Below are 72,089 nucleotides of genomic sequence, written 5' to 3' on the forward strand. Positions count from 1 at the left end.
AAATAGTCTATTATTTTTGCAATTACTATAACCTACTATTAGCTATCACTATATGAAAATTACTAATAACTACTGATATTCTAGCATATTATGATAATATACGGTTAAAAGAATTTATCTTTTTTCTATCTGTATGAACTTGTGACCCCCGTGGTTCAGAGAACTCGCTCAAGAACTGTTTTGCATTGTAATCTTTGAAAACCTCAACTTTTGATTATACAGAGTTTATGAAAATTAATAAAGCTGCTAAATATTTCTCTTACAATAATATTTGACAGCATTTCCATTGGGAATGTTATTTGAAATGAAAAATTACTCTAAAAATTTTACTTTGTCGCTTCAACATCTTTGACACTCATATGGATCCAAAATCATTTTTTTTAATGTTTGATACATGATTTCGATACATAGTTCCAAGAGAAAATAAATAGCCAAACCGCAAATTGATAATTATATCAACCCGTATCATTTTGTTGATACAAAAGTTGTAAAGTATAAAGAACCAGCTAAAATCATATGTCAGCGTGTGTGATAGCTCCCAAATCAACGTTAGTAGACAGTCTACTAACTTGCTCCCAAATAACCTCAGATGATGTTACGAATGAATGAATGGAAAAACTGTAGTAATTGCATGCAAAGAATTCTTCAGCTGACCAAATGATAGATCATAACAATTTTTTTCTTATGCACTTTCAATGTTATTTTTATATCCTGAAAAAGGACAAAAGAGTGAGTCAATTTGTTGTCCAACGAACTTGACCTGTAAAAGGGTTCAGAGAATATGTGTTCATAATTTGAGAAGATTGATCAATTCTTTCTAAAGTTATTGTAGAACATACAAACAGACGGACAACGACTTTGTCCTTCAGTAAGTCAAAAGTTAAAACTCACGCTAGTTCAATAATTAGTCTATACAAAACCACTATAAATGAACAAAATATATTTACTAAGCTTAATTTATCATGAATACCAATAGAATATATGAGCCCAAAGTTAAACAATAATATTCAACATTCCACAATAACATCTATATTCACAACAAGAAAGAAAATACTTCGAAATTCATCAGTCCTTCAATGTTACGAAAAGCAATACTATGAAAATGAAAATACAGTCGAACCTCTGTATAACGAAGTCGATTATCCCGAGAAAAAATTCGCTGCTGAGAGGTATTCGTTATTGAGAGGTTCTGTCAAGAAAACTGCCACGATCCTATGGATCTTATAATATCGTATCACGGCGGTAAATAAATGAATATGGTACATAAAACATATCATCGCAAACGTAGGTAGGGTACCTATTAGGCCAATATTAATATAAAAAATTTTAAATTTATGCTGTTGAAAAAACATGTTTCTTTAATATTTGTAGAATCTAATAAGTAAACTCACCAATTTATTTCCAGAAAGCTTGATTTGTACTGTTAGTAGAGCTTAATCAAAGTATATACTCTGTAGCATATTTTTCACTTTTTACACTACTATTAGATGGAACGCAAAATATGGTTATTTTGTCAATAACTACACTATAAATACTATGATAACTCAAATTTCCTTTTTTTTGTTTTATATTTGAAAAAGTGAGTAATATCGGTTGGATTTTGCATTTGAATAAAACATCATGTTCAATAAACGACTCACATCTATTCAAACAGTCGGACATGTCTGGTACACTATTTTACAGTTTTAATCCTTGCCTGATAATTTTGAAAGCCTCTAGAACTTCTTGATCCGACGGATTTTTCTCCTCAGGTTCGTCACAGTCATCATCATCATCATCATCATCATCATCATCATAGTCAGTTCAAAGAATTGTGAATGTGTGACAAAAGCAAGAATGGGAAAGTCCAGTCGTTCACCTGCCTGGTCTACAATAATGACAAGCTCTTGGAATTCAATTTCCGACATCTTCAATACATATCTTCAATACTAGTCTTCAATACATAAAATAGACATATTACTCAATACATCAAATTTATGTATTGGACAATATGTATATTTGATGTATTATTCAATACATAAAATAGATGTATAGGTCAATACATAAAATAGACATATTACTCAATACATCAAATTTATGTATTGGACAATATGTATATTTGACGTATTATTCAATACATAAAACAGATGTATAGGTGTCAATACATCAAATATATGTATTGGAAAATATGTATACTATACTTATCAAGAAATACGTGTAGTATATGTATAAAGAAATACGTATACATATGTATCAAGAAATACATATAGCATACGTATCAAGAATACGTATAGTATACGTATCAGAAATACGTATATATACGTATCAAGAAATATGTAAATTATACGTATCAAGAAATGTATATATATGTATCAAGAAATACGTATAGTATACATGAAAAGTCGGGACATTTATACGTAAATGGGACGTATTCAATATCAATGTTATACGTATTATTTACTTTCATTGACATTGGCTAATACATAAATTTGATGTATTATATACGTCTGAGTGCTGACTGGGTATTTTATTCAAAACCACTATAAATGAACAAAACATATTTACTAAGCTTAATTTATCATCTACCTAGGTCTCTATCTAGGGCAACCAAACTGAACATTTACAAAACGCTGATCTGACCAATAATCACCTATGGCTATTTTGATATTTCTAAAAAGATGTATTTTCTTTTTTGGTGGAAGGGGCATTTTTTAGTGTTGACGAGTTATTTGATAATGGAACCTTACAATAATATAAGAAATTACTCATACTATATATGATTGATGTGGTAGCCTACTGTATGGCATATATGTTTTTTGTTCTATGTTTTGATTTTATTTTTGACGATTTACTATTTGATACAGTTAACTTTTTGTACAACAATGTGTAAATAAAGAATTTGATTTGATGAAGTGTAGGATGATCTCCGGAGGATGGGAGTTGTGTGGCATGGAGACGAAAGGCATGTGACCGTGATGTGTGGAGGGCTCTTGTGCGAGAGGCTAAAGCTCACATCGAGCTGTAGAGCCAGAAAAAGAAGAATTTATCATCAGTACCACGACTGGAGTCCTGGGTACACAGTAATAAAATTTTGAAGGAAAATCAGGCAGGTTTCCGAAAAGGGTACTCGACAGCAGATAATTCATTTAATCTTATTTCATTGGCGGAATTGAAAACAGCAAAAAAAGGTGGTAAATTATATGCCTTTTTTGTGGACTCCCGGGCTGCATTCGATACAGTGAATAGAGAGCTTTGTTTTATAAATTATCATCTATGGGACTGTCCACTAGGTTTCTTTCAGTAATAAAGAGCTTGTACAGTGGCACAAACTCGAGTGTGTGGTATAAGGGTGGTTTTGTGTTCTACAATTTGAGAACAGGTAGAACGCTCTATCTCAAAGATTTTCAGGACACCTCAAGGATCGAAATTTCATTCATAACTTTTGATACAATGTTCGGATCTTCCCGTACGTTCTTTTCGGCTTGTCAAGGTAGTTGGAAATCATATATCATGAGTCAAGTTCCTAAGAGAAATGGGAAATTTTTTGTTGAGTGTACACTGTACTTCAACCCATATTCCATACACAAAATAATGACAATTTATTTATTCAATGCTGCATATCTTATGAAATAATTCAGATATAAAATCAAAATCTAGTCAAGGATGTGAGGAATTTCCTCCTCTTCTCACTCCAATCAACAATACTTTCGATTTCAATACCATTAGAAAGTTACAACCGATTGAAGTTTTACCATTTTTTCGCAATTCCACTGTTAATCAAGAGTCTCTTAAACGAGGATCATACATCATAGAAACTCATGATTGGTTCTAAATTTTATCCTATAGGAGCTCAGTTACCATAAATATTTATCTTCAACTAGGTACTGCTTTCATCTTAGAACTACCGAGATCGTGAATATGCGGAGAATATCTTCAATATCTTGATATTTTCAAGTGATTGAATCGTACCGTGCGTCCAAGTGAACTATAATAAAAATGATAAAATCAACAGCATTTTTGCTTTCAAGTTATCAACATGGTCGGAATTGATTAGCAGATTCAGCCACAAAGTTTCTTCTAAAAGGTCATGAAGATTATTTCAAAATCGAAACGATTTTAGTTTTGCTCTTTATTGCTTTACTTATAATTTTGTATTATATCAAGCAATGGAAATACTTTACGACAAAAATACACATACATAATAACAGGGGTAGGTAAATCTTTTTAAAGAGTATCAATCAATTTCCTCCTTATAATATACAATGAAACTGGATGTTATTTTACTGAATGCTAAGAAGATAGTGGCTCTTATAAGTTTATAATGAGAGAAATTCAATGAATTTTCAAATTACTCCCTCTTCCCCAATCTCCCGCTAGACGGCTCGCCTAACAGCATTTAATTCATAGTTATGTGAAATTAGAACTTTCCACTATGGGTACAGTCCATGAAAAAGGTAGACAACCATTGTCTATTCAATGAAAACAAAAAGCAACTGAAATAATAATATTAAGGTTAACAATCTTTGGCTATTCAATGAAAAAAAGTAACTGAAACAATATTATTGTTAATGAGCAGTTTTGACATCATTATTGAAATCATTTTAGAACAATAATAGAGAAATATAATGCTGCATTACAAAGCACCTCAAGAACATGTCATGATTAAAATTATTCCATGCTCTTCTCAATTTTTAAGTTCAAAATCGCAATAATGGTGGATTAAATTAGATTGATTTAAATTTTTTCAATTATTGAATGAAGTACATAAGGTAATAAAGTTTGGATTATATTACATTTTTATAATGGACAATAGTTTATCTGGCCACTGATTCACTTATTGTTTTCTAGTTCTTGTTGATTACAAATAAAAATTAATCCTCTTTGTCACTGGAGCTGAATGTCTAGTCTATGTATTATTGACGTGACAACGTCTTATAAATTGGTTTGCCGGGTGACACTTCAAGAAACTGTGTTACGCTCCGCGTTATGCCCTCACAATGAGAGTGAGTGAGAGCGTTCGTTTCGGTTCATGGTTGTCTGGAAAGAGCATGAATAGGAGCATTGGCGAGCAACACAGCAGCAACCCGAAGGCATTCACCTGGAGAGAGAGTAAAACGGAGCAATCTCCTGCGACTGGGTTATGTTAGTGAATAGGTTATGTTGTAGTAATCACAATGTTGTGGTAGTTTTCAATCACTGAAGTAGTATAAATCGTTTCTCAGCCAATAATAATTTGTTTAACTTGAAAAAATGAGCGCGACTTGCTATGTAAAAATTGAATCGAGCACAGTTAGCCCGCTAAGAGCGAGAGAGACAGAGTGATTTTGTTGAGGATGTGTGAAGGTAAAAATAAAATTTTTTAATATGAAATTCCATGCGAGATTCTTTTGTATAAATTAAGTTTTAAATATAATTCTTTGTGTATAAATGTTTTAAATTGTTACTCTTATTTCATCCTTCTTCCTACTATAGGAATGAATATTCACATTAAAATTATTTTACCACTCAAAGTCGTTGTCACATAAAACTTTTGCCCATATACCAACTTTACAGGCAACTATGCCATTTTTTAGCAAAACAATGACATGCATGCCTCAAGCCACAAATGCTGTCAGCAGTTGTTTTGCTGGGGGGAGAGAGTGGTGTGAACTGGTTTGTTGGAGAGGGAAGTGTAGGATGCCAATGACTCCCCACTATGTCCCCCTACTACAGCACAAATCCAGCTCAGACAGAAATCATCATTTGCGTGTACAAGCGCTTCCTAACGGTGATACTACACATTAGGCGAAACAATGGCCGGTAAGAATGTTCTCTCTGATTCCTCCTACTTTGTGGTCTATTCCAGCGGGAGTTTACCATTTTAGTGAAAAATAATTCACATCCTTCTGAAATAGACACAATCTGCAAGTTTTCTATCCGATGATGACGTCACGATTTGGTGATATGGCAGTAGATGTTGGCTTCAGAGGATAGATTTCCCAGCGTGTCTATTCTATAACTGGTCTAAGTCTGTATCTTACCGTTTCTGTAAAAATACAGATATTATAGTCAGCTGATTAAAGGTTTGATTTGGACTAGTTAGTAGGTTAACATAGCAAAAGTGCGCATCTTTACCACCTCTGCTGAAGGTGTGGAACCCCTGAGTTGACACTTGTTGCAGCAATGAAAATTTCACCCCTACATTGAAGCTGCTATAACAATGAAAGGAAAACTTAGAATAGTGAAATAATATACCATTTCAAAGAGAATTCAATGCTCTACAAACCTTTGATGAGCATCAATTTTTACGATGCATCGTTGGAGATTTATAAGCCCTAAAAGAGCAAAACATAAGATAAAAACCTGTTATTTTAACAATTACACACCTTCAAGAGTGAATATCTCGGGAACTGTTGGGAATATCACAAAATTCCACTCAACAAAAAATGTAGAGAATTTATCAAGCTTCATTTTTGAATAGTTAGTTATGTTGGTTGAACGCATTGTTCTCAAGATATGAGCGTGGAAGCAAAACGCTGAAAAATGCAACTTTTAAGCCACCCTCATCCCCTCATTTCAGCAAGAGGTGTCAGAAAAGTTATCACCTGACGCTAAAGTTCACGTGCATCTCAAGTCTACTTCTAAACAAAGATCTGAGCCAGCTGGTGCCAGGACAATAATGCTGGAGACATACGAGGTCTGCTATCTCTTCATAGTGAATCATTTAATAGAATCAACGGTTGCCAACTGTTTGCAATTGGATAATCACATTTTCTCGAATTTCGAGCTTATTTTCAATTTTAGGTAAAAATGTTACTGAACATTAATTGTAGATTCTCATGCTCAATCTTTTCCACTCAAAAGTTTTTGTTTAAATTGTATCTCAAGCCTGATAATTAGGAATCTGAAATCAAACTTTGCATAGGTGCTCCTGAAATTTTCACAGATATGGACTTGTGGCAGTTGATAGATAGAGCTTATCAATATTCTGACCAAGACTATTGTATCAATTGCTACCAAGACTATTCTAGGTACAAATTTGATCAAAATCGTTGGAGCCGTTTTCGAGAAAATCGCAAAAAACAATGCCTTCTATGGACGGTAGCTGATACAGGTTTATCGATTCAACATATTAACTTTTCATTCTCATTTAAAATAATCAATTACATGTTATCAAGCAAGATATTATATTTTTCAATAATTTCATAATGAATTTCCATAATTACAATGAAATATTATGTTAGTAATTATCAATTCTACGAAGACGATCTGGTAAAAGAGCAAAGCAAGAAAGAGATAGCACTATCCACTTTATTGAATGATAGACAATGATAGCAGTACCATTGCTCATCAAATACTGCCATACTTGTAACGTGGACCTCACTATAGCTGACTTTCAATTCTGTATGTATTCTGTGACCTAGGGTTTCATAATATTCACAGAAATCAACTGAAAGTGTGTACACCATAAGACAGTGTTTCTAGACCTAGGCTATGATGGAGGAATCAGGTTAAGACTGACTTGGAAAGCTACTCAAGGAGAAGCAGAGGATCAAGCTACATGGAGATGAGTTGATGGCGGAGCAAAATATCAACTTGAAACTAATAAAATATGAATTGCTAATTAGTGTTTAGTGGATATAATCCACTAAAGAGTTGACCTACTACAAATGAAATGAATTTGAATGAGTAAATGTGGCTTACAAAATTCTGAGCTGGAAATTGTTTCTCATGTATGTTTTTTGAGATGTCTTTTCAAATTACTGGAATGAGTACATTTATAGTCACAAAAGTTGCAGCTGAAAGGTGTTTCTCCTGTATGTGTTCTGAGATGTTGTTTTAAATGACTTGAATAAGCACATTTATAGTCACAAAATTCGCAAATGAACGGTGTTTCTCCTGTATGTGTTCTGAGATGTCTTTTCAAATTACTTGATTGAGTACATTTATAGTCACAAAATTCGCAAATGAAAGGTTTTTCTCCTGTATGTGTTCTGAGATGTTGTTTTAAAGTACTTGATTGAGCACATTTATAGTCACAAAAGTTGCAGCTGAAAGGTGTTTCTCCTGTATGTGTTGTGAGATGTTGTTTTAAATGACTTGAATAAGCACATTTATAGTCACAAAATTCGCAAATGAACGGTGTTTCTCCTGTATGTGTTCTGAGATGTCTTTTCAAATTACTTGATTGAGTACATTTATAGTCACAAAATTCGCAAATGAACGGTGTTTCTCCTGTATGTGTTCTGAGATGTCTTTTCAAATTACTGGAACGAGTACATTTATAGTCACAAAAGTTGCAGCTGAAAGGTGTTTCTCCTGTATGTGTTCTGAGATGTTGTTTTAAATGACTTGAATAAGCACATTTATAGTCACAAATCTCACAACTGAAAGGCTTGCCCCCAGTGTGTTTTCTCATGTGTCTATTCAAATCATGGGAACGGTGTGTTTCATAGCTGTAGTCAGCACAACTGTAGAGCTTGGTCTTTTTGCCAGCCATAGATGGCTCAGTACACTTTCCCACTGGAGAGATTGAATGTGCCTTCAGTCCACCCACTTCTGTTGCATTGGCAGTTCCTGATGTGATGCAGTTTGGAGGCCACATCTCCGTTTCACTCTTCACTGAACTTCCTTCTGCCTCTTGCTCAACTGCAAACATTGATAATGTAAATGAACTAGAAAAAAACTAGTAAAAACATTGAAACTGAGTGATAATGGAAATAATATATCAGAGGTAAATTTAAATAATGACACTATGACTAATAATAATGAATGAGTTTATAATTCTTTCCTTCCCTTTTCCTTTGTCCTGGTACGGTACCCCCAGAAGAAGGGAGTTTATTACAGAAAATATAACAAACAAAAATGAAAAATACACTTATAAAAATAAATCTTAGAAACAAAAAATTAAGAATAATAAACAAGAATGATAAATGATGAGAAAATTCTTTTTCAGTGGAAAATTTCAAAAATTATACACCAGACGAAATATAGATACTCCAAAACCTTCAAAAGAAGGTTTGACTGGAGGAGTCAAGTTTTACATTATATCTTTATAAGGAAACAAAACATAGAAATAATAAATTGATATAATCAAACAGTGATCTCAAAATAATTATTTTCAATTCAAATCATATAAAAAGAAAAATAGTTGTAAATCTCAAGTGAATAATAATTTATTGATACATTAATAATACAATAATACTAATAATAATAATAAAGTTGCTGGCATACTGCACCAGGACCTGGCATTAAGGCATAAGTTGGTTGTTGAGAAAGTCCCTTACTATCAATATGCTCCAACTTCAATCCTAGAGAACAATACCCACAAGCTGTATTGGGACAGATCTGTGCTGACTGACAGAACGATTCCACATAACAGGCCAGATTTAATCCTGATGAATAAGCTGACTAGGGAAACAGTCTTAATTGATAGCGAAGTGAGGTCTAAGATTCAAGTCGACGGTTTGGCATTTCTCTTAATGTTTAAGTGTTTGAATGTTCAAATTTTTATATGTTTATATGTTGCGCATTTACGGCGAAACGCGGCAATAGATTTTGATGAAATTTGACAGGTATGTTCCTTTTTAAATTGCGCGTCGACATATATAAAAGGTTTTTGGAAATTTTGCATTTCAAGGATAATATAAAGGGAGAAAGGAGTATCCTTCATACGCCAATATTAGAGTAAAAATCAGACTATAAAATTATTCATCATAAATCAGCTTTCGAAAGATTATAAATTGCATGCCATGACGCATGCAATTCAATATCTCAATGTAACGTGGTAAAAAAGCAGTGTAGACTATTAATTGCATGCCTCATTGAATGCAATTTTTATGCACTATTAAATGAATTATTGATTACGTGCAATAGCGCATGCAATTAATAACTAAAATAACATAGTATTGTCTCTCGAACTTTCTCTGCTTTGAACTTCGGCTGTCCTGTTGCCAGTATGTCTTGAAAGGAGATTAGATTTTTTGATACACCAACCCGAACAGCCATTAGCCGTTTTCACACCGATATCTCGCAGACACGACATACAGACAGAATTTTCTCTGATGGACAGTATAAGAATAAGTGGCTGCGGTTTATAACTGCTCGAGTTCTACTGTACACAGAACTACTAGTAGATGTAGGCATTCCATGCTGCCATAACATGGAACACTACTATAGTGAAAAGATTTCCAAGTGTCTCCCCCCGGCAGCTGAGAAAAAGGATATCTGGCATCAAGAGAAAGTGGAAATCGTTCCAGTCATAATATCTGCAGTTGGATTGATGGGGGGAAAAGTGACTGCAAACCTAAGTCATCTGGGTGCCTCGAGAAACAAGATCTACTTGATGCAGAAGGCAGTGATGCTCAACACTGTATCAATGGTTAGGGCATTCTCAAACCTAGCAGCAGAATAATTCATCAAAGTCTTGTCATAGACAGATTTTGATGAAAAACTCACATAGTAATGTGATGACAATTAAAAATAATAATAAAACTCAGTCATTATCATTTTAATCACTGAGTTCATAATAAGATAGGTAATAATAATAATCATTTAGTTTTATTCCCATTGTGAATTAAATCATAACAAGATGTACATCTTTTGAAATAGAATAGAATTACAGAACTTTTTCATTTGGTAATGTGGAAAAGATTTGAAAGTGGTGTTCACTCAATTAAATATGAGTTTTCATTGTGTAGTTTCAAGTTTGTGACTTTACAGAGAGTATTAATTGTAATTCTACTGGGAAATATCATAGTTACACATTTTCTCTTACAGGATTTTCCAGTCCTGAATATAAAAAAGCTTCATGTGAGGAATTTGCCACAATCTAATCGCCTAAGCAGAGCTAATCAATCAAGAATTGGATAGTGATAGAATGAATCTCACCATATGCATCCTCTTTGATGAATATTAGATTGTAGCCAGGGATCAAATATTGTTGGCTGGAACCATCATCGGTTGGAGAGCCTGCAGTGCTGCACCCTGGCGCTGGTTCTTGGCTGCTATCATTCTCTGCTTAACTGCCGCCATCTGCAATGTGGCATCACAATCAATGAGAAGACAATAAATTCATTCCACACTTGACATAGTCTATCAATCACAAACAGTGACACTTTGGGCAATTGAGAATTGTTTTAAGAAGCAGATACTGAATCAGATGTAGTCAATGTTAGTAAAATCCGAAAGTCAAGCACATTCAATTCAAGGAATTTAAAAGAAATCTTCCAAAAAGCACTAATCCAAATTTGAAAACATCAATATGGATATTATACTTCTACAACAAATGTCAGATGGACTACTATAGTATGGTTCCAATTCTACATTTGTTATCTTTGGTTCTTTTCATGGGATTAATTATGTTATGTATTGAAGTTTTGTTACTGAGAAAAATAATGAATCTACCAGTAAAGTTATCTACTTGAAACTATTCGAAGTCTATCAACAATATTGACATACTGGTAGGCCATTGTTAAAAAAAATCCTTAACTTTACTTTGAATAATGCTCACAAAAAGCAACTATCATTTTGAATTGAGTAATGGCCCTCTAGTCATATTGTTTGAACAAATGTTATAACTTGAAGTGAAATTCTTAATAGGAAATGAGTTTTCTTTATAACGATGCTTCAGTTGCAACTGAATATACATCACAAACCCTAGCCTTCCATAAAGTCCTGTTTTCAACTCTGAACCTCTAGTGACTCTCATAAAATATGATCATTGAATTGATTCCAACACTTCCAAGCTATTACATTTGTTTCTATCAAGAATTTGAGAAGCCATATTTTCATTTTACTACACATTGAAGTTACTGGAAAATAGAAATTGCTCAATGACTGATTTTTTGGTAACAACTGTATCATCATGTCTCTTGGACCTATTAGGTAATTTTTATCACAAAAAAATTCAAAATACATGCCTGAATCCAGGTTTTAACACTTTATATTTGATGTAAGTTACTTGTTAAATCCGTTTACATTTTTGAAATACATGCCTGATTGGATGTTGAATCGGATGACTCATCTTTGACATTATAAGACGCAATTACACACACTCTAGATGCATCTTCTTCCTTCTCAATTTTGATCCTGCTAACAAAAGAAAAGGTTTTTGTTACTTGAAAACGAGATCAATATTAAACTAAGAAATTAATAGTGCTTGGTATTAGAATTTCGTTAATAGGTGATGTTTGTTTATTTATGCTTGACAGAGTGACCTCAATATCAATATGATATGAATAATAGTAATACACTTGAATATCTGGAAATTATTAGTAGTAATGGATAGATCGCATATTGATATAGACACCAGAGTGACTTCGTCAAGCTCAAAACATGCACAGATCATAATTATCTTCTTCAGGTCAATAAAACATAATCATAAGTTTAGTAGTTATGTAATTGATACTCTGATAACTGATCACCGAGCTGTGTTGATTGCTATCTCAGAGTCAAGTGTTCATAGAAATACCCAAATTAATTTTAAAAAAGATAGAATTGATTATGATAAATTAATATCATTGTTGATGCACTATGATTAGGATTCCCTTCATTTGAGTTACAATATAAATACTAAAATGTCTTTATTACTTTCCTTGCCCTACTATACCATAGGTAAGGAAAGTATTGCTTTCCAAAAAAAATTAAGGTACCCCAATTTCAAGTTTTCTATACGTTTCAAGGTCCCCTGAGTCCAAAAACATGATTTTTGGGTGTTGGTCTGTGTGTGTGTATGTGTGTATGTGTGTGTGTGTGTATGTCTGTGAACACGATAACTCAATTCCTAATGAACCGATCGACTTGAAATTTTAAACTTAAGGTCCCTATACCATGAGGACCCGACAATAAGAAATTCAATAAAATTCAATTCAAGATGGCGGAAAAAATGGCGGATAATTACTAAAAAACCATGTTTTTCACGTTTTTCTCGAAAATGGCTCTAACGATTTTCTTCAAATTTATATCATGGATAGCTATTTATAAGCCCTATCAACTAGCATAAGTCTCATTTCTGGGAAAATTTCAGGAGCTCCGTAATATTATTGAGAAAAATGGCGGAAAATGACTAAAAAACCATGTTTTTCACGGTTTTCTCGAAAACGGCTCCAACGATTTTCTTCAAATTTATACCATGGATAGCTATTTTTAAGCCCTATCAACTGGCATAAGTTTCATTTCTGGGAAAATTTCAGGAGCTCCGTAATATTTTTGAGAAAAATGGCGGATAATGACTAAAAATCCATGTTTTTCACCGTTTCCTCGAAAACTGCTCTAACGATTTACTTCAAATTCAAGCCATGGGTAGCTATTCATAAGTCCTATCAAATGACATGAGTTTTTTCTTGGAAAATTGCAGGAGCTCCGTAATATTCTTGAGAAAAATGGCGGATAATTACTAAAAAACATGTTTTTCACGATTTTTTCAAAATAACTTGACCGATTTTTTTCAAATTCATACTCTGTATAGTTATTATCAGCTCTATTAACTGGCATGAGTCTCCTTCCTGGGAAACTAATGGGGGGTCCACCCCATCTTTGAGAAACCCCCATCTTTCCTTCTCGTGCATGAGGTAGGTAGGTAGAGCAGTTCATAAAAAGAACACATAGTCGAGATATTTCATCTGTAGAACAGCTGTTTTGACGACTTTAAAAAAATGACGACTAAAAAAATCATTGAATTTCACAATTTACACAAAGGAAAAAGTACTCTGAAAACAATTATATATACACATATACAAAAGTCTGATCTTAGTTTCGAATATGAGCAAGGAAAGTTGTGTGAGTGTACCACACCAGATTTTTTTTAGATGTCCTCAAGAACTATTTGAACCAGTCCAAACGCACAGTGGTATTAAGTCAGAGTCATACCTGAATTGAAAAGCTCAAACGTTGGATGACAGATGGTTTATGTATATCAATAAAAAATCGTGATAAGATTTTTTAGGCACTATCTAGGAATCCTAATAATAATAGGATCAAAAATTCTTATATTGCTTTGAAAAATAATATAAAAACATGGATCAAACTAGACAAAACAAAGTACTATTCGAATTTGAAAGACCTATCTATAAAAATCTGGTGTGGCGCACTCACACAACTTTCCTTGCCGTTATGAAAATTTATCACCTGACGCTAGTGTTCCCGCGCATCTTAAGTCTACTATTCAAAGATCCAAGCCTCTACATAAATTGGCGGAGGTTTGGACATATCAATGTCCATTCTTCGGAAAGAATATTAAAAATATCCTCCCCACTAACTCTCTACCAAAACGTTAATTTCATTATTTAAACTAAGGATTTATTTATTAACCCTTAAACGCCCAAGTTTTTTTCAAATCTTTTTTTTTCACTTTTTCCTATGTTAGACGATAAAACTACTCTTAAAAACAACCAGAAAATTAAAAAAAAATTTTTTTTCCACTCATTTCATAAAATATTTGAAAAAATGTCACATTACCATATGGTAACATGGGGCGAATACCATATCAAATGATAAAAATTAGTAATAATTAATTATGCTCTTTATTTCTATCAATGTACATCAAAATGAGGTTGAATTCCAAATGTTTTCAAATAAAACACTGCCACATTCCTTTTGAATTCCAGCTGAGACATTTTTTGCGGATGGGACATATTATAGAGATGCCAAGCATTCTGATAGCATACATCAAAACACCAGGAAAATATTGACCACCACCATTTCTTGCTGCGGACACTGACCCTGTAGCGATTGATATTTTCATCCATCAGATCAGTGCCACCCATAAACTTATTATACTCACTTATTAGATATGGGCGCTTGACTAAAACAGTTTTCTTTTCTCTTTTTGAATATCTGTTCACATTGACAATAGGATTGATTCCATGTATAGTAGATGCAACCGTTACTGGTGCATTATCCTGCCAACGAGCAATGAGTATATTATCATTACTAACACTATATTCATAAAATCCTCTCTCCTTTGACTTGATGTCTTTCATGGAAATTATGCTGCAATCTTTGGGTACACGGTTCATTCGAATTGTACCAGTTCCTTGATAATGATTTTCTCTCAAATGAACCAATAGGTCAACACCAGTAAATAAATTATCGAAGTATAAATGGTAAGGAAGGTCTTTTTTAGGGCCCAACTCATTTAGCATCCTCACCATCGGCGCAGCAGCTTTTCCAAAGTCCTTATCATATGAGTCATCATCTGAATGAACAGACTTGCCTTGATAAACTTCAAAGTCCACTAGATAGCCATTAAAAGTATTCAAGCACCACACTTTGTATCCAAACCGTATCGGTTTTCCTCTAATAAATTGTTTGCAGGAATGCCGGCCAAAATATGCTATCATAGATTCATCATAAGCTAGTTGTTGCACAGGAACAAAATTGTCTCTAAAGACTCTACACAGCTTTTCAATGAAGGGTCTCAGCTTCCATAATTTGTCAGATGGGTTGATTTTATTGTTATCTGCAAAATGGAGGAGATTCAATATTTGAATAAATCGGTTTCGTCTCATAGAATTGTAAATAAGCTGGTTCCTTGTATCCTCTGCTGACTCCCAATAATATCTCACACCTGGTAAGGAGTTGTAACCCGAAATTGTGAGTATCCCTAGAAAACACTTCAGTTCATCAACGGTGATATTTGGGTCTGCAATATTCTTGAATGCAGCATATTTTTTTATTTCCTCAAACATAATATGAAAAAGTTCTGCATCAAAAAAAAGTTCAAAAATCTCTACAGGAGAAAAATCAGAGTATTTTGAAAAATCACTTTCCGGAAAAGCTTGATTGAAAGGAACAGAGAAAACAGAGTTTTTAGTCCACACCCGAGATGGAAGAGAATTCGGTTCTCTTCTACTATGTGTTTTCTTTCGTTTACTAGTAGATGATGATGCTGAGTCATCCTTGGCAGGATCAGAGGTCATGCGAGATGAGTCCACATCATATCCATCCCTCTCATCATTTGTGAATACAATCTCAGCATTAGCTGCCAGCTGTCTGCTGCTAAGATTGTCGATAAGCCCGCCTTCATCCTCATTTGCAGAGTCCTCATCTGATAATCCAGCAGCATCTGGTGGCTCAATGAAGATGCTGCTGACTGCGTCTCCTTGATATTCATCTGACTCTAGCTCATCGATGATTTCTGCCAGTGTCAGTGGCCTGAAACATAACCAGAAAAACAAAGATCACTTTTCATGGTATTAGTAACCCATTTATCAAATAAAAAGAATTCGACAATTTTCTATTTGGAATTCATTCATTGAGGTACTCAGCTATAATAGGAAATGCCTACTTATTACCCATATAAAGGATATATTTTGTAAGAACCATTTCATAAAATGTCCATAATAATATACAACTTGAAACACAAAGCATATATTTTGATTACATAATCCAAAATTTGTGATACAAATAATATTGTAACAGTTGTAAGTGATTTTGCTTTGTTATTGAATTGATATGGTAAACGCCCCGTGTTACCATATGGTAACATCCAAATATAAATGCTTATAATATTGATAGAATTGGAGCAATCAAGCCAGGAATTTTTTTCCACTTTCTTTGATCCTTTATTTGCAATAATCAATCACATAAGAACAATAATATTGATTACAATGAAGGATATAAATGAACTTACCTGTGCATGTCAGACATAACCTCAATGAAGATTTTCAAACGTCCATAGATCAACACTGAACAAAGAAAATGGCCGCCTAGTGACTGGAACTCGTTTCTACAATCTCCCCCTTCCATTACGAATGATCACAGTGTTACCACAGCAATTCTACAAAATTAGAAAAATATCCCAATGTGTGCATGTTGCCTGTTACCATATGGTAACACAGGGCGTTTAAGGGTTTAATGGAAATATTGTGAAAGTTTTAATTAATATGAATATTTAAGAGAAAAAAAACAGAAAATTGATAAACTAAAATAATTATATAGGTAAAAATAGTTGGTAAGAACTCCGATGAAGTAATTATTGAAAGAATCAGCTACCATTTGCACATCAGATATTGCCGCATCATAGGTAATCAACTTTCAGTAATATACAGCAGTATGCAGTGGATATTGAAATAACATGAGTTTATATAATATATATATATATATAATATATATATATATATATATATATATATATATATATATACAATTCGTTCTATAACAGGTTTAAAGGTTTGTATTTGTGGGATGGGTGGGGGATTGTTGTCATGTGATCATTCTAGGGCCGGACAGTTTCAGTCATTTGATCCAAAAGATGTTTTTTTAAAGTCAGGATGAAGCTCGCTCGGCTCTCGATGGACCTGATAGAAACAGGAAGTGCGTTCCATGCACGACAGGCACTGACTAAGAAGGATTTTGTGAAAATAGTAGTTCGATGATTGGGTATCCGTAAAGTACTTTCTCCGGTTCTAGTATGTGAAGCATCTATCCTCCTACCTTCAGAGACAAATTTGAAATCATCTTTAAAATAGTTCGGATTACCGTATTTCAAGATATCTCTTACAAGCTTGACTATTCGAAAAAGCCTTTGATTGGGAAGCTTTAATGTTGAACTAGCAATGTGGGCTGGGGTGATATGATCATGGGGTTGGAGAGAGTAGACGAAACGTAGACAATAATTTTGGCAACGCCGTAGTTTATCATTCAGAGTGACTTGCATATCATTAAGAACAGAATTACAATACATTAAATGTGGGAAGATGAGAGATTGAACCAATAATAATTTAATGTTTCTAGGGAGAATATCGTGCATTTTCTTCAATGCATGCATGGCTGAGAATACCTTTTTACAAGTTTTGTTCACTTGTTCTGACCAGTCAAGAGTATTATTCATAATAATGCCTAAATTTTTAACTGAGCTACAGTAAGGTATGTCATTACCATCTACAATAATTTTGTGAATCGATTCAAGGTCAATATTGTTTATAAGACGAGAATATCCAATTATAATGGGCTGTGTTTTGATGGGATTAAGCTTAAGGCCATTTTTCTTTGTCCATTCCTCTATCGAATTGATATCCTGATTCATTATTCCAACTGTTCCATTAATTTTTGTTATGGGACAGCTTAAATATATTTGAAAGTCGTCTGCATACGTATGGAAACTAGAGAATTTGATAATGGAAGAAAGGTCATTAACATACAAAGTGAAGAGGAGAGGGCCTAAAATTGAACCTTGTGGTACTCCATGCATAAAGTTTTTCCAAGTAGACTTTTTGTCTCCGACAGATACACATTGTTTCCTACCTAATAGATAGGATTTAAACCAAACTAACGAGTTGTGACTGAAACCAAGAATAGCCAACTTATTCAGAAGGACTGTATGATCAACAGTATCAAATGCTTTTGAAAAATCAAATAGGGTGAGGATGGTGCATTTTCTTTGGTCCATATATAGCTAACCTTATATCATCAGTGACACGAAGCAGAGCTGTTTCAGTTGAATGGAATTTTCTAAAGCCTGATTGAAAGTTATGAAGCTTACTATTGTTGTCTAGAAATTTTACAACTTGAGCATGAATGAGTCTTTCTAGCACTTTGGACAATGCAGGTAAAATACTGATTGGTCTAAAATCCTCAACTTTATTGGGTGATGGAACTTTATTTAGAGGGCGAACCAGAGCAAACTTCCAGTTTTCAGGGAAAATGCCTTCTCCAATTGACTTGTTGAAAATGTATGTAATGGCTGGTAAAACAGCAAATAACATTTTCTTGATAAATTTAATAGGAATTTTGTCAACACCCGTAGCATTACTATGAATACATTGAATTTGCTCTGAAAGTGTCTTCTTCTGAGATTGGATGGAAATGAAATTGATCATTAATTGGTAAATCTAAGTTTGTAACCTGCTCTTCAAGATCATCGATATGATTAGCAATGACAACTTCGTCGCGTTGGTTAGAGTGTGAAACGAAATGGTCATTTATATTGTTCAATGGTAAGTCAATTTGTGGATTCGATTTTTGTTTGCCAAGCCCGAATTCTTTTATTCCCTGCCAAAGTTTATTTAGAGTCTTGTCTGTTGTTTGTCATAAATGAATTCAAGTACCTAATCTTTGAGTTCCGTAATTCCTGTTTAACTCTATTTCTAAGGCTCCTATACTCTATCAAACTGTCCAAGTCAAATATCTTTTTAAATTTTCTATGTGCTTTGTCTCTACGTCCCATCATCTTAAGTATGTCTTCAGTCATCCACGGTACTTGTCGTTTTCTATTAATCCTCCTTGTCACATAAGGTGCATTTTTGTCATACAAAGTCAAAGTCCAATTCTCGAAAGTCTTGACCATGTCATCAACTGAGGGTAATGCTTCAATTTGATGCCATGGAGTCTGAGCCACATCAGTCAGGAAGTCGGCTCCATCAAAGTTTTTGAAGTCTCTATAAGTGATAATTTTCTGTTCTGGCTTGGGTATCTTATGGGAAAGTACACAGTAGATCAAATCATGTGTAGAAATAGCTGGGACTGAGTTTTGGCCTGCTTGAACAACCTCATTGGGATCACTAACAATGAGAAGGTCAATGAGTGTGTCTGATTCATTAGTATGATGAGTTGGATCGAGAGGTGAAATAGTCATGTTTAGGCATTGGGAAATTGTAGTCAGTTGAAAGTAGTCAAAGTTCCGATTTGTCATGTTCAAGTCGGTGTTCATATCCCCCATAACTAGTATACGGTTATAACAAGGCATAAAAGAAAGCAAGGCACTTTCGAAATCTGTGAAATGACCTATTTTTGGTGGGCGATAACAGATACCAACGAGTAATTTATCAGTACTAGATAAGGATAATTCAAGTAGCATAAACTCTGGTCTGGAACAATACTCTTGTTTAGATGTGATTAAAACTTTTGTTTTGATACCATCTTTCACATAAATTGCTACACCCCCACAAGCTTTATTTAATCTATCATTCTGGAAAAGATTATATCCAGGCAAAGCAACATAATTGATGAATACTAGGCTTCAAAAATGATTCGGAAATTCCGATTATATTGAAGTCCTGAAAACGGAAGATTGCTCTGAGTTCATCAATGTGGCAGCTGAGGGATTGTACGTTAAGGTGAGCAGCCTTGAAAAAATTTTTGAAAGAGTGGAGCTTATTTGCTAGAAACATACCTGCGTCATTATTACTATTATTGAAATAATCATACCTACTTGAGGGTGAGCGAGCTGACATGTCAGTGATAGGCATCATGGAAGCAGCAGACCAATCGTGAACCGACCTCAGAACGACACATGACGGGGAAAATGGGGATGAAACTGATTAAACTTAACCTAAATGAAAAAGTCTCTTGATTCGAGTGCATTCAGTATGCCTTGGCAGTTCAGCTCCCTTCACTATTTATAGCACTAGTTCAAAAAATTCACCAAACACAATAAGATGTAGATGTGTGGAGTTCCGGTGATGAATAATCCTGATGAAGATTGAGGAAGAAATTGTAGTGGGAGATCTAGTCCAAGTGGTGATAGAGCGAGTAGGTATCCAGTAGTGGAAGAATCGGGTCCAAGTGGAGGTAGAGCGAGATTCAGATTCAGATTCCTTTATTCATGTCAGAGTCCAGCAGATAATCCAATGTGGTGGGCAGTTTGCAGTGGTAGATGCTGATGGGAGCGAGCAGGTGGGGGAGCGAGAGAGAGCCAGGGCGGCGGCAAGAGAGAGCGTGTGCGAGAAGTCAAAGGAACCAGGTCTGAAAACAGGAAGAAAACTCCAGCAGGAAAAAGTACAGAAAGTATAAGTAAAGAAAATCATTAAGAGGATGGACAATTAAAAGAGAGTGTACAGAGAGATGGAAAATAAGAACGAGAAATATGAATCAGTAGATTGATTTCAAATTGCAGTTGACAGTTGTTAGAGAGAAGAATGTGAAGAGAGGACTAAGCTGTGTGAGAATACACATAGATTATGTAAGATTATTGTCTAAAAAGGTGGATGAAGAGAGAGATATTAGAAGAAAGTAGTAAATATCCGGTGCATAGAATGAGGTAGATAATAAGAAAATGAAATTGGAGGGATGAGAAAAACCGAAGGAGAGAGAGAGGGAGTGAGTAAGAGAGAGCAAAGGGATTGATACAGATAGCATAGAGTACAGTGTTGATGATCTGGTATAGAAATGAAGTAAGCATGTCTATATTATTGAAAATATACAGTATAACTATTTTTGAGCATGAATTGAGCTAATTTGGAGGGAGGTCAGAATGAGAAGAGGTAGAAAGAGAAGAAATAATAGAAGTTACAGACAGGTAATACTGCATATAAGAAAACAGAATAACGAATATATAAATAGAATACACGAATAGAAGGTTGGAATGTGACTATGGTGAAAATCACAATAGAAGTGCCAATCATAAGTTTACCGTCATTATTACGATGACTGTTATTTCTGTTATTGTTGTCAATTCCACGATAAGTCAACTTGAATCCTGCTGTAAGTTTACTATACACACTAGTAATATACATGTGGAGACTGGATTCAGGCTTTGTTGATGAACAGAAATGGATTTAATAGATTATGGATTGACAATGAACTGAGATGAGGAAGAAGCGTTATAAACTCAGCAATTCGAAATAGGTTATAAATGTATTATTAAAGTGAACTTAGGTTTCCGAGCGATATTCATAATTTTATCAGCAGTGGAAAAGGTTCTATTTTTGTACTATGCTATCTTTAGATAAAAAGTGACACATTGGATTAGCTGGAAACATCATTCGGTTATGTCTTATGTCTAATGGAAAACTAGTTTCCTGATTGAGTATTGGATGATTCAATCAGTAAAAACGTTTCAGTAAACTAGCTGAATAATTGATATAGCTTTATTCCAGTTATATTTTTCCCATAAAAACAGTATTATATATGTTCAAAAAAGCTAAAATTAATTTTAAGATTCGTAAACATAGAATCCAGTTATATTTTTTCCATGAAAACAGTATTATATATGTTCAAATGGCAAAAATTAATTTGGTAAAAATTTGTATCTATAGGGCAATTGTCCAACAAAAAATAAAAGACTGAAAAAATGAAAGAGAGAAGAATGATGATTACATGAAGAGGCACAATTGAAATAATGTGAGCTCACCTTTAGTAGGAAGATATGACGTGCCAACACCGTGAAGTGTTTACTGAAGGTCGGCAAGACGCTCGGCGGTGTAGATGCGTCGTCCAGGTCCCTCTCCAATGGTGTACTTGATGCGGCCATCGACTGTCCACATGTTTCTTATCCCGTACTTGTCTGCTGCTGCGTTCAAGAGTGCCAGTCAGTGTTTTGTCAAGTCCTCCCTCATGGTGATGCCAGTGTTCTTGAGCATCCGCTTGGCTGCAAACACCCTCTGCCTCGTCCGGTAGCCGTCGAACCTCACGATGATGAAACAATGACGCTCCTTGAAGGCTGCTCTGCCTGTGTCCTGACCTGGCTGCTGGATTGGTCCCACTCGATGTGAACGATGAATGTTGTCGATCTTCAACTCCACGTTCAGCTTCTCCTTGCAGACTCGCTGAACAATCTGGTCGGTGGACTCCCCCTTGGTCTCCGGAATTCCAAAGAATCGCAGGCAGGTACGGCGACCATATTGTTCAAGATCGTCGATTTTTAATTCTGTCTCCTTCTCAATTGCTGCCATCCTCCGCCGGAGTTCATTATTCTCACCCTGCAATCGATCCAATTCGGATTGGAAGAAGGAGAAAGCCTCTGCAACAGCTTGGTTTACTTCCTTGTTTATCCTCTGTAGAATTTCGTCGGCCAGTTGAGTTGTGTCTTGACAGGGAGGGGTCGTTGACACATGTACCGTTGCATGCCTACCTGCCTTTTGAGTTTCCTGCTTCTTACCATTGCTCTTCACCATGAAGAAGGGGGGATGAAGAAGGAGAAAGAGATATCTCTCTCTCACTCTCTCTCAAAATAGATTTACCCTTCCCCTTGCCCAGTGGAGATGAGGGTGATGATAAGTAGATATATATATATATATCTCTCTCACTCTCTCTCAAAATAGATTTACCCTTCCCCTGCTCCAGTGGAGATGAGGGGGATGAAGAAAGTGAGGGAAAAAATAATTTCCCCTTGAGGGGAAAAATTCCCTCTCTACATCTATACTGTCAGATTAAAGTGAATTGAGAAATTCCCTATCACTCTACATCTATACTGGCAGATTAAAGTGAATTGAGAAATTCCCTATCTCTCTCTAAATCTATACTGACAGATTAAAGTGAATTGAGAAATTCCCTATCTCTCTCTCTACATCTATTGCTATACTGTCATATTAAAGTGAATTGAGAAATTCCCTATCACTCTACATCTTATGCTATACTGCCAGATTAAAGTGAATCCATATCTCTACAGAGAGGTCAATGATCTAAGTTCTTTTACATTTTTTATCTGCAATATCATACAAGCATTTCCAAAGTAAATCGGAATTTTTAACAACAGATAATGGCCAATCATTTGTATCATAATGTAGATGACCGCTGTCTAGTATATCAAGTAATTCGAATATCTCAGATAAAATTGGAAAGTGCACATTTTCTGTTTTTGTTAACTGTAAATCAGCATCTTGACATCCTGTTGAAAATTTAATATTCTTAGCAATTGAATCAAATTCGTTAAATGAAATTCCCATAAAGAGACAGGTTAATTTTTTGAATTTTGAAAAACCATAACACTGCATGTTAACGGATTCCCAGATGTTTGACATGTGCCTCTGTTCTATAAATTGACAAGGTGCACATGCTGTACTTATTAGGAACAACAGTTGCTTGAAGGGGCTCGTGTCTCGCTTGTATAAAAAGATCACACCACACACATTGCTGTTGTCAGCTCTAGCTCTGACGGCTACTAAACTAAAAAGTGAGTGGGTATTGGAATGAAAAATCATTTGAACACAGAAAAGGTTTATTCACACATTTCACCACAAGTATTCATAATTTCATCTTCAATTTTAATTAACTTATCTATACACACTTATCTCTTATGTCATTTAAATTAACCGTGCTTAGAAAAATGTCTTTAAATTGTTTTGCCAAACTATAATTTTCACAAGTTGATTTCCTAATTGCACTTTCACACTCATCATACCAATCAATACAGTTTTTTAACCTCACTTCCAACTCGTTGTCAGCAGCCAACCACTTTCTCGGATCCATGATAAGCGAATGAACAAAACTAAGTGTAGGCTGGCACTATTATAGAGTAATTAAGTGGTCTTTCTTCATTAATTGCAGACAGACAACATGTACGTGCTTTATGCAGTCTCAATGCATGCATGCAATAAACACACTGAATCTCTTTTCCGTTGTAGAAGAATCCATAACTAGCAAAGTTTCTTTTCTGCGAATTTGTGTTGTACATCGCGGCCATTTTCATACTTTGCATTCGATTTTTTTCACACATGAAATTATTTGTTTGATACATATTTTTAAACAACAAAGAATTATAATGTTGAGCACTGAACAAAGCACATCGTCCATCTGGTCTATTTTTATGAATGTTACACACACCATAACACCATGAACTAGTGAAAAAGCTGAAATCGGGTTTTGCAAAATCCTCTGGTATACATTGAACGTTAGTATGTAATCTTCATAAAAACTTTGCTTTCTCAGTTCCTTTTGTGAAACTTTTCTCATAACCTACAAGGTAATCACGTATTAATGAGTCAGTGTATTCTAAATCTCCATCCTCCCATTTTATTTTATGATAGTGACGTTCTAACCATGTTACATCCTTATACAATTTTGCACTCAATTCAGTCTTTGCAAATGGTGATTTGAAATGGAATACAATATAATTATTAAACTGATCAATTATGGCAAGTTCTTTCACAATAATTTGATTACAATCTTGTTTAAACCAGTGAAGATCAACTGTAGCAATTTTCGTACTCGCTTGCTTGTCCACTTCTTTCTCTTCGGTGGGCTCGTCGAATCCTCCGTCTTTCTCCTCCACCTCTTCCCGTTTCTGCTCCTCCCCCACCTCCTGTGGCTTCTGGATCGGTGTACTGCACCTTGGTTCATGATAGAAACTATCGGAATCAAGATCGCACTGGATACCAATAGACTGAGTTTGCGCTTTGTCCAAAATATCAGAACACAAAGAATAGGACATTTTAGATGTTACCTGTTCAAAGGTGAAACTGATAATGAACCAAATTGTCAGAGTGCACACCTTATATAATATTGCAGCCGGTGCACTCTATCAATAAAATTACTGAACTTCTTTCACCATGCTTGTCAGAGGTGTGTACTCCATCACACGATCGCTAATTAAAACGCAATAGGCGGAAGTATTAGCAGGTACTGCACTATTAAATCCCATTTCAATACGAACATCTGTCGATGATTTCATATGAGTCGCTTGGTGTGAACAGTCCACAACAACCAGCGGTGTTGAATCACAAAACGTTTTAAAGTCAATTTCTGTTCTGAGTTCGCTATTGATTGAATGATTATAATACGAGAGCGCGAAATCCAAAAACATCCGGTTTATAATAGTTCCTTTTTACCTAGCAGATTTTCATATGGATAATACTCGCTGTTCAAATATACTTTAACATTGTAAATACCACAGCTATCAAAATTAGATATTGATTTTTTAATTTTATTCTTATGATTGGTTTGATATGAAATTATAACATATTTTGGACTATCAAAAATCGATGTGGTGCGAACTGCCCAAGAATGGTTAAGTGAATTTTGCAAATTTGGTAATTCACAAATTTCCCAATGCTGGAAACCTAATTTCAGTGGAGTGTCAGCATCGAGCAGTCTCAAAAATTTCAGTCTTACATGATCTTCTAAAGTTATGTAGGGCATTCTCCATTGCAGTTTTGTAATTTTCACACTAACACTTGTTCCAGTTGCGGACTCAACACAATTTAGGTCTGTCGGTGACCTCAATAAGACGAGTTCCTGTTTCAAATTTGAAATTATTCTTTGAAAATCTTCAAAAAATGGGAGGATTAATTTCAGCAGTACACAGAAAGTGAATTTATTATCCGTTAGCTCATATCCTGCTCTGTCAAAACCAGCCAAGTGATATGTGTTCTTATTGAGAGTATTCTTCACTAGTATAGCTTTAATTGTGGATGTTAATCCAATCAATCTTGATTTAGAAATTTGCTGACCTGCTGATTCATATCGTATTCCATCAAAAAGGTTGCCGATTACGTTACTGCTTAATTTATAGTCTGCCGCAACTGGTGCATCAGCCGGGTCTGTTCCCGGTTTTGTACAGTTAACTGTTCCCTCAATAAATATAAATGATTTGCAAGGTAAAGAATAGACATCTAAAGAATTTATGCCAATATGTGCCTCGTCAGAGTTTTTTATTTCCTGTCCCGAATGAACTGTATGAGTGTGAAATTGGAATTTGGTTATATCATTATAAAACTGAAGGTCTGTCTCCACGTCCAGAATTCCACTAATTGCAGCTCCCCCTCCTCCTAACATTCCGCCAATCACCTATAAAACCTAACTTTTCTAATATTCTCACACTTTCAGCCGACAAATCACGTTTGTTTTAAGGTGTTGACGCTCTCACATTCGTCTCTCTAATGACATTGTGTGTACGCGTCTTATTTGAACGTGGATTGAAAACAAGATAACCCATTACGTTTACTTTTGTTTTTCACGTATGTGCAACCTAATTGTAATTGTATCTCCACGGAAATCAATAAATGATCCGTTCTGGTCTGTTACCTTTACATTAATAGTTTGAATTCGATGCGTATTCAAAGGTACATAAATAATCGGGGATGGTACTTTGTTTATTACATAGCCGCTATGAACCTTTGGCAAAAATTTGTAGATTATATGTTTTTATTTTCCGTCAGAGTAACTACCACATGCTAAATTACACTCAAGTACAATACTACCTTATCATAATGCTTGTTATGTTAACCAAATGCTGAGAATAATGCCATTTATTTGGTTGCAAAACAACATTATCAAAACCAAGTATCTTATCAATCGAATCAGTACGTGTTAAATCAATAGCTTTATCAGAATGAATTTCAATCTTCATAGTATTTGCGTTTGCACGTATAATATTTATTCTTCTTCTTCTCATCAATATTCATTTATTCTTTAAAGATTTTATAATATCCTCAACTTCATATGCACCTGTATCCAGCTCAATTAATCTATCACCATATTTGAAGCTGGAATTTGTTCCTTGTTTAACATTTGCAATACTATTGTAGCTACAAAAATAATCAATCCAATTTCCCATTCAAGATTTTTATCCAATTCTATAATTTCTTGTAAAGTTCGTAGAGGTTACTTGTGTTAGATCTTAATGTAATAACAACCATCTTGTAATGTGTGTGTTCAGCACAAACTTAATTAACAACTGATTTGCAAGAAACAATAATGTAAGATGACCACAAAAATCACTATTTAATGGTTGCATGTGCTCTACATTATAAAATATATTTACTCCAATTTCTTTTTCCAATATTTGTCCATTCGTATGGCAGTTGTAAATTTCCAATTGGATCAAAATACCAAACATTGGAGCCGACTTTTTTATATGCAACCAATGTGTACCATCCTCGCTTTCCCTCGCTAAATTCACAATGGCATTCTCATTTTTTAGATTTTTTCGGGGTAATGCATCTAGCATATATATACCTCTTAGCCAATCTGTAATAATTTCGACCAATCAATCAAATCAAATTACTCAATTCTCCTTCAATATTCATATCTTCTTCTTCTTCTTCTTCCTACTCTTCTTTGTTGTTCTACATTCTTAACTTGTTTTTGGGGGAATAAACTCACTCCATATGATGATGGTGGTGGTAAGGGGGTGGATTAAAACTCTGCCCCCTAGTTATTTAGGAAAAGGCTTCAAAAAATACCCTTTTCCTGCAATATGCTTTTTCAACTGAGCTATGCTTGCGTCTAATATCATTACTATAACTTCTCCTCTCATTCTTCCCCTTCTTCTCTTCTTTCTCAAAGAACCACCAAACGCTGCTTTAGCTTTCATGACGTTTGTAACAAGATAGCTAAGTGCTTTCTCGGCAAGGTGTTTGTGGATTTTTGAAAATGTCCCACGCTGCGTTCGCTAGAGCCCTGTCAGCTACCGCTGAGTTTATTATCACTATTTTGTGTATACGCTATATCATGTGCCTTACAGGCTCTATCTAATGAATTTATACCTGATCACCTCTCTTTAACCTTCATTAACCTTTGTGCCAGGGCCACACCACTGGTTACGGGAAGTGAATTTCATCTTGCATTGTCAATTAGCTTATTTAGAATAGTTGATGTGACATTACCTGCCAAACCTATCACACCCTAAAAAACTTTTGCCGCTGAACTCAAGATCCTTTACCTCGGTTCCTTGAATCTGCTTTCTCCTACATACCATTCTTACCTTTCAACTCAATGTGAACATTAACTGAGGTTAATTAATTAATTAATCATTACACCAAGTTAATCAAAAGAAAATTGAATTGGTTTAATTTTCAATCGAGTTGGAAATGAATTCACACCATGTATCATATGCTATGTGCTTATAACATTGCTGAATGATAGAATTTATTTCAAATAACAAATCTGAAAAGGTGAATGCAATTTGAAAAAGGGGGAAATGATCTCATCATGCCCACCCATATCTGTAGGAACACATGCCAAAACAGATGTGGGAGGGAGCACGCATCAACTCACCCAAGCCACCGCTTGCCGTATGCCTGTGTGTGTGTGTGTGTGTTTGTGTGTGTGTTGTGGGTGTGGTGTGTGTGGTGTGTGTCTGTGTGTGGTGTGTGTAGTAGTAAAGACTACTGAGCCCTGAGCATGCTCACAAAACTATAAAAGGGGTGCTCAGCTTCTTTACTTATCATTCACAACAGAGTGTAAGCAGGTGGAGGTGAACCATTCTTCTTCTGTGTTTCTACTATTCATTGTGAACTTATCAACAACAACAACAACAGGTAAGAATTGAAAACAATTTTTTTCAAATATGTACACAATTTATAATTAATCACTACATATATAACTACACTACTTGTAAAGCATTCACCACAACATGTATGAGAATAAGATTGTTAAATTTTTACAATCTTAATGTCAGCCCATGTAGCAGTGACAGCTTCACCACTATTCCTAAATTCTTACAATTAGCATTAAATTTAATAACTTTTGCAGGAGAAATTATGGACGAAAATCTCTGAGGTAGATATACCTCAGAGATTTTCTTTGTGGATGAAATGTTTATTTTTAATATTATCCATCTGCCGTGGTGGTTTGTCTCCTCACGAGCTGAGATGATACTGTGCGGTACATCTTCCACCAGCTCGCGGAGAGGCATCCACGGTTTAGCCACAGGTCTATTAATGATTGCAACAAAGTCCATCTCATCCTCCTCCCTCCACCTCACCCCCTCTAGTAGTGGAACCATGGAGGAGTTGTCCTCCATTCCAGCACGTTTCTGTTGAAAAATATTTGATTAGTGTCTTATTTGTTCCAGAATATCATCAAATCAGATTCACCAAATCATACTAGAGAACTTGATCAATAGATTGACAAGACATTCTCCACATCAGATTATCAACAGATTATTGTCATAATCTCAACTTGATATCATCAGATTGACATTCTCTACATAAAGTGAGTAATATCAGTTATTGAAATAATATTTCCTTGCTATCAAATAGTTTATGCATGATCGATTACTTAAAACAATAATATCTCTAATCAGTTCAAATAATATTTCCTTGCTATCGAATAATTTATGCATGATTGATTACTTCAAATAATATTTCCTTGCTATCGAATAATTTATGCATGATCGATTACTTTAAACAATAATATCTCGTAATTCCATCTCTAACCAGTTCAAATGATATTTCCTTGCTATCAAATAATTTATGCATGATTGATCACTTTAAACAATAATATTATGTAATTCAATTTCTAATCAGTTCAAATATATTCCATGCTATCAAATAATTATACATGATCGTTATTTAACACTAATATCTTGTAATTCAATTCTAATCAGTTCAAATAATATTCCTTGCTATCAAATAATTTATACATGATCAATTACTTTAAACACTAATTCAATTTCTAATTAGTTCAAATAATATTTCCTTGCTATCAAATCATAATAATCAAAGGCTTGTATGTGTACAGATTTTTTCCATGATCAATTCTTAAAGAATCTGTACACATACAAGTTAATAATATTTGTTGTAACCAACCTTTGTTTGTGAGTAGATTGTCTCCTCGTCCTCTTCCCTGCTAACCTCACCCTCCTCAAACACCAACCTCCTCTTCCCCTGCTTCTGCTTGATCTTGTTGGACATTACATTCACTCAAACATTCCTTATTTTCGAATAGCATTCTTGTATGAGTCACACGTGTTAGAAGACAAAAAAAAAAAATTCTCCTCTAGAACTCAGCATGGGGGCAGTGTCTGCTGAGTGACAGCCACACCTGCTAGAAGGTGAAAAAAAAAATTCTCCTCTACGTCTCAGCATGGGACTCACTCAAACATCCTATATTTTTGGATACCATCCTGTCTCTCATGATGCTTATTGATTTCTAATATTATCAGTTATTAAATATTTCATTGTTTTCACAGCATTTTCTCACCTCACAACTTGGCTTCCGACCTCATAACCAGTTGAGCTCTCGTCAAGGCAACATACCTGAGAGGTAAACACGCAATCCGAAAAGGAAGCATAGGCGTTATCTATACCTGCGCATCTACAGTCGGGGAGATACCTGTCATTCATGCAGCATCAACCAACACATGTAAGTACATTTTTACTTTGATTTTATCCTCTGAGGAGAGGAAAATTGTCCTCGGAGGACAATTTTTGTCCTTGGAGGGGAGGATTTTTGTCCTCTCGGGAGGATTTTTGTCATCGGAGGACAATTTTTGTCCTCGGAGGACAATTTTTGTCCTTGGAGGACAATTTTTGTCCTCGGAGGGGAGGATTTTTTTCCTTGGAGGACAATTTTTGTCCTCTGGGGACAATTTTTGTCCTCGGAGGACAAAAACCTTCTACAGCATACTGCATGCATGCGATTTTAGGTCATCTATACGATGTGGTATATCTGGATGATCCTCTCCTCGCGCTTCTTTCTCGCACTCTTCATATAAACAAAACGGTAAATGTATTACTTTTTCAAATGGATTTTCAATAAACACATTGCAGATAGTGATTTTTATGTAAGAAATAACCATTTCTGCAAAATAGTCTGCTTTATCAGATATGATTTACAATAGTCACATGTAGATATGATCTTTTCAAAATACTCTCCTTGAACGATGAATCTTCTACATGATTAAAAGTTGAATATCTTTCTTCATATTGGCATAGAATATTATTATCGAAATTTCCTCTTCAATTGTTATATTATCTTTCCTACTCAATGCACAGTTTGGGCTGTACCTTGCATGTTCTATTGCTGGTATGTCACTTTCTTCCCATTTTCCCAAATAAATTGAACAAAATACACAGCGCACAATGTCTGGTGCACATGCAATATAAACCCTCATTCGCCATGTTTTCCGCGGACAAATGCTGAGAAGAATTCATCCATCTTTTATCAAAAGTTAATAATCTTAATCTTTCATGCAACATTATGTGATCTTGAGATATCATTTTCACACAGCCTTCTTCTACCAATGCTAATTCACAACTGATTTAAAAACAAGCAGTTGTACTCTATCACTCTAATTCTATGTCATGCTGATCGCTATTCTTCTGTTTTTCAGAATCTAACATCTACATCATGCCGAGGGCAAGTTGAGTACATAGCATCAATCCTGCCACGGTTCGCCATCACGATGGTATAACCATCGAGGATCCCGAGGAAATTAGCATCGAGAACGTGCTTGAGAGATCGAAACGCCGCGTTTTCGACATAATTGGGGAGCCAGCAGCACGGTATGATGTGAATGTGAAATGGTTCATCGTCTTGAATGTTTTATTGTATAAATTAGTGGTGATGGATGATGAGGTTAGCAAGACTGTCTCATCTCTAATAAATCTTCATAGTTACTCCAACATAGCGCTGAACGTGCTTGAAAATATGAAGATTTTAATGATCATTTCATGTTGGCCATAAGAAAAATCCTGTCATCTTTTGACAACTTTGTTCGACATGGCAGCTGTTGGGTTTTGAAGAAAATTGAGTCACTGGATGTGAACATGATTAAATTTAATCCAATATTCACATCCAGTTTCATTCAAACACCGCACCGCAGTTTCTTAAAAACAAAAATTGTATTATAAATGTCAAAAATCTGTCTGACGGAAAATGCTTTTTATGGTCAGTCCTCGCGTATTTCCATCAGAAACCGAGGAACTCGCGCTTGGCTGTAAAGTATTTGAGCAAGTTTGCTCACACACTTAATACGCGAGGTGTAAATTTTCTGGTCACGACACACAATATTAAGAAATTTGAAATACTGAATCTGGATATTGCAATTCACGTCATCGCGTATGACAACAAAAAGTTTTTCCCCTACCGCACAAGCATTTTCCACACTCGTAAGCACCAAATTAATTTTTTAATGCTGAAAGCCATTGCAGGAAAAACGCATTTCTGTTTAATTAATACCGCGAACGGGAAAAACAGATTATCGCGTCTTTTCTCTCACCTTTCAAAACACAAGGATCAAGTACACATTTTTAATTTCTGTTTCCATAGATTTACATCGAACAAATCTAAAAATTATGATGGTAAAGCAAATTTGATGAAACATGAACAGCTTTGTTCCAAGTTTGAATCACAGCATGTTTCATATCCTAAACGCGGAGAGTTAATTAAATTCAAGAAACTAGGCGCCACGTTGAAGAAAAAGTACACCATTTACGCGGATTTAGAAACTTACATTGTTAATATCGATAATAATGTTGATGATGATGAATCCGATTGGGATGAAATCAGTCATAGCTATACAAAGAAAACAGCGCAACATATTCCCTGCGGGTATTGTTTTGTTGTTATCGATGTGAACGGGGAAATTGCTTACAGATCTGCACTCCATAGATCAAGTGGTTTAGATGAAAAAATAATGGAGAAATTTCTTCAGGAAATTACAGATCTCGGCGACATTTTGTATGAGGATATGAAACGTGAAATTCCGATGCAACATTTATCCGAGAGTGAAGAGCGCGAATTTCAAAATTTGGTAAACTGCGGGCTTTGCGCTGAACCATTCTTAGACTCTGATATTAAATGTCATCACCACGCGCATGAAACCGGAAATTACCTATGTGCAGCACACATTTCTTGTAATTTATTGGCTTGTACTCCGGAGTACAATTCGTGTTATTTTCACAATTTCTCCGGGTTTGATTCACATTTCATTCTGAAAGCGCTCGGTAAATGCAGAAAAGAAATTTCCTGCATTGCAAATACGTCAGAGAGATTTTTGACACTTTCAGTAGGCAAAATTGAATTTTTAGATTCCTACAAGTTTATGAACAAATCCTTGGAAGTGTCGGTGCATAATTTAGTAGAAAGTACAGACATGGAAAAGAAGTTTGAACGTTTATTTTCAGTGTTTCATCACCCGCCACGCGAACACAGACAACTCTTGTTGAAAAAAGGAATATATCCTTACTAATACATGAGTTGTCCCGAAAAATTTGCGGAAACATTGCTTCCTCCCATCGATTGTTTTCATAATGATTTTACTGATACACCTCTGTCTCGCGAAGAATATGAGCATGCGCAGAGAGTGTTCTTGACATTCAAGCTTAAATCGCTCAGTGAATATCATGGTTTCTATTTATGTTTGGATGTGATGCTATTAGCGGAAGTTTTTGAATCCATGAGGTCTACGCTTTTTAGCTCATATGGCCTTGATGTCACTCATTTTGTTTCCCTCGCACACTTTACCTGGAAATGTATGTTGGAACACACTAAAGTTGAACTAGAGTTGATTACTCATCCTGACATGCATCTCATGTTTGAGGCGGGGATGAGGGGCGGGGTCTCATTTATCGTTAAACGTTATTGTGAGGCGAATAACAAACATCTGCCTGAGACATACAACCCTTCAAAACCGAGTAATTATCTCCTTTATATCGATGCAAACAGTTTATACTCGGAAGCTATGAGCCGAAACTTACCTGTTGGAAATTTCAAATTCCTCTCAGAGGAGGAAATTTCCAAGCTTGATTTCGCGAATTTGGACAGCAATTCAGAAACTGGATATGTAATAGAATGTGATCTCAAGTACCCGAAAGAGTTACATGATAAGCATGCCAGCTTCCCACTCGCGCCTCTCCACCAAACACCTCCACACGAATTGCTGTCAAACTATCAAACAAATGAGAATGGTCAAACTGGAACCAAAAAGCTCATGAACACACTTTTTGACTGTGAAAAGTACATTGTCCACTACCTCAATTTGAAACTCTACCTTCAACTCGGTTTGCAATTAACAAAAGTACATCACGTCATTAGCTTTATCCAATCTCCTTGGTTGAAAAGCTACATCGACTTCAATATCAGCAATAGACAGAACGTGGAAAATAAATTTGAAATATCCTTCTTTGAGGCCTGTTGCAATCTTATCTTTGGTAAGACTATTCAATCTGTTCGCAAGCATATCAATGTTAAAATTATCACGGATGAAAAACGGTTAGATAAGTACATTTCAAATCTGTTATACAAACGCTGGCAAATAATTAGTCCGAACGTGATCACGGTTTTCTCTCATAAGTTGGAACTAAAAATGAACAAACCTGTCTGTTCCGGGTTTTCTGTACTGGAGTTGAGTAAATTCCATATGTACAATTTTTTCTATTGTAAATTACAAAAAATTATACCGTGGGATCGCGTAGGACTCTGTATGACCAATACCGATAGTTTTCTTTTAAATGTAAAAGTGGAAGACGTGTATCAGTTGATTAAAGAAAATTTGAACCTTTTCGACACTAGTAACTATCCCCCTTACCACCCCTGCTTTTCCATGGAGAGAAATAAAGTTGTAGGAAAGTTCAAGGATGAGACAGCCTCAAAACCCGTCCATAGATTTATAGGGCTTCGATCAAAACCTTACTCGTATTTAGTATGTAATGAGAATGAAGAACCTGTAAATAAATGTGTAGCAAAGGGTGTACAGACCGGAGTGGAATGTAGAAAACTTAATTTTAATTTATATAAGAAATCATTGATTGAACGTTGTGAACACATTGAAAAATTCAATATGATGAGGTCCTATAATCACACCATGTATCAGATTGAATGTGCAAAAATCTGCTTGAGTCCTTATGACAATAAGAGATATATTGCAGAGAATGGTGTGGACACTTTGCCTTTTGGACATTATAGAGTGCCAACAATGCTCTGAACTGATTGCTCAGTATGTCCTGCGACGATCATCCATCACCACTAATTTTGATTTCGTGTTGTAAATATGAATATTATTAGATCTGAGATAGCATTAGAACTTCATAGCGCACCACGCGTTAACTATCCCACTCACAAATATGAGTTGAAAAGTGAAAAAGACTTGCTTCAAGCCGATCTCATTGAGATGACCAGTTTATCACGTTTAATAGAGGTTATAGGTATATCTTAGCTGTTATTGATTGTTTTTCAAAATTCACATATTGTGTACCATTAAAAGACAAGTCAAGTCAATCTGTATTTGATACACTCGAACCAATTATTTCTAAAAATAAGGGAGTTAAGTTGTTTCAATCAGATCAGGGAACAGAATTCTTCAATTCAAGAGTTAAAGCGCTATTAGATAGATACAGTATTAAACATTACCATGTTTTTAGCGATAAGAAAGCTTCCATAGTTGAAAGGTTTAATAGAACAATTAAAGCAGAAATTTATAGATATTTAACTGAACGTGGAACCAAAAACTGGATATCACAACTAGACAGTTTGGTTTGCGATTATAATGCAACAATGCACACTTCAATTAGAATGAAACCTAAAGATGTGAGGAAAAAAGATCGTAATCGTGTTTTAATGTCTTTGAATTCTGCATTCAATAGAAGATATGAATTGAAAAATTCAAAACCAAAATTTAAGCTAGGAGATGTTGTACAAATCTCAAAGAAAAGGGTTCTTTTTGATAAATCTTATAACATAAATTGGAGCACAGAGTATTTTGTGATTCATTCTATATTCCCTTCTCAACCTGTAACCTACAGCTTGCGAGATCTAAATGGAGAAGTAATTAGTGGTGGGTTTTACGGAGAAGAAATTAAAAAAACACAATCAAACGAATCGGAGAGACAAGTATATCTGATTGAAAAAATATTAAAGCGAGACAAAAAAGGATTGCTTGTTGAGTGGATTGGATTTTCAACACCAAGTTATATTAGTAGAAGTCAACTATTAGATGAAAAATAATCTATTGTAATATCATATTGTAATACATTCCATTCAGTGTAAATATGATGAAGATTTGGTGTAAATATGATATGTCTTTATCAAAAATGCTTCTCAGTTTCATTTCAATCTGTAGTTTCATTTTCGTAATTTGCTTTCGCTAAGGCTTAGATAAGGGGGAACAACAGATGCATTCTCGTAAAGAGGGTGCGGGAGAGAGAGGGAACGATTTATTGAAGTGAGAAACTTCTATCAGTGCATTGCTGTGAAAGGGGAGAGCGACAGCAAGCACCTGTCGACTGCATTCTGATGTCATAAGCCATACACACTCAGACACCCATGTGGTGAGTGGCACACAGCCTCCTCCTTGATAACTTACGAAAAATGATTAGTTCCTTATCAGATCACATGCTGTACACATGTCTAACATGAGTAATATCCCGATAGTGAATTTCAACAATGTTATAAGACAGAAAGAAATGCCAACATGGTGTAAAAATGGTAAGTTGTTACCTCATAATGCAAGGATCCTTATAATAGGCTCTTCAGGCTGTGGCAAGACCAATTTGCTATTTAATTTGATTTTTTCAAAGAATGGGTTGAGATTTAAAACTATATACTTGCATACAAAGAGCGAGTATCAAGATAAGTACTTGTTTTTGAGAAAAGTCTTTTCAAAAATGAAGGATTTTGAATTTCATATAAATAACAATTCTGAATCTATACCACATCCAAACAAAATATCAGAATATTCTTTAGTTATATTTGATGACTTACAACTTAATCATGTACCTCAAATAAGAGAATATTTTACTATGGGCTGACATCGTAATATTGACACGGCATATTTAATTCAGAGTTATGGAGCTACACAGGAACATTTCACTAGGGACAATGCAAATATGATTATAATCTTCAAGATAGATTTATTGAGTCTCAAATTAATTCACAGAGATCATGTTGGAGGAGATATTTCTTATAAAGATTTCAGTAAACTTTGTCATAAAGTTTGGAATCGTAAACCTCGTAATTTTGTAACTATTATGACCGAGTGTGGAATTAATAGCGGCAAGTACCGAGATTTGCTCAATACGTTTCTTACCGTCCAGTAGAGATTAATTCTTTGTACAGTCATGTTGTCTAAAACACGCAGCAGAAAACTGAATAGAAAGAACGTTGGTTTAATCGATAAGATTAAGAAATTGAGAAAAGTAATCAGCAACAAGCATAAAAGCTTAGTTAATTTTGAAAAACGATTGGAGGAATACAATAGGAAAACGCTCTTACCATTGATAGAGCCCATAATTGAACTGAGAAAAAACAAATCTAGTTTTCACTCTAATCATGGTGTAAAACCAAAAAAGGAAGAAGTAAAAGAGGAAGAAGAGAGTATGGAGATTGATGATGAGGAGTCGAGTTATGATAAAAGCTATGGGAGTTCAACAGCCAATCTTTTAAGCTCAACTAAATTTGAAAACAGTCTACTTGGTTCTATTAAAAACGATGAGCTGCTGTCACAATACCTAAAAACGTTTCATGTGGTAAAAACGTTTCAAACGATTGGATAATTCAATTAGTTATGGAATTTCATACAATTCTAAAGATGATGTGTATTATATTGGAAATCAGCAAGTAATATTCGATAACGGTTATATAGATATTTATAATGAAAGATTTTGTTTAACACATGGTCTACTTCAGTTATTATTCAGTTCAAGACCGAATTCAAATCTTTATAATCAGAGAGATCTGGATAAGTATAAAAAAATCTTAACACTTACAGGCATACATTTAGATGGAAGAGGGTATGTTAAACGAAATCAGGGAATTAAATCGCAAATGATTCAGAAGTTATTTCCCAGTAAAAAAATTAGTAAAAAGAAGGGGTGGGGTTTATTGAAATTTGCAAAAAATAATTCTCATGATAGAATTTATCAATACTTTGATAATTTTGACAAATTAGTGGAAAGATTAAATTTACTCTATTCCTCAAAAGCTTCTGGCAACACTGGACATGATGTTGAGATTGCATCTATAATTGAAGAGCTAAAAGAAGCAAAACTAATTGTTTAGTGTTACGATGACTCTGCATCGATTCGGTCGGATTGATACACCTACTAACGCTAATCTTATGTGCGATATTGACTCGATAACACAGAAAATAATTGAATCGATAAATCAACAAGGAATCAGCGAAGCTATGAAATTTTATTTAGATTCACAAATAACCAAACTCGTTTCGGAAAATACTAAGAATATTGGTGCGAGCATAATTGAAAGAGAACATATTCTAAGTTCATTACAAAATTTTAGCACCAATATTGATGAAGCTATTGCAGAGAGAACTCTAACTTTAGAAACTGCTCTAGGAGAAGTGAAAACTTCAACAGACAGCTTTTCATCCCAGTTGGACAGTATTAACAGCGATAAAGTTGATAAAGGTTATTTAGATGAGAAATTAAAAGCCATATCAGATAAAATTAAGAATTTGGAGGTGTTGGACAGAAACTACCTCAATACTAAATTGAAACAGCTTAGTACAGAAATTTTTACTAAAGTAAATGAAACACACCCATAGCCAATTTATAAGCAATATTTAGAATCTACTTTGCAGAAATTGACTAGTTCTTCATTAACAAAGGAAGAGTTTGAAAAACGATTATCTGAAATGGCGAGTAGACGGTATTGAACAATTCATTACAAAAGATGCTATTGCTATTCTGATTAATCAAATTGCAGAAAAGTATGCAACTAATAATGATATAGGAGATTTTATTAAGAAAAACGAGATGGAAGTCGCTGTGAAAAGCATTCGTGATGAAATAGCTGAGGCAATTAAAAATTCAGAAGAGGGCTCTGTTATGAGACTGCAATGTTCGGCTGCATTCATAGATTATCTTAATTTATTCATCCATAAGGTAGCTTTCGATATGGTGAGCGGATACACACGCATCAGCTTTAATATGAATTGGATAGAAGCTAAGCAACATAACCTTTCAGAAAATCAGGTTGCCGAAATTATCACTACCAAAATGACTCCAAAAACATAAAATCTTGTGAAAGGATAACACTTGGCATATGAGAGAGAGAGAGAGAGAAATTTGAAGCAGAGTGAACTTTAACGGTTTTCTTGCTAACACATGCCCGCTTCAAGATGATAAATCAGTCTATACATTTTTTCATGTATCTATGATTGAATGTAACGGTTTTTTCGATGCAGGAGTTATATGAACTCACTCTTATCTATAGAATTTGGGAAGGGGAAACATTTGCCTCACAGGGAGCAGCATAGCACACGTGTCATTTCTCTGGAGAAACATTCAACAAGGGGGAGTGTAGCACGCGCGCGCGCTCGCGCACGCATCATTTCAGTCTAAACAGTCCAGCTGAGAAGTTCACAACATGTCGTCTAACTATTTTGATTGGAGAAGTTTCAATGAGTTCTCTGTAGAAGCAAATCCACTAGCCAATTGGGGTTTTGAATTTTATCCTTATGATTGGTTTGTAGTAACAAAGGTAACATTTGCCGATAATGGCGAAATTCACCTTAAAATTATCAATATTGATAGTGAAGGTGACTTTAAACACACTATTAAGTTGCTGAAAGAATATTCAGTGGTTTTGAATGAGGATAACATCAGAAGTTTTAATTCTCGTTCATGGGAATTGAACGTAAGCGGGAATCGTATCTTCTTAAGACAGTTTCATGGTAACTATAGGCCTTGAGTATTAAGATAACCCGCTCCGCAGAGTGAAATAGGTCTGAGAATATGTAAGTATTTTTAGATATGCTAGCTCATTCCAATTATACTCACATATTGTCGGAGAAAACACTTTAACAATAACAACTGGGATGTTGTTATGAATGTACACATTCATAAACAGTTTGATTGAACTCTTGACTGTCAGTTGGAAACCAAGCATAATATGGATATTATAGAACTTAGATTATTTTAGAGATAAGGATTCACTTTAATCTGTCAGTATAGCATTAGATGTAGAGAGAGAGATAGGGAATTTCTCAAATTTTTCCCCTCAAAGGGAAATTATTTTTTCCCTCACTTTCTTCATCCCCTCATCTATACTGGGCAAGGGGAAGGGTAAATCTATTTTGAGAGAGAGTGAGAGAGAGATATCTCTTTCTCCTTCTTCATCCCCCTCATCTCCACTGGAGCAGGGGAAGGGTAAATCTATTTTGAGAGAGAGTGAGAGAGAGATATCTCTTTCTCTCTCTTCATCCCCCTCATCGCCACTGGAGCAGGGGAGGGATAAATCTATTTTGAGAGAGAGTGAGAGAGAGATATATATCTCTCCTTCTTCATCCCCCTCATCGCCACTGGAGCAGGGGAAGGGTTTATGTATTTTTAGAACAGAGCCCTCTCGTCCTCACTGGGCAAGGGGGAGGGGGAAATCTATTTTTAGAACAGGGGATGGGCGAGGGGGGAGAGGGGGAGGCTATTTCGAGCAAAAAAGTGGCTTCAAAGTATCGTTTTATACCTACTAATTAGTTCTAATTGTCGCTGAACATGTCCTAACCAAGCTCCTCCAAACAACACTATCATCAGCCCGCCAATTATCCCGCCTATACTTATAGCCTTTTACTATTAGCCCCGGTTTTTTTTGCTGTGTTAGAAACTTTTCAATCTTCTCCATATTAAGTTTCCTATTCATGACCACTAAGACAACCAATTAATATTTAGTTCCCAACACTGACATAAAGCAAAGCAAGAAAAATAAAGAAGAGCTAGAAACTATCGTGATTATGTAGATTGATTAGGTCAAGTACTATGAATGCTTATTCATTTATGAGTTAGTGTATGAATTAGTTTATGAATGTAATTTCCTTGAATAAAAATCCTTGAAATTAATTATGGGTATTGTAATTAGGATAGGGCTTACGTTTAAAACTTATGAATTCAATAATAATTTTAAAAATGATAATTATATTAAAATGTATTATAATTGAATATTGGCAACAGAAATAAATTCGTATTTATGACTCGGTAGTTTAAGAACAGTTATAGAGGTTTCTAGGTAGGGAAATGAACACAATAAACAATGCTCGATTTTGTTTACAACTGAAAACCGTCAACAAATATGAATGAAAGTTTATAACAGGCAAAAATAAAACGAAATAGTCTGTTGTCGAATCGCTCGTACCCCGTCCCACACCGGGCCAAGGATGCAATGCTTACAAAAATTACAGAGCAGCCTGCCGAATTTTACAAAACCATTTCGGCCTGTATCAAAATTAACTCGTCAACAAAGCTGTTTCCCTTTCCAGAAAAGTGAACAGAAAAACCAATATTAAGAAATATATTACAATAGAGAAAAACTAATTTTCAAATAGGATATAGATCATTTAATTATTATCATTAATTACTGCAATCTTTTATTTCTATTTTCTTTAGTGTACTGTAAGACAGAGATAATTAGAATCAAAGAAAAAAATACATGTGATCCAATATTGGAATTTAATTTTTCAAGTTGGAATAAATTTTTCAAAAAGTCTAGTTTGAGAAGTAGGTTTCACAAGTTAGTTTGAAGTTCTTCTGTCAAAAGCAAGGATGTTTCAGTGATTTACGGGTTCTAAGATTGTGATTAAGAAACTGAATTAGTGTTAGAATTTAAATGATGATTAGAAAGAAGTTATTATTGAATAAGGAATGAATTGAATCTAATTTACCAGCCTAAACGTTATGAAGTAAGTTTTTAAGTTATTAAGCTACAACGTTAGTACATTCATTTTCAATACGATAGAGCAAAAACAGTATTATCTTATCTGAGGCAGGCAATTACGAAACAACCGGTCATCTCCACGGCTCGAGCCGAACTGGTACCGTAATAGCTATGGCAATTGGTAATAGCTATAGATAATATTGTTATTCATCTACATAAATTGGCGGAGCAATGTCCATTCTATGGAAAGAATATTCAAAATATCCTTCCCACTAACTCTCTACCAAAGAATTGGGATTCAGATAACGTTCTCTCTCAACAGATTGAGAGAGATCAACAAACAAATTTATACCAAAATTGTTTCTCTCTCTGTATCTTATTCAATAATAAAAGGCAAGCAATGCTACACAGTATATTTATGAAAATGTTTTATTTACATCAACAAGAATTATATAGATGGATTTTCCCCCAACTATAGACGCAGATAGCTTTCAAAATATATATATAGTATTTATCTCAATGAAACTGTTTCTGAAGCTTTCATTATTAGCATTCATCCCAATGAATCTATTTCTATAGCTTTCAAAATATAGATATACAATGTGGTGCATGATGTGATCCAACATTTAGTTTTGTCAGAGTTTATTGTAAAAGCAATACAGAAATATGAGATATAGCTAGTCTACTGTATACCTGGAGATTAGTTTCTGGCCATTAAGTGTTCAATGTAGCCACCTTCTTGTCTGATAACTGCTTCAACACAAACGCCTATGTTATTGGAGACTCGGCGACACATATCCACGGTTATCTGTTACATGCCTCAATGATTAGCACTCGCAGATCCACCAGTGTGCTAAGCCCGGTCCAGACGCTCAAGTTTAGCTTCAGTCTTTTGTTCAAGCATAAGTCGGAGCATGTAAGTCATTGCGTCTGGACGGTAAAACGGATGGGTCTTCAAGCTTAAGTCGTCAAACTTAAAATGTATCGGCCGGCAATCTTTTTCCATCAAACCGTCCGTCTTTTGCCTATCCACCAAAACCTAAATCGCGTAAAAATGGAGATAGAGAAATTGTGATTTCAGATTCGGATTCAGCGCCCTCAAATTAATAAAATGCCTTGCGAGTACTTGACATTTTTTTTCAAATCCCATTGCAATCTAGTCTAAAAAGACTAATGAGCAATTTTTTCCTAATATAATAATGGGTTAAATATTAATAATAGATAGTTCTCACCAGGACTACTACTTCTAGCAACTAACTTGGAATAACAATAGATAATAATATTAATATATATAAATAAAGTATCATGTATTATAATATACACATTCACACTATCAACACTGCTCTGCTTTTGACATTTTCACTCCACAACACCACACAACGGGTTTGGTCCGCTTCAATCTGCGCAGCATATGTGTGTTGTCAAGTAGCTGAGCGACTTCTTCATTTTCATGCCGTTGGATCCTGTCTGCATGCTTGCGTGCGAAGCGCCCAATCTCTGTTGCAACGAACTCCACCTCCAGGTCTCTGTGATGTCGGCGTTTCGGCTGAATCTTGGAGCATCGACGAGTTCCTCGAAACTTTGTTCTGATCGTGGATTACATCGACGTTGCTCTTGCTGGCACAGCCCCAGAGTTGGATTCCATACATCCATATTGGTTTCAGGATTTGCTTGTAGATGAGGATCTTGTTGTAAGTTGAAAGAGCAGAATTTCGGCCTATCAACCAGTATATTTTTCTATATCTGATACCTAGTTCTTCTCTCTTCTTCTTCACATGTGCTTTCCAACGCAACCTTGCATCCAGAGTCATGCCTAGGTACGGTGTTTGGCCTCGTTAGCAAATGGAACAGGTTTCCCATTGATGGCTAGGGGAATTTGCTCACATTTTCTGCTTGTGAAGTTGACTTGGACAGACTTGGTCTCATTCACTTTGATTTTCCACAGTTTAGCCCAACTGGAGATTTCATCAGCAGCATCTTGAAGTTTCCTCATAGATTCCTGACTGTTGTCGCCCAGAGTTAGTACAGCCGTGTCATCAGCAAATGTTGCAACTGTATCATTTTCCAACTCAGGTAGATCGCTAGTAAACAGTAGATATAGAATTGGCCCAAGAACACTACCTTGAGTTACTCCTGCTCCAATTTATTTTAGCTCTGAATAGGCGTCTTCCTGCTTGACTCTGAAATATCTTCCCACTAAATATGACTCCAATATTTCAGTGTATTCAACTGGAAGCATAGTTCTCAACTTTGCTAATAGGCCTCTATGCCACACCTTATCAAATGCTTGGGCAACATCCAGGAATACTGCACTAAAAAATTTTCTTCTCTTCAAGAGCCATCTCAATTAAATTGGTGATTCTGTGGACTTGCTCTATGGTGGTGTGTTTCTCTCTAAATCCAAATTGATGTTTTGGTATCAACTTCTTACTCTCTATAATTGGCTGTAATCTTTTCAAGAGCAGTGTTTCAAATAGTTTTGAGATTACAGGTAAGAGAGAGATTGGCCTGTAAGATGTAACATCATGTGCTGCTTTTCCAGGCTTTAAAATCATGATGACTTCTGCAACTTTCCAGTAATCTGGGACATATCTCAGCCTAAAAGATGTATTTATGAGGAATGTAAGCTTCAAGAGAGCCTTCCTTGGAAGCTGTTTCAATACATCTCCAGTTATGAGATCAAACCCTGGTGCCTTCCTGGTTTTGATGCTATTCTTGATCATATTTTTCACGTCAATTACAGTGACTGGTGTGATCCTCGCTGATTCTTGAACAGTATGTGGCAGATGTTCATCATCATGATAGCTGTCATCAGTTTTAAAGATGTTCTCCAGATGATTTGCAAACCTAGCTGATTTTTGTTTATTGTCTCTAGCCCATGTACCATCCACATTTTTAATGGGTGCATTTTGGCTTGAAGTATTTTTAATGCACTTTGTAGCTTTCCATAGGGAGTAGTCAGTACTTTTTTCATCAGTCAGCTCAGTGATATACTTGGAAAATGTTTCATTTTTTAGATTTTTTATTTCTCTTCTGAGCTGCTGGGATAAATTGTTCAGCACAGTCTTGTCTCTTGGTCAGTAATGTTTGAGAGCTCGACGAGAGCGGTCGTATCGGAGTGGTTGCTGAGTCAGCTGTGCAAAGTTTAAACGTTCCGTAACAAAATATTTCGTGCTAGTGAACCGTGCTGTAGTGAATATTTTACTTGAAGATTTAAAAATGTCTTCTTTTATTTGCTCTAAATCCGTTCGGAATTCAGGTGAGCTGATTTCATGTGTTGACTGTGAAGCGAATTTTCATATAGGATGTGTGAAAATTACCAAGGACGATGCGGACTACATAAAGAGAAACAAACAAATTTGGAGATGTAGCAGCTGTTCCTCTACACGTTGCAAAAGTATGGTGAGTGAATCGACAACAGGAAACAAGGACGTGACTCTCCAAGAACTCGCAGGATTCTTGAGGTAATTGCAGGAAATCAGACGTCGATGAAGGAGAATATTAAGAAAATGGAGTTGGAGCTTGGGAAATCAATTGAATCATGTCATCAGGCGATTAATGACATAAATAAGAAGTTTGATGAACAATACAAGCAAATTAGCACATGCCTCATCAACATCGATAAGCTTTCAACAGAAGTAGCTAGCCTCAGGAAAGAAAATGCAGAACTGAAGGAACGCGTCGAGGATATGGAACAATACTCAAGATCGAACATGCTGGAAATAAATGGTATACCCAAAAAACAGGATGAAGATGTAACAGAAATAATTTGTAGAATGAGCGAAGCATTAGGACACAAAATAAAAGCAGATGCAATCGACATTTGTCACAGACTTAAACAACGAAATGAAAACCTACCTCCACCAATCATTGTCAAGTTCGTTCATAGAACAGACAAACAAGTAATATTGAATAAAAGGAAAGTTACGAGGAAGTTTTCTACAAAGCAGCTGGGAGAAACAACGGACCATCCAGTCTATGTGAATGAAAGTCTAGCACCTACGCGAAGAAGGATTTTCACCATGGAGAGAGAGATCTTCAAAAGAGGCGACATCAAATACCTATGGATCAAGGAAGGGAAGATTCTAGCTAGGAAAGAAGACGGCACACCAGTTATTGAACTCAAGAACAGTGAACAAGTGAAAAAGTTGAGCGTGATAAGTGCATCAAAGCAGCCAGGTAACCAAGAAAATAACAGTGTCGTACCGTAAATAAAAATGTCATCAGAGATAAGTAACAGAGAAACACTTATTATTCATCAAAATATACGCAGTCTGCGAAGTAATTTCGATTTATTCTTAGTGCAAAAGGAAATTAGAAAACAACCGCTAATATAGTCTTGACAGAAATATAGATACTAGAGAATGAAATAGACTATCATATAGAGGGCTATTCCATACATGGTAATTTTAATCATAACTACAGAGCAGGAGGAACTTTGGTTATATAAGCAGTGAGATAACGTTCAAAACAAAGACAATAGTTTTATTTCAGCGGACTGTGTACATATATCTTGTTCATATAATAATTTTGAATTTCAGTTGTTGGCTGCTTACAGGTTGCAATCAAACTCACCCAAAATATTTCTTAACGAATTAACCTTGTACTTAGAAGAAATATTTATATTAACGAAAACAATGAGGTCCCTTTCTTTTTCACGGGAGATATAAATATAGATCTTTTTCAGAACACCAGAATTATTGACGATTACAAATATTTAATGAATAGTTTTGGATTTGAATCACTCAATACTGATTACACTCATAGGTCCCGATTTTCCAACTCTTTATAGATCATCTTTACTCAAAATCCGGCAAAAATAGAACAAAACTGAATAAAATTAATCTAATTCCAGAAATACTACATTTAGATATAACTGATCACAGTACAATCATACTTAAAGTTGAAGGATTGAAGAGATCCAACGAAGAAGCGATACAAATTATAAAAAATATGCCTAATCAATTACCGGAAGTTGAATAATATTTTATCATCAATTGATTGGGAGAGAGAAATACCAGCAGTATCAGTTGATGAGGGATGGGAGAATTTCATTGACATTTTGAAAAGCGCTATCAAAGATTCACAAGAAAATCTTCTTTTAAAAAATAACTTGACACAGGAATATAGGTCGCCATGGATAAATAGTTATCTGATCAAGCAAATAAACTTAAGAAATGAGTTATACAAGAATGTTATCAAACAACCTAATAATGACGACTTAAAACAAATATACAATACATCCAAAAATAACTTACGTGATGAACTTAGAGAAAGAAAACAATATTATTATTCAAAACTGTTCAGAGAAAGCCAGGGAAACATTAGAAAGATGTGGAAAACAATTGACGCGTTAATAGGATTGAAAAAAAATAAAGAACCACTAAAACTGATTGTTGATGTGCAGGGAAATAGCATACATGATAGTAATAAAATTTCTAATTCGTTTAATTCTTATTTTCTGAATGTTGTGAATAAAATGAATGATGAATTAGAACAAACCACATTGCAAACCAGGGAAGAGTCTGCTAGAATACATTCATCTTCTACTTGCAAAAGAATACAGAAAATGTTGACAGTGTTTCAGCTAATAATTATTATTACAACGAATTTCATCTTCTACTTGCAAAAGAATACAAAAATTGTCAGTATTTCAGCTAATAATTGTTACAACAAATTTCACACACACACTAATCGAGATTTGCCTTTGACATACAATTGCCTAAAATATAAATGAATATGTTTTCTTTATCATCATCATCTGAATTGAACTTTGTTGATTTAATCTGTGAGTAAAGTATGTTCAGTGACATAGAAAATTGAGCACAAATACAAGTATCAACCACATCGAATCCGTTTTGATTTGCTTCTTTCAAAAATACATTGTTATTGGAGCATATACTTAAATGAAACTTATCATCATCAACACATTCACTTGCTTGTGTGTTTTTTTCAAATAAGTTTACTAAAAAACATTTTTCGATATCAGCACGTGTTACACACATTGCTTTTAGTGTACACAATAGATCTATAATTCTAGTAATAACACGAGACGAATCATTACCATTCAGCAAAAAACACAACAGTGGGGCTGCTTCTGTCATTATGTTTCTATCATATCTGAAACAATATTATTGATGATAACTGCTAGTGTTTGCACGTAGTTTCTGTACAGTTGGAGTAATAATATCTGTCTTATCTACCCAGCTCAGCTAATCAAAACCTAACCATTTAACAAGACATTTATTCTTAGATTTTTTGTATTATTTGTTCAACCAAATATGTATTTTGTTCAGACAGTGATAATTTCGTTTTCATCAATTGTTCACTATAGAATCGTCCTTGTATGATTTCATTGTTAAGATTGCGTATTACATAGGTTGGCGGTTGTGTAGGATAAACAGCATGTATTATAAACAGTTCTGGCAACCAATTTAATCTAAAACTTTTATCAAAAACCTGACGAAACTTATTTATTCGCACTACGTCACCTAATGCAAACTTTGCACGATAAACTAAACGTGATTGCTTTTTATTCTTCTTCTTCTTCTTCAATTGTAACATGATCAACTGTTTTTCATGATGTCGTGTAACACTGGCCGGTGTCATGCCAATTGAGGAATGAATAGTGTTATTATATTGATTTACAATGTCTGGCAAAATGTTCAACCATTTTTGTGTCCCACTAGCAGTTAGTCGTTTATACAAATTTGTTTTCAATGTTCTATTCAATCTTTCTACAAAAGCTGCCTTAATTTCAGAAAAATACACTGTAATGATTAATGTGTAATCTATCGAATAGTTGTTTAACATCTTTATTGTAAAATTCACAACCTAAATCGCTTTGCACATTTTTTATACCTTTATTTAACTGTAATATCCGCGCTAATTTTTGTACAACTTCTTTTCCTGTTTTAGTTTTTAATGGTTCAGCAAAAGCATAACGTGAAAAACAATTAATAGCAATTAACACATAACGATAACCATTGTTTGCTTTAGCAAATTCTGGCATCTCTATTAAATCAATTTGAATGAGGTCTTTTATTCCTTTTAGTATATAATTACGTCTGTTGAATTTCCTTCTTGCCGGTCAATGTAATTCTTGTGCAATTTTCTGTTGCAAATCCATCATCATAAATTGGTTTCGTTTCTTCTTCTTCTACTACTGCAAGTCTTGTGCGTGCGTTTTGCTAGAGTTCAGCTCACTGCCAACAGCAATCCTTCTTCTTCTTCTTCTTCTTCATCACACAACACTGACCACTTGTGATAACCACTCTTTCTACACACAACAGCAGCTGCTGCTGATTGTTCACCCATACTCTCTCTCACTGCTTCAACTCTAGCCCTTCTTCTTCTTCTTCTCTTCTTCTCTCTTCTATTGAATAATGACCCCACGCTTTTGTTTCTATTCCATTTGATTCAATATATCTCTTTGTATCAAATGGTGATAATGCAATTTTTGCACATCTTATCTGATAAATATCATGGGAATAACTACGTAATTGTGAAAAGCATTCGCGTTGTATTGATCTATCTGTCAGACATTTCATATACATATCAAACCTCAGTTTATTATCTATAACCGTTCTTGCTACACCCTTAGCTGTATGTTTACTCATTATTTTAGTAGAACTACTTGCTAATTCCTTACTACTTGCTAAATCCTTACTACAACAACTACTACTACTACTACTACTATTTATGCTGCTTAAAATATATTCAAAACTGTAAAGTTTCGCGGGTAAACCCAAAAAACCAGTTATTTGAAAATTAGAAAGTTAATCTTTAAATGTACCAGGTACACCACGATTTAATTGGCTATAACAACAATGAGTGGTGGGGTAAGCACTTGTATCAAAATGTTGGAGATTTTGTTTGATAACTGCATAGATATCGTCTGATTTGATATGATATAGCAACGAGTCTGTATCGCTCATGCATAATTTCACACAGCTTGGATCAAACATTTTCAAGAAAATGTTGTAGTGAAAATTGAACATTGTAAATTTACTCAAATCAAGAATAGAAAAACCAGCATAAATTGGACAATCTAATTTTATTTCTGTTTTACACATTTGTACACCAACAATGTCTTTCTTTGTCAAACACAATCCATCGTTTACAACTTGGTTTTGCAATCAATCTTTCCAATGATTTCTGACTAGTGATTAGCTTAAAATCTATTCGTTTCCTAGAACTTTCAAGCATCTTGCCGTACAGTGAATTACTCAAAAATTTAAAGAGCTGATGTTCAAATGAATTTTTAGCCTCCTTCCTAAGTTGTGCATTCAAATCAATAAACGTTTCAAGCCAGTATGACTGTTGAAAAGCGATTACTCTATGTACAGCAGTCAATTTCATGCCTAAGCTTAAATAAAGTTTCAAATTTCTATAGTGAAGAACATAACGATTACGATTATGAAGGGTTGCTAACAATCTTGTTGATGTGCTAGCGCGCGCGTCCATCACTTGTGAGGATGACGGCGCTTCTCTGTGCACAACGACAACATTGTCTTCTGTTTGATATGATGAGAACAGGCTGTGTGGCGGCTGATCTTTTAATGGTGCAAGTGGAAAGTCATTATGTAAATCATGTAAATTAACAGGATACAACAGGTCTGCTTCGATTATATAGCCAATGTCTGCTTCATCATCAATAGTTGTAAAATCGTCTAAAACTGTAATTTCATCTTGTGATAAAAATCTAAAATTTGATTGTGGTAGTTTGTATGCAATCATTGAATGAGCGTATAAGCTTGTACAATCAAGATACAACAAAAAACTAGATTCAATAGCTGGATTATAATTACAACCCATGAATTTATTGTTAGCGACTGCGTGACGGTGGGGAATGACTGACAAGCTGCTGCGTAAACCAGTTTCTATGAGCAGGTTCATATCAGCATTGCTGATCAATTCCAAGTGTACTTTTGACAAAAATAACATTGCATTCAACGAAAAATGCGGTAACGAAACAAAGTGGGAAACGTCAAGCTTGTGAATTGAAAAAAAATACATTCCTAAAATTTTGAAAAATATCTGCCAGCAATAATCAAATTGGTAAGAAGGTACAGATCATGGTAATCGCCTATCGTTTCAATGTCAAAATCGTGCCATACTTTTTGTGCATGGTTGTAATTGCTTACTTGTAATGCTGTATTATTAAGACTACTGTAAAATGCCTCAATCGGCGGTAGTTGCTGTTCATCAAATTTGTCTGCATCTGTTATATATTCATAGGGGTAGACACCCTTGCGTAATAACAATTGTTGTTGGTTTTTTTCGTTGAATATGCTACACATTACTTTGAAATTTGTTTCAATGTTTTCTTTATCACTTGCAAGATTGGCAACAAGTGTCTGTAGACTTGAGCACAAAAATTGATAGCTATCAAGAAATCTTACCCAATCTACTGTAATTGTGAGGAATTTTTCCGATGAGTTTGCAATACAATGAATTTTTTCCTTTCATCCTGCTAAAGCCTTTACAATGAAATGACTGTCATATCCGCAAAAATTATGAAAAAAACAGTTTAAGAATGACGGTGCTTTTGCATTTAAATTACAAGACTTGTGCGTTGCACCGAGATACAAGCCAGTCGTATGCAAATGATTTCTGCATCGAATATCGTTGTCTTAAAATTCATCGTTGCACAAAAAACAGTTTCTACTATTGTTAAAATCTAATAATTGTTGTTCATTTAGTTCAATCATTGGCACTTCACGTTGCATATCAAAAGAACAGTTTCGACCTATGGCTATGATTTCATCTAGAGATTTTTCAACAGTTTTCTCACCAACACTTGTAGCTCTATAGATGCCTGGACCGTAAAATATTCCACCTAATTCATCTAAAATAATAAATGAGTAACCGCAAGCAACGTGTTTTTGTGTTTTCCTTGTAAAGCTATTTCTTATATCAGTTCCAAGCAAATCATCATCATCATCCACATCATCATTATTCGTTGGTACAATAAAACTTTCAAAATCAGCAAATGCAATGTATTTATTTTTCAAAGTGTACGAATAATTGCTAAACTTCAAAATTTCACCCTGTTCAGGCAGTATTGTTTTTTGTGTAGCAAATGTTGAGCACAAATCCATGTGCTTGTCTAAATTTGCTTTTCTGTCACAATTTGCTTGTCTATTAGTTGTGAATTTATTGAAACAAAATGGGCGAATGAACACTTGTCTGTTATGTGATGACAAGTGGTGGCTCAGTAGTCGTGACAAACCATTATACCCTTGACGTGTGTTTATCAGAACATAGTGCCGTTTTTTCGGTGTTGTATCATTTGACAAGAGTGAAAGATTTATTTTGTGTTCACGTTGTCTATAAATTGAACAACAGTACGGGAAAAACTTATTGTTACTTGAATCATAGGCAATCACTGTGATTGATATGTTCACATTTTGTAATTCAAATTTTTTAATGACATGCACTGTGCTAGGAAACTTTATACCGGTCAAATTTAGTGTGTTTTCAAATTGTTTAAGATAATCAACAGTCATACTGCTACGTCTAAAATGAAAATAGCTAAGTACGCTCCATAGAAAACATTTGCTATCGTTTCTGTTCTGTACATTTATAATGGCTTTTTTTGCTTTTATAAAAGCAGGTGTTTCAATATATGTGCTATTTCCACCTGTTAAAGGATTATAACGAATAATGATTAAATCAAGGGAAATAATTCTAACAACATTCCATCCACTACTGTATCTTATAAATTTGTCAAGTGTCGATTCTATTTTATCTACACCTCTAATAAACTGATCTTGCAACTCATCTAAATGTTCATCAACATTAACTAACACAGACGTAAAACTATAGAATGATGCATTTGCTGTAGTTTCAATAACTTCCTGTTGATTGTTATCAACATTCACTTTTTTCAATAAAACAGTTGTTACAAAATACCATTTAATATTTCCGTCAAAATGTTCACTTTCTTCAACAATTAGTTCAATTAGTTTAGGTTTCAAAATTTGCAGTAATGTTTGAACAACATCGATAAATATTTTTCTAAAATAAAAGACAATATCGCATTGCACTCGAATTTATGCTTGTTATTCTTTCAATTGTATAAGCCATATTAATTACTTGAAATAGTAGTAGTAGTAATAATAAGAAATCCCTCACCGCTTGAAAGTTGTTTGTGGATCGTTGTTTTCTTTATCACTGTTTCCATTGACTTTGTCCTTTGCCGTACACGTGTTGTTGCACAAAATTGCAGGTGCATCCAGTCCCTGCTCACTAGACCAACTACTGGTCAATGGTTTCTGCAACTGCAGCCCCTCCTCAGCTGATGTGAAGATTTGTCGTCCTCTTCTGACACCGTGTTTTTGATACCAATGCCTCTGGTCTAATCGTATCGGTTTTTAGTGTTGGGCAAAAAAGTTTTGATGGCGGTGAAGTGCAGTCATCTGTCTCGTCGCCTTCATAGTCCATTATCTCCTCTGCCACCACCACCTCCTCCTCCCGTCTGGAAACAACAAACAAATAGAATGAAATGTGTATGTGTGTGTGTGTGTGTGTGTGTGTGTGTGTGTGTGTGTGTAAATGTATACATTTGCAATCGTACTGAATGAACAGATAAAATTTACCTGCACAAATATTTACAGTTTAGAGCAAGGCAATATAATCTACACAAAAGAACTTCAAGCATGTCAATGTAATTGCTTTATCACAAATATTTTCAGTTTGTAAAAACAATCAATAATTAGATAAAATATTTTTTACTTACGTGAAGGTTGTTGCTGCTGCAGCAGCTGCTGCTGCTGACAATTGCAGTGAATCCATTAGCACACACACAATGATTTTTGCAACAAACTTAATCAAGACACAACAAACAAATGCAAGCAAAACGCATGGCAGACAACGCTTTTATATTGCCACTACCCACACACACACACACACACACACACACAACATATTGATTGCAATTATAATATGCACAATAACTTTCTCACAGCTGTTACTTTGACAGATGTTGATTCTGTTACAGTTCTTTGCAATGAAATTGCAAGGTGCAAACAACTTAGCCGTTTATTCCTCAAGCTGATAAAGCATCTGTACTAAAATTTTGCATACAACATATGCATCAAACAGATATACTTTTTTGTAATTCTTGCCTACTCTAATCATCAAGTGGATAATCATGAATCACAAAACTTCAACAAACACTCCTGCACTGCCGAAATCAATGTAAGTTCCATACAAGTTTTGTTTAGCAAACTAATCACTCTTCTTCTTCTACACATAAAATAGTTATCTTTGCTAGCACTGTCAATAGTCTTCATCTTATTCTTCTACAAACTAAACTCTACTGTTATATAAATACACCTCTGTTAACATTCTTCTTCTTCTTCTTCTTCTCTTCTTCTTCTTCTTCTTCTTCTTCTTCTTCTTCTTCTTCTTCTTCTTCTTCTTCTTCTTCTTCTTCTTCTTCTTCTCTTCTTCTTCTTCTTCTTCTTCTTCTTCTTCTTCTTCTTCTTCTCTCTTCTTCTTCTTCTTCTTCTTTACTCATTGTTTTTTTTTTACAAATTCACAATTTGGCGATGATTGTATATGTAGATCAAACAATTGGTATTGATTGATCGATATGTCTGCCCACATACGACATGCACTGCAAATAAGACCAAATTTATTTGAATTTGAAAAATCAATACCATAGTAAAAACCGTCAGTTGCAAGCTGTTTGAAATTTTTCGGCAAACAGTCTATTTTCATAAATGAATTTTCACGTTTGTATTGCACATCATAATCTGGTTTTTTCTGGAAAGTTGTTGTTCTGATATTGCCGACAAGAAAATTATTTATGAAACCGCATTTGGGTGACCAATTCTTGTGCTCAGAAATAGCATAATCAGTGACTTCCCAATTTTCCAAAACTACATTGCAAAAAACACATTTTGTTCTATCGTGCACTTTTAAAAAATAGGAACCTGCTTCTGCTAGATGATTGGGTTTAGGATACTGGTGTGGCCAAATCGTTTTATTACCATCAAAAAATGAGTCAAGCCTATCTATTTCTTTAAAGTAATTTACCGCTCTTTTCTCAACTGTATCATTATCCATACAATGAATACAACGCTTTCTTGCTTGTGGCAACATTTGTGTTAGTCAGCAACTGAAAAAGAAAAATAATAAAATATTATTATGTGTTTTGTTTGTTTTTCAGTCGACACAAGAAGAATGAGGATGGCAATGCTGGAGCAAAAGTTGCACTCAATTACTTCGCCTGACCACTGTAGATAAATTGTTACAGCATGAGCTGTAACAATTTAACTACATTTTGAAATATTTTAAAATTTTTAAAAATTTTGTAAATTTTTGTATATATGTTGTTGTTAACTTACCTTGTGTGGGTGTCTGCCAACCTTGTGTGCGTAACAACAACAACAACAGATGTGCAATCATTGTTGTACTTTGTCCATTTATAGTCAAAGTCACGCACAGTGAATACACGCAAACTTAGTTTGTCAGTAGCAGTTGCAGCAGCAGCAGCAATGAAGACAGGTTATGAAATAATTATTGTTATATTCATAATATACACAATTAGTATGATATTACTTTTTACACTGTGTAGTAGTAGTAGTAACCAAACAGTAAAAGACAGAAGCAGCAGTGCTGTCAATTTAACCGCTTATAGAGCACATATATTATCTTATATAAGACTATGTGTTCAATCTAAAATGAATTATAAAACAACGAAATTATTTGATGATGGACTAGACAAGTGGTATGCTTATATAAATGATCAACGAAAAGTAATATGTGATTTTTTCAACAATTATACATCATTGAACAGTTGTATTAACATAAACCCAGCGTCAGGTGATAGTATATCAAATTTTCTGCAAATAACAACATTTCAACTTTGTAATATATTCGAGGTGGGTGACGGTTAACTGAATTTCCTATTTAGTATTAATTCAACATTGCTATTGAAAGGATGGTAGCAAGAAAATCAATGCATCGTCGAGCATGACGATGTGGCGCTGGTATTTTATCAAAACTTAGTGGATTCGCCTTAACCGCCCTTAATAAAATTGTCAACAACTTACCAATTGAATTGCATATACCCCCAACTATCGCTTTTGTGGCCCGGGCACAAAGTTGGATGAAAGATTAAAGAGGGGGGATAAAGGAATTAATTCATTAGATGAAGCATGTAAAGTGCATGATATAGCATACGCACAGCACAGTGATAACAAGACACGAGCAGTGGCCGATCGTCATTTGGCTGACACTGCATGGGCTGTTTTCAAAAATCCAAACACTGGTTTATCTGAAAAGGCAGCTGCATATCTAGTTACAAATTTGATTAAAGCAAGAGCTGCATTTGGTGGTGGTGGCTGCAAAGGAAAATGGAAAACATTTGGTTGGAAAAATAATTTATCAGAGCAAAGAAGTGCACGACAAAAAGCAATCAAACAATTAAGTAAACACATAGCTGGTCAAGGTTTTTATTTAAGACCATATACACTTTTGAGTGGTGGTGGTGGTAGAATCATCCCAAGTCCAAGCAGACAAAAGATTGAGAGGAGGAGGAGAAAAACTGCAACAAAGAAGAAGAAGAAAACATGAAGATAAAAGGACCGCTGTCAAATTATGATCTACAAGATTGGGCTGATATTTTAGATAATAAATTACATGGAATTTATATGATTGATACACTGCCAAAAAGAATTAATTTCAGTGAAAAAGCAATTATAAACTTGGACTCGATCATGAACAGTGGAACACATTGGGTGGCTTATAAAAAACATGCACATAGAGTTTATTATTTTAATCCAATTGGTAATTTACAGCCACCTGTTCAATTAATAGACTATTCCAAACAACAGCCAAATGTGGAAATTTATTTCAATTATGATCAATTACAAAAACTAAATAGTAATGTATGCGGTCATTTCTGTCTTTCATTTCTTGCAGATGTGTTTAGTCAGTTGTAGAAGGTGGTGGTGGTGGTAACACACAATGGTTGTAATAACATTATCAAACAGTAGTAGCTGTTTAATAGAAGTACTACCCACTGTATTAGAGCTTGATACACGCTATGAATTTCTTCCAAAGGTTGCACCTGGTTTTCTAATAAATGAATCACCAAATCCAATTATTTATTTTCCATTGAACACACATAGAATTCAATCTATTGTAATTCAGATAGTTGATCAGAATGGTAAACTAGTTGATTTCTGCGGTGATAGTATAACAATAAGAGTTCACATTAGACGGAAGGAGTGAGAGAGAGAGTGAGAAGATGAATGCAAGGTGTGTTAGAACGATGTGTGGTGCATTAGTTGTGTGCGAACAACGCAAGCGAGAGAATGGGTTTTGTTATTTATAACCTAGCGCCAGGTGCAAGTAGGTCTGCTAGTCGTCAGCCGCCGCCGGCGCTTAGTACTTATCAGTCTGTGAAACTGATAACACATAATCGAGCAAGGTTTTTAGAAAAGCTTGGTTTTAAAGTAAATTGGAAATATGTCATTAACACACGCAGCGCAATTAGCGACATACTAAATGTTGAACAAGATATACACTATTATTCAGATATAACAAAATTTGATTATCACACACATGCTCCATATGGTTATTTGAAATTTCATAATAATGACAAAATTTGCATTTCAAAATCATCTCACGATCTTATTTCTTTAGTTGCTAAATCTTTTCTTATTGTTGAAGGAGACATTACATGTAAAAAGCTGGGTAAAGAAAAAGAAGACCCGCCTGTTGATGCACAATATACGCTCAACTCAAATGCAGTAGCACATATCTGGCAGGTAGGAAGGCTATGATCATCCACCACATGGCCACAGTTCAACTAATCCAGCAAATCGTCCTCATCAAGTCGTCCTCGGCAGATCAAGCCGATTCCCTACCTTCTTTATTGTTTTAATTATGGAGTGAAAGATGTGTAGTTCTACATATTTATTGATTGCTGAGTTATGTGTGTTTTTTTTTTTAGTAACGTACATTGTGTTTTTCATGTTTTTGAATTTCATGTTTCTACTAAAGAGTTATGCTGTGGTATTTGTTTATTTGAATTTCGAGGGTCGTTCCCTTATAATTAACATGGCACATGGGTTATCTGTTTCAAATTTTATATTATCAAATTCTCATTTTCCTATTTTAATTTTACCATATTATTAGCAATCAGTAAGTGTAGATCTATACAATATACTTATTCACTTGCTGAAAAGATCAGTTTTCAAAAAGGGTAACCCGGAAGAACTGTCAAACTTCAGACCCATAGCTATAATACCGGCATTCTCTAAGATCTATGAGTCGGGTAATGTTTACCTATTTTGAGGAGAATCAACTTTTCACAAGAGATCAATTTGGATTTCGCAAAGGAAGATCTACTACAGGCGCTGTTCAGTCCCTGATTGATTCTATAGGGCAATGGAGAACAAGCATTCAGTCGCCATGACCCTTTGCGACCTAACCAAAGCATTTGATTGTGTCTCCCATGATATATTGCTCGGAAAACTTGTGAGATATGGTGTTGGTGGAGCCGTCCTGAGAACATGCAGGATTACCTTTCTGGATGTACCCAGGTGGTTACTCTGGATGGAGCCACATCTGAGATACTACAAGTGAACCATGGAGTTCCCCAAGGATCTATTCTGGGCCCTCTTCTTTTCCTGATCTTCATAAACGATCTCAGCATTGATGGAAAAGCATTATTGTTTGCGGATGACACCACTCTTGTTGCCCAGGATGAAGATCCCCAATTGGCCATCCTCAGGTCTGCCCAGCTGCTTGAAGAGGCCAGTTCGTGGTTTGGAGCAAATAGACTGTGAATGAACCAGACTAAGATGCAGAACATGTTATGCACTCTGAGACGCAGACCGCCTTCCTTTGGCGAGCCGGAGGTTAAGCTGCCTGGTTTTATGATAGACGCCTCACTGTCATGGGAACAGCACATCAACATGGTCTGTAACCGGCTCTCCAAGGTGACTTACCTGATGCGCAAGTTGAGGAGCATTGTGCCAAGAAGCTACCTGGTGACTGCGTTCCATGCTTTGTTCCACAGTCATATTAAGTATGGGATTGTGCTGTGGGGACATGTGGGTTGCTGTGAGAGGATTCTGCTTCTTCAAAAAAAGGTGATCCGCATCATTACATTCTCGTCATACCTGGAACATTGCTGGCCACTGTTCAAAGAACTACGGATCCTCACAGTCTTCAGTCAGTACCTGCTTACCTCGTTATTGCTTCTTAAAGAACAGCTACATAAATTTCAAGTGAGAGGCCAGGCTCATGATTATTCTACTAGAAGACGTGATGATATAGACCTGCCACAATTGCGATTGGCCAGATCACACAACAGTTTTCCAATTCGCACCCTGAAAATATTCAACAGGCTCCCATTGTGTCTCCGCGAATTGGAAGATACAAAATTTAAAAATGTGCTTCGAAATAAACTCCTCAAACTTCCACTCTATTCCTTGAGTGAAGAGGAGTCGTTTTATTTGTCTCTTTGACATGCCATCTCGATAGTTTGTGTACATTTTATGAACATTTATGTTTTTAATTTCTTTTGACGAAATCTATCCAGTGTAAAGACTGGTCATGGATGGAAAGAAAATTGAATTGAATTGAGGAGTTTGATGGAAAATGGGCACTAAGAACTTCAGGCCCTTTTTCCGTCAAAGTGCTTTTTGAATTCGCCGCCATCTTTTCTATATGTCTACAAAATTTCATGCCTCTATGTTTTTTTTGAACGATGCGATGACGATTTTAAGGAGGCATTGTCAAGCGTTTGAGCGGGGTTTCTAGGTTACATAGGCTGAGGCTCTCTACTCTACACGTGGTATTTGGACATGCATGTTTGCAATGAATAAATCGGAATGTTCGCGAAAAATACATGATGAAATCAAGTAAAAAATACGTGAAAATTGGTTACTCAACATTTGGGACTGTTCTTGGTTAGAAAAGTTATTCTGACATTGGTGGACCAACTTCATTTTAGTTCCTAAAAACCCATTTTGATAGTGCTATTTTGTTTGTAAAAGTTCAGCCAGGAACACTTCCAAAACCAAAAGTTGCTGATTTGAAAAGTTTATTTCCTTTCCTACCTGAAGATAAAATATATTTTTTTCATGAAACTTTCACATCAGAGGTTCAAAATGCCTCAGATGGTGAAGAAAGTGATGCTAGTTCTGATAATGAATAGTAGGTTAATTAAGTTAAAATGTTTGCTTTTTTATTTAAAAATACTTTTCTCTATTGAAATATTCAATTAGTTCATTCCATATCAATAAATAAGAATAAAAAATCTTAGTTTATCTACTTCATTTGGAACATTTCCTAGAAAAATCACTTTGATGGAAGAAGGGCCTCTGTTTGTAATGTTTTTTATCCAATATTGAACAATGTAGGAAGTTCTTAGTTATTGTAGCACAATTACTAGACAAATTAAACTTTGAAGTTTCATTTAAATAGATTACTAACTGATACACAAGATAATAGTTTCCTATCAGTGATTAGTTCCCTATCCAAATCACTTTGAAATCTTTGACAGCGTTTCTCTCAAAACATGGTTTTAGCACATGGGCCCTTCTTCCACCAAACTCCTCAATTTCATTTCGTAGTTTCGGATAATTTGGATTTTCCGCTCAGAATATGGCTAACTGGAAGAGTGAAATGTTGAAATTGTTGGATGGGGTGAGAGAGAATTTCAAGGAAGATCTTTTAAGAGGTACAACAGCAGCAAATTATCATATTCATTACAGAACACTGAATTTAAATCTAGGATATGCGAGCTATATAAAAGAGCTGTGTAGGCATACGCTTGTAAAATGGGTGATGAAGGCAAGATGTGGATTAATAGATTCAAACTTCAAGCCGTGATTGGAAAATAGAGACATGCGCTGTTCATTAGGTAACAGAGGGGATAACGAGGATATTTTCCATTTCCTAGCAGTAAGCCCCATCCTATCAGAGTGGAGATATAGATATTTGGGAGCTATTGAGCTTAACCAGGAAGCATTTATTGGTTTTTTGAACGGCAAGGATTGAGAAAGCTGGCATTATTTTGTAGAGATGCTTGGTGCTATAGGTGGCAATTAATTCAAGAGTTTAATTACTGACGTATTTCAATAATTAATAGTTTGGTTGATATTAAAATACTAATGAACCCCCATGTTATTGTTGTTGTTATTATTATTATTATTATACATCATCTCAATAGTTGTCAATGTTTGTAATTGAGGTCAATTTAGTGCTATTTCGTCCTCATCTAGATCATTTCCACTCAAAGGTGAGTGGAAACTTTTGAAAAAGAAAAAATTAGTCCATTTTAATTTAAGAATTGAAATAGCGTAACATGGATATTTTCTTCTTATGCATATTTGGTTAGTGCAATAGTAAGTTGTATATTTTGTAATTTAGTCATTGGGTACTCTTTTCCGACTTTTTGTTACTCAGGCTGTTTAATTTAATTTGTTTATTATCAAGAAATTTGATCATTATGTATTATTTATACTTTATTTTTTTTAAATAAAGAAAGAAATTGGCTCACATTAGAAATTTAAAATGTTAGAATGCTTCTGTTTTATCCAAAGAGACTCATTTATTTATTTTATTTTGATTTGAAGAATGTGTGTTCATTTATTTTAGTAATTCGGAATTTCCGGCTGGAGGTCTTTGACCAAGCCGTATAGTGTATGCAATATTTTAAATAATACTTCTGGTAAAAATTTTGTTTTTTTTTTTCAATAAAGCACTTTTATATCTATCTATCTAGTTTCGGACAATGGTGTGTGAAATGTAGTCGGCCTACAAACCCTCAAAAGACAGTAAAGTGATTCATGAGTAGTTTGCGAGTTTCATCGAGCATGCTGACCTGCCGAGTAGGCACTGTGGCTAAGCTGAAAGCCATGAATGCTAGCGGTGTAGCATGGAGATGCGATAATTGCCCTGATGAGACCAACGAAGGTGATGACAATAGTATTATTGGTATATTAAAATCAATCCAAAAACAAATGGATGATAATAAGAAGGAAAATGAAATCGGTGAAAATGTCTACCTGGTAGTGGATGCTGTCGCAAAAGCAATTGATTCAAAACACCACAAACATGAAGATAAAAATAAAAAGACTTGAAATTGTCAACCATGAGTTTCAGTTTATACACCATTATCATCTCTATTAAACTCTTTTAATAAGGGTGTGTGAATCCATTTCCTATCGTCTGCCTGGACCTCGGAACAGCAAATGGCCGCCTGCAATATTGGTTGAATTTGTTGGCCGTGCGACAAGACTAGAGTGGCTTGACTGACTGAAAAGTGGGAAGATAATATCCCACTGCCGATTTAGCGACACTGGATTTCGACCGATTCAAAGTAGCTCTCATTTCAATTGCAAATTGCAAATAGAAGATTCATCATTTCAAGACGTTTGAGGTAAGCTTTCACTAGTAAAAACTACTTAGATTACAATTACAAATAGTTTCATTTCAAGAAAAAACAGCTGTAATAATGAAAATCAAAAAACCGAAGGATGGTTATGTGAACAACTTTTAGGTTATGAAACAACATAACTTTTTAGATTTATTTTTAATACGAAATTGAACAGTTTGCTTCCAAAACTATATTTCACTATGTTTAGAATTTATTCCTCTATCTGTAAATATTATTTGTTGGATGCTTCTTTATCTGGCTGTCGTAATATTTGTACTTATCTTACAACTTGCACAGTCAGAAATTCATTCCGGCTGTAAGTAGCCTAATATTGAGACCACTGCAAAGAATTTTTGCGCAATTACCGAGAAATAAGGAAAAATTTTTGCGCAAATCCACCTCCCCCTCCCCTTCCCCCTCCCCCTCTGCGCATGCGCAAACCCCCCTCTCCTCCCCCTCTCCCTCTCCTTCTCCCTCTCCTTCTCCTCTCCCTCTCCTTCTCCCTCTCCTTCTCCCCTCCCTCTCCCTCTCCCTCTCCCTCTCCTTCTCCCTCTCCCTCTCCCTCTCCCTCTCCCTCTCCCTCTCCTTCTCCCTCTCCCTCTCCCTCTCCCTCTCCTTATCTTATCTCCCCTCTCCCAGTGAGGATGAGGGGGTTGAAAAGAGAGAGAGTGATCTTTCCCTCTCTCTCAGTGAGGGAAAAAAAAATTTCCCTTTTTCGAGGGAAAAAGGGAAAAAATAATTTCCCTGTTGGAAAAATTCTCTACTGTCAGATTAAAGTGAATCCGGTTTGCTTTCCACCCGACAGTTTAGAAGAAGAAGAATTTCCAAATTCTAAAATTCCTCTTCTTCTATGTGTGCTGTACAAACCTGCGGGCGTTGCTTTTTTTGGTCAAGTGTGCTCTCCGAGAATATCTATTAGTAAATTCAGTACGAACAAGCATTCCAAAAATATTTATAGATATTCTCAGACCTATATCACTTGGTGTGCTCAAATCAACATCATCAATATCGGTGCAGTTCTCTTAGGAAAATTCGATTTCCACTGACATTAAGTTCCCACGAGTGTGAAAGAAAACTTTTAAGTTTATACTTGTTTAAGACTAGAGAATACTCATTGGGCAAGTTGATAACCTCTTTAAAGTCTCCTTCACTATCAATATCAATTATGTGTATGCAAATTTCACCACTATCAGGAAATGTGACATTGGTTACAGTAAAACCAATATTAAGCCAAATGGTCAAAACCCCAATTTGCTTGCGGGTCTGCATCAATTGAAAATTCATTAAAGCTTGCGCAATCGAAATAAGCACTCATTTTATCGTCTTATCAGTTCGAACGTTTCAAAGCAAATGACACCTTCTGTTGCTGCAATTCGATGCGTGCTATACTTTCCTTATCTAATGTGATGTTACGTAGTGAAATCCATCGCTCATGCCAAGGTTATAGAGAGAGAGAAATGGTGATGCGCTCCTATGTGTTTTCTCTCTCACACAAGTAGCAGACTGGTATGCACCCAATTCGGGCCACCTCGCGCGTTGCTGCTTTTCCTCTGCTGCAAAAGCCATGTGTGTTGAGTTTGCTCTCCTTTACTTCATCATCCGTATACGAGCATATGCCTCTTTCCGCGTAGCAGAGCACAGCATTTTACGAATGAGGAGTAAAGAGAGAATAGAGAATTCATTCCGTTCTCCACTATGATCGACCGTTCGCTACTACTAGCAGTTGAATTGGATGCTACGAAGTCTGCTTTCCCTCGCCAGCTCTGCTTTCCCTCGCCAGCTATGCTTACAATTAAATTGTTACCGCTCGTTATAGATTTTCTTTTGGGGCTAATACAAACCCAGCATATTGACCAAGACCCATTCTCGATGTAATCAAATCTCCCACCTGTTCCTCAGTCAAATTATGTTGTTTAGCCTCTATCCAATTCATATTAAAACTAACTTTTGCGTAATTCCTTACAATATCATAGGCCATTTTGTGAATGAATAATTTTAAATAATCTATAAAAGCGGGTGAACATTGCAGTCTCATCACAGTATCTTTTTCAGAATTTGTAATCAAGGTTGTTAGTTCATCATTAACCTTTTTAACAGCAAGATCCAATTCATCTTTCTTAATAAAATCTTTTAAATCAGTTTTTTGTGCATATTGCTCATTAATTTGTTTAATCAGACCATTAACAGCATCCTTTGTAACGAATTCTTTAATCCCATCAAAAATAGTAGCTTTTATTGCATCTGCCATTCCAGATAATCTTTTTTCAAATTCTTCCTTAGTTATATTTTTACTAGTCAATTTCTCCAAAACAGTATCTAAATATTTATTATCAATTACTGACGGTTGTGTTTCATTTATTTTAGTAAAAATTTCTGTACTAAGCTGTTTCAGTTTAGTGTTAAGATAGTTTCTGTCCAAGATCTCTAAATTTTTAATTTTATCAGAAATGGCTTTCAATTTTTCGTCCAAATAAGATTTATCAACTTATTTTTGTCAATACTAACCAACTGGGTTGAAAAGGTATCTGATAAATTTTTCACTTCTCCTAATGCACTCTGTAGAGTTTGTGTTCTCTCTATGATAACTTTATCAATATTGCACTAAAATTCTGTAATGAACTTTTAACAGCTTCACTGATTCCCTGCTGATTTATTGAATCAATTATAGTCTGTGTTATGACATCAATATTACAGGAAACCTCAGCAGTTGAAGCGGTAGCAGTAGGTGTTTCAATCCGTCCGAATCGATGCAGGTCATCGTGACACTAATAATTAGTTTTGCTTCTCTGAGCTCTTCTAGTATAGATGAAATCTCAACATCATGAGCAGAATTCCCAGAAGCTTTTGAGGAATAGAGTAAATTTAATCTTTCCACTAGTCATCAAAACTATCAAAGTATTGGTAATTCTTTCATGAGAAATATTTTTTTGCAAAATTCAACAAACCTTGTCCCTTCTTTTTAACAAGTTTTTTTACTGGGAAATAATTTCTGAATCAATTGCGATTTAATTCCATGATTACGTTTAACATAGCCTCTTCGATCTAAATGTACGCCAGTAAGTAATAAGATACGTTTGTACTTGTCAAGGTCATCATTATTATAAAGATTTCTGTTTGGTCTCGCTTTGATAATAATTCGAGTAATCCGCGAGTTAATTGAATTCTTTCTTTATCAACATCTATATATCCATTATCAAATATTACCTGTATATCACGATATAATACTTTTCACTTGATGTTTGTATGAAACTCCATAAGTAATTGATTATTCAACTTTTCGTTATGAAACACTGTTAGGTATTTGCTCACAAATCATTGATTCTGCTAGCACCAAGTGAACTCCCATCATCATCATCATCATCATCATCAACCATCCTCCTCTCCTCTTCCTCTCATCTTCATACTCCATCATCATCATCTTCATTATCAATTCCATACTCTCTTGTTCCTCTTTTACTTCTTCCTTTTTAGGTGTAAAATCATGATTAGAATGCAATGTAGATTTGGTTTTTCCCAATTCAATTATAGGTTCAATTATGGCGAAAGAGATTTCCTATTGAATTCATCCGTTTGTTTTTCAAAATTAATAAGGCTTTTATGCTTGTCACTAATCACCTTTCGTAATGTCTTAATCGTTTCTATTAAATTCTCCTTCCTGTTTTACTAAGCTATTTCCTCTCCTCTTCCTCCCCCTCCTCCTCCTACTCTTATGTGTTTTAGACAACATGACTGCACAAAGAATTTACTCTACTGAGGGGAAGTATCGTGTCCAGTGAATCCCGATATTTTCCTTCCTTTATGATACATTCTTTTAAAATTGTAAGAAAGTTATGCGGTTTACGATTCCAAACTGTATGACAAAGTTTACTGAAATCTTTATAAGACATATCTCCTCCAACTGATCTCTGTGAATTAATTTGAGACTCAATAAATCCATTTTAAAAATAATAATCATATTTGCGTTATCCTCTAGTGAATGTTTCTGTGTGGCACCATAACTCTGAATTAAATATGCAGTATCAATATTACGATGACGACCCCTTGTAAATATTCTCTAATCTGTGGGACATGGAAAGTTGCAAGTCATCAAAAATTACCAACCTATACTCGGGGATTCGGTTTGGATGGGGAATTTGGCTCACATCATCTTTCATGTGAAAACCGATATTTTTCAAACCTGCAAATACCTTTTTAAAAAGACATATTTTGGTTGATATAAACTTTTACTAAATAGTAAATGTGCTTAAATTTTAAACCATTTTCAGCAAATACTAAATTAAATAAGAGATTTGTTTTTCCTCCAGCACTAGGAGAAATTATTAACATTCGCGGCATTGTGAGGTAGCAGATTCCCATTTTTACAAAATGTCGGCTTTTCTTATTTGTAATTAAGGTATCAAAGTTAACAATTGGTAATTGGCTCATGATTACAATGTACAGTACATGATCTGATAAGCCACTGAATAGTTAGAACAAAGGCACTGGTATTTAGAACAATGACCGAGGTCATGATGACGCTACTGTGTGAGAGAGGCGTTTCCAGAGATTGGAGCAGAGCAACACTCTCCACCTCCTCTCCACATCATCCGACAGATTATGGATGTTCAAAAGATTCTTATATTACGAATGAGAACCAATGTTTGATGAGGACTAATATATTTTTAACAAATGTACATCATGATATTTACAATAAAATCTTCGATAGATTATTTACATAAATGTACATGTTTTTACAATTGATTACAAAACGATTTTTCATCTAATAATTGATCTTTACTACTATAGCTAGGTTTAGAAAATCCAATCCATTTCACTAACAATCCTTTTTTATCACGTTTTAATATTTTTTCAATCAAATACACTTGCCTCTCCGTTTTGTTTAATTGCGTTTTTTTAATTTCTTCTGCATAAAACCGGCCACTAATTACTTCACCGTTAGATCTCTCAGTGAGTATGTTATATTGTGGAAGGAAATATGGAGTGAATCACAAAATACTCTGCGCTCCAGTTTATGTTAAGATTTATTGAAAAATAATTGTTTCTTCGAGATTCGCACGATATCGCCTAGCTTAAATTTTGGTTTTGAATTTTCAATTTATATCGTCTATTGAATGCAGAATTCAATGACGATAAAACATGTGTACGATCTTTCCTACGAACATCTTTAGGTTTCATTCTAATTGAACTGTGCACTGTAGCATTATAATTTTTAACTAAACTGTCTAGATTGCTTAACCAGTTCTTTGTTCCGTGCTCAGTTAAATATCTATAAATTTTCGATTTCAGTGTTCTAATCAGCCGTTCAACTATAGATGCTTTTTGTCACTAAAAACATGGTAATGTTTAATACTATATTTATCTAATAATGCTTTAACTTTTGAATGAAGAATTCTGTTCCCTGATCTGTTTGAAACAGCTTAACGCCCTTATTTTTAGAAATAATTGGTTGGAGAGCGTTAAATACAGATTGACTTGTCTTGTCTTTTAATGGTACACAATATGCAAATTTTGTAGAACAATTAATAACAACTGAGATATATTTATAACCCTTATTAAAACGTGATAAACTTATCATTTCAATAAGGTCTGCTTGAAGGAGATCTTTTTCACTTTTCAGTTCATACTTGCGAGTGGGATAGTTCACACGCGGCACGCTATGAAGCTCTAAAGCTAGCTTAGATCTAATAATATTCATGATATTTACAACAGACAAATCAAATTAGTGGTGTTGGATGATTGTCACGGCACATACTGATCAATCAGTTGAAGTGTTGAGACTATAATGACCGAAAGGCAGAGTATTCAGACCATTTTCTTCAATGTATCTCTTATCGTCATAAGGACTCAAACAGACCTTAGCACATTCGACCTGAAACATACTATGGTTATAGGATCTTAACATACTAAATTTTTCTACATGTACACTACGTTCAAACAATGATTTCTTATACAAATTAAAATTAAGTTTTCTACATTTAACCGATGACTTTACTCCTTTTGCTACGCATTTATTTACAACCTCGTCATCATTCTCATTACCAACTAAAAAGCTGTGAGAACGGTTCAGCACAAAGCCCGCAGTTTACTGAATTTTGAAATTCGCGCTCTTCACTTTCGGTCAAATGTGACATCGGAATTTCACGTTTCATATCCTCATACAAAATTTCGCCAAGATCTGTAATTTCCTGAAGAAATTTCTCCATGATTTTTTCGTCTAAACTACTCGATCTATGGAGTACTGGACCGTACGCGATTTCTCCATTAACGTCGATAACAACGAAACGATACCCGCAAGGAATATGGCGTGCCATTTTCTTGGTGTAACTACGAGTAATTTCATCGGAATCGGAATTATCATCATCATCATCATTATCAATATTCACAACGTGTGTTTCTAAATCCGCGTAAATAGTGTACTTTTTCTTCAACGTCGTGCCTAGTTTCTTGAATTTAATTGTCTCTCCGCGTTTAGGATATGAAACGTGCTGAGATTCAAACTTGGAACAAAGTTCCATATGTTTCATCAATTTTGCTTTCCGTCACAATTTATAGATTTGTTTGATGTGAACCGGTGAAAACAGAAATTGCATACATGTACTTGACCCTTGTGTTTTGGAAGGTGAGAGAAAAGTTGCGATAAACCGTTTTTCCCGTTCGCGGTGTTGATTAACAATAATGTGTTTTTCCGCTCGCCTTTCAACATTAAAAGATTAATTTGGTGTTTACGCGTGCGGAAAATGCTTGTACGGTAGGGGAAAAAACTTTTGTTGTCATACGCGATGACGTGAATTGCAATGTCCGGATGAGTATTTCGAATTTCTTAATATCATGTGTCGTCACCGGGAAATTTACACCTCGCGTATTGAGTCTGTGAGCAAACTTGCTCAAATACTTTACAGTCAAGTTCGCTCTATTGGTTTCTGATGGAAATATGCGAGGACCGACCATAAAAAACATTTTTATCAGAGAGATTTTTGACATTTATAATACATTTTTGTTTTTCAAAAACTGGGGTGTTGAATGAAACTGGATGTGTATATAGGATTATATTTAATCACGTTCACATCCGGTGATTCAATTTTCTTCAACACCCATCCGCTCCCATGTCTACGAAATTTTCGAAAGATGAGAGGATTTTTCTCACAGCCAAGAAAAAATGCTCATTAAAATCTTCATAGTTCTCAAGCACGTTTAGCGCTATGTTGGAGTAACTATGTAGATTTATTAGAGATGAAACAGACTCATCAACCTTGTCATCCAGCACCACTAATTTATACAATAAAACGTTTAAAATATGTACCACTTACATTTGCATCATACCGTGCCGCATGCTCCCTAATTATCTCGAAAATCGAGTTTGTCCTCTCAAGCACACTCTCAATGTCAATATCCTCGTCCTCAAAACTGATGCGATGGCGAACTGCGCTTGAAATGATCCACGAAGTCTGCGTTCCCTCGGCATGATACTGAAAAAACAAAAGAATAATGATCAGGATGGCCTAGGCAATTATAAGTATGTGTAAAGGAATGTAATTCACAATCAGTTGTGAATGCATTCACAATGTTATCACAAAGGACAGATATGTACATGAAAGATTGAGATTATTAACATTCGATAAAAAATGGAAAAAACTAGTCAGAATTTGTCGGCAGAAAATATGGCGAAAAAACGGTTTTGTATTCGCAGTGAACCGGATATTGGCGCTGCGTATTTTGTTCAGTTGTATAGGAGATTGGGAGCAAAATGAGTTGTAGCCAACGAACATGCAAAGTTTAGCCCAAATTGTAGAAGGAAAGGAAATATAACAATTGAAGATGAGAATTATGTTAATAATTTCTATGATTATATGAAGAAAGATAATTTATCATGTACTAATATGCCAGAAGATTTATATGTACAAGGAGGGAGACTTTGAAAAACTACCTCCACACCATCTACATTGTTACATTTGCAAACCATTAACTGATAGAGCAGACTATTTGGCAAGAAAGGTTATTTCTTACATAACATCACTATCTACAATGTGTGTTTGTAAATATATCATCGTTGAACCATTTGAAAAAAGTAGCAATTACCGTTTTGTATATATTATGCTGATGAGTCTAAGACAAAAGACGCTCATCATATAGATGAACCGAAAAAATCACAAACATGCAGTATAATGTAGAAGGTTAATTTTCTCCTCCGAGAACAAACACTGTGCTCGGAGGATAAAAACTGTGCTCGGAGGAGAAAACTTTAAGTAAAAATGTACTTACATGTGTTGATGATGCGTGAATCTCCTCGAGTGTAGAGGTGTAGATAGCGGCCTATGGTAAGATAGCGGTCTATGGTACAGGTGTAGATAGCGGCCTATGGTATGATTGATTCCTCTCAGGTGTAGATACTGCCTTTGACTCTCGAGTTGAGAGGTGAGAAAATGCTGTGAAAACAATGAAATATGAGTACTAAAAAGTACATACAATTATCGCTAGAGGTGCTTTTCATAATAATAATAAGCTAGAGCAGCTAATCTGTTAGTAGTGATCTTGTCTTTGCTGATACAACATCAAGCTACTGTACTGCGATGGATAATGTGTTGGTGCGGGAGTCTGAGTTAAAGTCTTCAGATTTGTGCGTTCAATCATTATAGATAGACATTTAATCAATTAAGTGAATACCATTCTTTTTTAGAAAAAATGTTCGGACATTTCATTATTTATCAAAATTTGGGAACAAATAGTTTTTGGGCTGTGCCTGTTGTTTCTACCCGATCATATTCATATGGTTGTATTATATCAAACGAATAAATAAATGAATAAATAAATAAAATCGTAGGCAGACAATTAAAAAATTACAAGCTTTGAGTAAACTGGAAAATTACATGCTGGTAAACCTCATGATCACAAACAGAGAGGTATGCATAGAATTCAATGTAATAACAAAAATGAGCCTTGAAAAAATTCAAAATTGTTATTATTTTTAATGCGGTTGTAAAAAAATGTTTATTGTGTTGTAATTCATTCTTTCTTTTATAGTGAGTGATGATCGCATTGATAGCCCAATCTTTGTAAGTATAGTATCTCATTAATTAAAGAATTACAAAAATAATTAATATATTGAATTAGATCAAAGATCTTCATTATTTACTTTATAGATTATACCCTGTACGTGGTTATGAGAGGGATTATAGTGAGAAATTAATTATGCGGTTTGCTTCTCATAAATCTAATTATAACAAAAGTTTAGCATAACTCTCTGGGAACCTTAATTGATTATCATTTTTTATTGATCTTATCGGCTTATCATTAGTTTTATGAGGAACAATACAGTAATTAATATTTATTTTACAGTTTTTAGTGCTAAGTAGAATGAATTTTGTTTTTGTCAATTTGGATCTTAATCTTTCTAAATTCAAAATCAATTGTTTCATGTGTTTGTATTCTGTTTCAACGTGGAAATTAGTGAAGGATTGAAAAGTCGCATGTGCATAACCTTATTTGGACATTATTTTATGAAATTGGGATGAAAAGAAGTTTTGGACTGTAGTTGGCAAATTACAACAGTCTATCAATAGAATTAAGAAGGTATATAGAAAAACAATGTTTCATTTAACAAAAGAACAATTGAAATAACGTATCTGGAATTTTTACGAGATTCTTCAGATGAAACCGCTTAGAACAAGATTGACAAAGAAAGATCAAAATCAAGTATGTGTGCAATATTGTTAAATAAATGAAATGCATCAAA

At 34.9% G+C, this 72,089-nt stretch overlaps 3 protein-coding genes across 3 annotated transcripts; 1 reads left to right on the forward strand and 2 right to left on the reverse strand.

The window, feature by feature from the left end:
• Window positions 1-8,082: 8,082 nt before the first annotated feature.
• LOC111048785 (zinc finger protein 513-like) lies at window positions 8,083-10,992 on the reverse strand (the record flags this gene model as incomplete). Its single annotated transcript, XM_039443422.1, has 2 exons — window positions 10,849-10,992; window positions 8,083-8,607 (listed from the first exon to the last, which is right to left on the reverse strand). A coding segment is annotated over exon 2 (481 nt), but the record flags the coding sequence as incomplete, so codon positions are not given.
• LOC120355152 (piggyBac transposable element-derived protein 3-like) lies at window positions 10,891-16,790 on the reverse strand. Its single transcript, XM_039443474.1, has 3 exons — window positions 16,592-16,790; window positions 14,499-16,113; window positions 10,891-10,992 (listed from the first exon to the last, which is right to left on the reverse strand). The coding sequence occupies exons 1-3, from the start codon at window positions 16,705-16,707 to the stop codon at window positions 10,891-10,893; spliced, it is 1,833 nt and encodes a 610-aa protein (XP_039299408.1). The 5' UTR covers window positions 16,708-16,790.
• A 28,665-nt stretch (window positions 16,791-45,455) lies between these two features.
• Window positions 45,456-46,157, forward strand: LOC120355153. The gene has a single exon (XM_039443475.1). The coding sequence runs from the start codon at window positions 45,456-45,458 to the stop codon at window positions 46,155-46,157; it is 702 nt and encodes a 233-aa protein (XP_039299409.1).
• Window positions 46,158-72,089: the final 25,932 nt, after the last annotated feature.

This window comes from Nilaparvata lugens, chromosome Y (genome assembly GCF_014356525.2).
Source record: "Nilaparvata lugens isolate BPH chromosome Y, ASM1435652v1, whole genome shotgun sequence".
Lineage (NCBI taxonomy): Eukaryota > Metazoa > Arthropoda > Insecta > Hemiptera > Delphacidae > Nilaparvata > Nilaparvata lugens.

Excerpts from the sequence above, each read along its gene's own strand:
- LOC120355152 (XM_039443474.1), bottom strand. The coding sequence starts at position 16,707 with ATGGAAGGGGGAGATTGTAGAAACGAGTTCCAGTCACTAGGCGGCCAT. Across the intron at positions 16,114-16,591 it reads GTTATGTCTGACATGCACAG|GCCACTGACACTGGCAGAAA; the intron begins GTAAGTTCATTT and ends GTTATGTTTCAG. Across the intron at positions 10,993-14,498 it reads GAATTCAACCTCATTTTGAT|ATGGCGGCAGTTAAGCAGAG; the intron begins GTACATTGATAG and ends GCCACATTGCAG.
- LOC120355153 (XM_039443475.1), top strand. The coding sequence starts at position 45,456 with ATGGAGTTGGAGCTTGGGAAATCAATTGAATCATGTCATCAGGCGATT.